The sequence below is a fragment of the Coptis chinensis genome, chromosome 1 (assembly GCF_015680905.1).
Source record: "Coptis chinensis isolate HL-2020 chromosome 1, ASM1568090v1, whole genome shotgun sequence".
Lineage (NCBI taxonomy): Eukaryota > Viridiplantae > Streptophyta > Magnoliopsida > Ranunculales > Ranunculaceae > Coptis > Coptis chinensis.
The window spans coordinates 24,794,772-24,866,860 of record NC_141456.1 but is presented as its reverse complement, the minus strand read 5'-3'; the positions used below and the strand labels follow the sequence as shown (position 1 = coordinate 24,866,860).

Here is a 72,089-nt window from a genome sequence, read left to right as displayed (position 1 = left end):
AAATTGGAGATTCTTTGGAGGAACAAGCTTTATTAGATTTGGGTGCCGGTGTGAATCTTCTACCATATTTAGCCTACGAGAAGTTGGGCTTGAAGGATCTAAAACCGACCCGATGTTACTTTTTACAACAAGATAGATCGATGAAAATACCTAGAGGAACCATTGAAGATGTCATAGTCAAGATCGAAGATTTCTATTATCCGGTTGATTTCATAGTACTAGACCACGAACCTACATCCGGTAGGCGGATACCAATCATTCTAGGCGGACCATTCTTGGCCATTACAAATGCACTCATCAACCGTCGAAAACGGTAATATGGCGTTATCCTTTGGTAATATGAAAGTCGAGACCAATGTTTTCCATATGTTACAAAAACCACGGGGAGGTGTGTCTTTGTGAACGAGGTTTGTATGATTGAAGCGTTAGCACGGATTATCGACTCATTCATATCCTGCTGATGAGTTATTGAAAGCTCTGACAGACTCAGATTGTGAGGAACTTAGTGTTGAGTCAATCAATGCGATTTTGGATTCATCACTGTCATGGATGACATCAAGTTCAAAGAAAAGATTGAATCACCTATGCTTGATGGACCACCTAAAGAGCTTAAGAAGGAGCCACCTAAGCTAGAATTGAAGCCTTTACCGTCTACACTCAAGTATGTTTTCTTGGGAGATTTGGGAACCTACCCGAAGAGTCATTGCATCAGATTTGACTAAGGAGCGAGGAATCGGGTTAGTAGCACTTTTAAAAGGAACACAAGTCAGCTATAGGTTGGACAATTGATGATATCAAGGGGGATCACCCTATGATAGTTCAACATAGGATTCATCCGGAAGAGGATTCCAAGACTTCTAAGCAACCACGGAGGAGGCTTAATCCGAAAATGAAGGAAGTAGTTAGAGAAGAGGTCGTCAAACTCCTTGGCCGCCAACATTATCTACCCTATTTCTCGATAGTCAATGGGTTAGTCCAGTTCAAGTTGTGCCAAAGAAGTCCGGAACCACGGTGATCGAGAACGAAACAATGAGTTGATTCCAACCGAGATTGATTTGGATGGAGAGTTTGCATCGATTACTGAAAGTGAATAGCGCGTCGAGGAAAGACCATTTTCCATTGCCATTTATTGATCGGATGTTAGAAAGATTAGGCGGACAAGCTTACTACTTCTTTCTTGATGGTTACTCGGGATATTTTCAAATCCATATTCACCCCGAGGACCAAGAGAAGACCACATTCACATGTCCATTCGAACATTAAGCCTACCGTCGTATGCCTTTTGGTCTATGCAATGCACCGGCCACTTTTCAGCGATGCATGATGAGTATTTTTGATGACATGGTGGAGAAATACATGGAAGTTTTTATGGACGATTTTTCAGTTTTTGGATCATCTTTTGAGGATTGCCTACACCATCTCTCCTTAGTCCTTAAACGTTGTTGCGATACCAACTTAGTTCTGAACTGGGAAAAGTGTCACTTCATGGTAAAGGAAGGGATAGTGCTAGGTCACCAAGTTTCAAAGGAAGGAATTCTAGTAGATCGAGCGAAGATTGATATTATAAAGGATCTACCCAAACCGAGAACTGTCAAAGATATCCGTGCCTTCCTAGGTCACGCGGGATTCTACCGTCGATTTATCAAAGATTTCAGCAGAATTGCAAGACCGCTGTCACATCTGTTAGGGAAAGATATTGTCTTTGATTTTGATACATCATGTGTTGAAGCTTTTATGAAGTTAAAGGAAGCACTAACTTCAGCACCAATCATTCGTAGCTTTGGAGCCAGCCATTTGAAATCATGTGTGATGCATCTGATTATGCTATAGGAGCCGTTCTAGGACAAAGAGACAAGAAAGTGCCATATGCAATCTACTATGCTAGCAAGACTCTAAATGGAGCTCAGATTAATTATTCTACCACTGAGAAGGAACTCTTAGCCGTCGTCTATTCTCTTGACAAATTCCGACAATATCTGATAGGTTCAAAGGTGATTGTCTATCTCGACCATCTTTGCCTTGCGTCATTTACTTTCGCTAAGCGGGATGCCAAGCCAAGATTGATCCGATGGATACTACTTTTACAAGAATTTGATTTGGAGATCACGTGATAAGAAAGGAACGAGAGAATGTCGTTCTTGATCACCTTTCTAGATTGCTAGTGGAGAATACGGAAGACAATTTACAAATCGTGAGACTTTTCCCCGATGAACAATTGTTCAAGATATATCGAAGTGCCATGGTACGACCACATTGCAAATTATCTTGTGACCGACAAGGTACCATCACATTGGAGCAAGCAAGAAAAAGATTTATTCTACTCAAAGGCCGGATATTATTTTTGGGATGATCCATACTTATTCAAGAAGTGTTCGGATCAAATTATTCAAGATGCATCCCGAATTGGAACAGAATCCATTCTATCATTCTGTCATGATCAACCTTCTGGAGGACACTTTGGCCCGCATACGCGTCTTGCTGCAGACAAAGGTATTACAAGCTGGATTCTATTGGCCTACTCTTTTTAAAGATGCAAATATTTATTGCAAAGCATGTCCGAGATGCCAATTTACGGGTAAAACCTCGAAAAGGTTAAAGTGGCCTCAACAACCGATCCTTATCTCGAAATCTTTGATGTATGGGGTATAGATTTCATGGGACCATTTCCTCCTTCTTTTGGTTACACCTACATTCTACTTGCTGTGGACTATGTTTCAAAATGGATTGAAGCGGTTCCTACGAAGACCGCCCGATCATAAAGTCGTCGTGGACTTTCTCAAGAAGAACATTCTACCAAGATTTGGAACACCGAGAGCCATCATCGGTGATAACGGTTCTCATTCAGAATCGTGTATTTGGGAATCTTATGGCAAAGTATGGAGTAATTCACAAGCTAGCTTTACCATATCATCCTCGGACTAATGGTCAAGCGAAGTTTGAATAGGAAATCAAGAGTATTACGGAGAAGACGATGAAAATCCATCTAGGAAAGAATGGTCTCTTAGACTCCAAGATGCACTATGGGCATACATAACAAAGATTCAAAACACCCATAGGGATGTAAGCCCTATCGCTTGGTATATGGAAAAGCGTATCATCTACCCGCTGAGTTAGAACATAAAGCCTATTGGGTAGTGAAAGAGATGAATTTCAACCTAGATCAAGCGAGGAGAAAGGAGGAAGCTTGGATCGGTGAATTAGAGGAATTGAGAAGTGATGCTTATGATAAGTCGAGGATTTACAAGGATAAGACTAAAACATTACATGATAGAAGAATTAAGAGAGAGAATTTGAACACAGACCCGAGAAGGTTACGGTCCACAACTCTCGTCTAGAAATTTTCCCTGGAAAGCTGAGATCTAGATGGACGGGACCGTTTATAGTAAGACATGTCACACCTTTTGGAGCTATTGAAGTAGAAGACATAAAGAGAAGGACTCATTTCAAAGTCAATGCTCATCGACTAAAGCCTTTTCTAGAGTTACCTACTGGAGACGTGGAGGCCATTTTTCTCAAGGATCCGGTTTATCAGACCACTGTTGAAGCGGAAAATTGGGGTAAGTTACCTACACACCTTAAAGATTACATTCTATGTCTTGCTGAACCTGTTACTCTGTCTAGTTTAAGTTTTTTGCATGAAGAAGCCAAGCGTCGTAAGCTTGACTCCTTAGGATCTCATTAGTATAAGTGCCACTGATAGCCGGGCCCTCAGATTTTCATAACTTTGTCCTTTACTGAGAGGAGTTGCAAGCGCCGGAGTCAAAGTCTCATAACTCTAGTAGACCGAGTATAAAATGTCTATAGGAAGTAAGCATGTTGTTGAGAGATCAGTTTTGGAATGGGAATTCTAGTCTTGAGGATCTGACTTTAAAAGACTCACATTATGTCTTGGGGATCGGCGTAAAAGACCTAAAAATTTGTTTCTTGAACTAATTACGATATTCGCATCAATGGTAATATCCTACCTTTTTTCTCATCCATTTCATTTACTTCTTTATACATTGAGGTCAATGCATGCATAAGTAGGGGAGGGGTGTACTTGAAAATGAATTTGAAAATTAGTTTTCAAAACAAAAATATTTTTGTTTCTATATCAAGATAGCATGAGAAAAATGAATTTTAATGATGAGTCCGGGATATAGATTCTATCTTTGCTTAGTGCTAAGTTTGATAGATAGTTGATATTATTGATTTCATTACCGCTTAGACTATTTATTATGCTCGGACATAGTTCTTATTGATAGAATTCTTTATCAAGGCACCACCATAATACTTGGTCGGTTTTGTGTACTTTTGCTAGAAGAGAGATTTAAACCCTAGTAAACCGAAAGTAGAATTTTTTAGACTTAGCCCGTGAGACTTGAGCTTTATACCCATTTTTGGAGAGTTCTTCACGAAAAATCCGAGTCTTAGTGACTCATCATCTTTCAGTTCTTTATGTCGTTGTAATATAGTCTCATTATTCTTTAATTTGGTTAATCACGGCGACATCAACTGGGGAGATAGCCATTAGGTCTTGTAGTCTATTCAAAACAGTATCATCTTGATAAGTCAAGTAGTGAACCCATTCAGCCTTTATCCCACCTAGTAGGACCATCATGTTAAACCCTTTTGAGCCTTACAATAAGCCATTTTCTTTCATAAAACCCTCTACCATTCACCCTTCACCCAACTCGGACAAAAGTATAGCCAAAATCTTTATCACCATACCCATATGTTTTACGAGAATACGAGGGGCACAAGGAGGAAGAAAGACCAAAAAAGGAAGATTACAAGGAAATACCGAGAGATACAATGAATCCCATCATTACGTTCAAAGTGAAAGAAGCTAGTGGAAAACAAGCATATCCAAGATTACTAATCAAAGATATACCACTGAAGTTAAAAAAAAAAAAAAAAAAAAAAAAAAAAAAGTGGTCGAATGGAATGGATGGAAAAGCTAAGACAAAGGAAGACTTTTCTCTGCAATACTGAGAATTTGAAGAAATCTTCCAAAGAAAGAAAGCAAAACCCTTAGTGTTTTCGAAAACAACCTTAGAATCCTTTTTACCTTTCCTTCATAAACCAATACCCAAGCCAAGTTACAACCCATGACTTATCATTACAGGTATGGTACGAAGTCTAGAATAGGTGAGAGGATGCTAAAGTGAAGGACCCGACACTTCATATGTGATTGACATTCTTTCCATGAGACTAATTTTATTCAGAAGTCTGTTTTTTAAGGTAGTATGTGGGATGTTCGTATGCATTATTCTTTTCCCCACATACATGAGGTAAAATAGTAGACCATCTTCTGAGAGATTCTTTTTTGAGAGTATGACCGGTGAGGATTGAAAGTCGAGATTATCTACCTATGGTAAACTAGGGATTCCGTTTCTTGGATAGGAGAGTATAGGAGATTGACTAAGTACACACATAAGCCTTGATTGAGAATTTTGTCAATTTTTACTATCTCCCATCATAATCTATGAGTCTTTGCAGAAATGTAGTTAACAATGGTGACTGCTATTGGGGTAAGCACTAAGTGGGTAAGGAATTTCTCTCTCTGAAAAATACTATCATTCTTAAACATGCTATTGATTGATTTTGTGGGTATATCACTTTTAAAACCTTCACGAGACTATAACTTCGTCCTTTTGGGGAACTTAAAGGTTTAAAGCCTTGTTGCATATGGTAAATACAATCGCGATGCCTCTTGAAAAATGAGTTAGGATTTTATTTTTGTTATTAGGATGTGATTTTAATCACTTATCTATTTTTATCTTATTTGCTAAGAGACTAGCAAAATGCTAGTTAGGAGTTGTGATAAGTGCTCAAAAAGTGCTATTTAACCCTCGATTATGCCTCTTGTTTAGCCATCTTAGTGGACTAATAGTGTTTATAAGTTGTGTTTTAAGATTTTACAGGTGAAAAAGAGAGTTTTGTAGAATATTAGAGAAAATGGGGTAAAAGCGAAGCAATTGAGCATCAATGATCACATGGGAGGTCCGTGGACAATCATGGAGAAGGCCAAGGAATTGGAGCTATTAAATATGCGACTTGGACCTATTTTAAAGTCTATTTGGAAGCCCAAGGCCAAAGGATTCGTAGCTTGGAACAAAGCCCGCAAAAAAGGATAGAAGGATAGAAGCGAGAAGAGAAAAATGCGGCTTATCGCGTCAGGGGCCGATGGATCGAAAGGCCCAGACGATTGTTGCATCTGGGGCGCGCCGTCGAAAGCATCCGACGCATTGATTAAGTCTGGGGGCATGGATAATGCGTCCCGGGCGCATGAATCGACAATTGTAGCCAATTCCTTCTCGGTTTTGAAGACGAAGTCGGACTCACGAAAAAGAAACCTATTTGTATTAGGAAACAAATGGCGGTTTGGAATGCTTCTAGAACTCATTGTAACCCCTATAAATAGAGGACCTAAGTGCCTCATGTAATGGGCCAATTCACTTATATTTTTCTCTCGAACTTGAGGCGAGAGAGATTAATAATAAAAGATCGGTTTTAACTAGGTTGAGTCTTAATAAATTAGTCTTTCTAGTCTTATGTTCTTCAACTCTTCTTCTTCTCGTTCTTTGTGTTCTTCCTTCTATATGGAAGGCTAATCTTCTCCTTCAAGGGAGGAGATGAAGCCGATCTTAAGGTTTAATGATTCTTCCGGTTCATGGTGTTCTTCAATCGGTTAGTTCTTTATGTTTGTAGTTATTAGTTCCATTGCCCACACAGGGGGATGGAAGTATAGAATAGGGTTTTATGTTTTGCAATATTAATATCATGCTAGTGCTCTTTACTTTTCTTCTAGTAGTGTAATTCTTTAGAGTTAGGGAAGTATTCTTTGTGTTGCCTTAGAAGGGGTAGCTCGGGGAGGGTTGCCTAGGGAAGTATTCTTTGTGTTTGCCTTAAGTGGTGATTCATTGAATGGCTGCCCTATTAGGAAGTACTCCTTGATGTTGCTCTTGGTAATACATTGAATGGCTGCCGAGCTTACATAAAAGGAAAGAAGATATTAATAGCATAAACATAAGAACAACCTTAAGTAGAGTTAATTGTTAACGATGTTTCATCCAAAAGGGCATCGGCACTCGCTCGATTGCCTAATTGTAGTCTACTTGTAAGAACAACCATGAAGCAGAAGGTCATAGATTAAAAGTATTGGTGGATTCTAATCTCTTGAATTCTCTCTCTTATAAATTCTCAATAGTTTAGTTAATTTAGCTTAGTTTAGCATTAGAATCTACAATCTCTACAATATTAGTTTTTAATCCCTCAAACCCCCTTTTCAGTCCTGTTCTTCACATAACATACACTTAAAAGTGGAACGATACCCTACTCATCCTTTACTTATTGAGGGATAATTAGGTTTTGATACGCTTCTCTTTTGTTCAACGACCATACCACATCTAACACACAAAAAGAGGTTGGTCAAGTTCTATGGGCCAGTTTCATTTGTTTTGATTGGGCCAGTTTCCGTTCAATTTCTGGGCCGAACCACTTAACTGTTTTGGGCCAATTTCTAATATTGTTTGGGACCAGTCCATAGGACTTAAAATAGAGATCTAAATGGGTTTTTCAACTTTTAGACTTTCGGGTTCTAAGGTTGGGTTTGGGCTTGGCTAGTGGGTCTGAACCATGACCTTAGCCATTACCTTAGTCATGAGCCCATGAGCTATGCACATTGCCCTTAGCCATGAACCATGGCTATGACCCTGAACCTGTTGAACATGGAAACGACAGGTTAACCGTTGACCATTGACTTTGACCGTTGACCGTAGAATGTTGACTTTTTCCAATTTTTCTCATATTTAAGAATATGGACAAATATAGTAATAAAATATTGTCGAACATTGTATAACCTTGTTTGTCATTATCTAATTAAGTTTTGACGTGAGTAGTGCAATATAATATTGGCATGTAACTAGAGGGGAATTCTGATAATAAGAATTTGATATATATGTTTTTATGAGTATTAAATTATATACGGACTTAGATTCATGGACTTTGATTGTGGACTGTGGACTGTTTAATTGTGTTACATTTTATGTTGTAAATTGTATGGACAAATCAAATGTTAAAATGCTATGGAAGCTTGTATAAATTTGGTTGTCATTATCTAATTAAGATTTGACGTTGATATTGTGACCTTATATAATATGTTGGGATATATATATTAAATGCAATAGTTTTGGAGAAATAAATGTATAAACACTCCATTATTATATATGTGAGATGCTACTATGAGGTAGTATAGTATTAGTGAATATTTGCCCATGGGATTGTGGCTTAGTGCAATAATATATTGGCACGTGAAAGAATGAAAATGGTTATGAGATATATTGAGATATTTCTAAATATTTTGGCTTAGTGCAATAATGTATTTGACCTGCACGTGATATAGTGGTATTATTAGGAGTCATTAATGTATGACACTTGAATAAATTACGTAACGAAAATCCTAGAACCTAGCTACCATAACTCATGTGATTTGCCCTGTGTGGGCGTGTGCAATTTGATTGGCCTTTCTGGCGTTTCAGTGAATCTGAATGGCTTCCGGGCGTAAGTAATTTGATTGGCCCTTCTGGCGTTTTAGTGAATCTGAATGGCTTTCGGGCGTAAGTAATGTGATTGGCCCTTCTGGCGTAGCCGAATAGTGGCTTGATTATTCCGTTCGCAAAATAGAATGAGACGCGCGATATTTTATGCCGAATAGTGGCAGTACTTACATAATGGCTTTCGTGTGAGGGTTACCTGGTGTGCGGCATCCCGCTCAGGGTAGTTACGCACGGAGTGGTTCATTATGTAAGGGGAGGCATGTGGATGTACATGTTCGGCGTTGGGAAGCGATTGTGGTAGCCAGGGAAACTAGGTAAGACATAGATACGACGTGATTTTAGGGACACGCAAAGAAAGCCTTAAATAATATAATTATGGTAATGTGTTGGTTAATGATGTATCTTTAGATAGATGATTGTATATGGTTTTGCAGAAGTGTGGGTCAAACTAATTACTCGTGCAGAGACGACCCACTCTGTAATTGAGCATGAAATGCGGTACGTATATAATATGTTTGGTTGGTTATTTGTTTAGTTCGAACCTAAGGCGCCTCGATAGAGGAACTACATGCCTTATTTATTATGAGTATAGTTTGTTGTGTGGTTGTGGGATGTTAAGGCGCCTCAATGGAGGAACTACCTGCCTTAATTATTGTACTTAAGGATGTTGTATTAGTTGTTAGAAGTTAAGGCGCCTCGGTGGAGGAACTAACTGCCTTATGGATTGCGTATATATATGTATAAATATATGTTGTATTTTGGAGCTACTCACACCAGCATTTTTATAATACTGACCCGATTTGCATGTTTGCTTATCGGGTGTATTCATTAAATGAACATAGTTGATAAGTCTTGACAGGTTTAGTATTGAAGAAGATTGGTTGCTGCTTGTGGTTTGCGTTAGCGTCGCATTTCAAGATAGGCTTTGTTTTCCTTTGAGGTGACATAGATTTTCAGTTGAGATAAGGTTATTTGCATTTTCATTTGTAAATTTTTGTAATGAAGAGGACTTTTGTTTAAGTTAAAATTTTTATTGGTTTTTAATTATCCGCATATTTAAACTGTTTATGGGTTTTTGGAAGTTGAGAGTGCGTCACACCTCGGAGATCGAAGAGTCGGGAACAAATATTGTTTTTTTCGAATTCTGTCGAAATTCGGGGTGTGACATATGGCATAGGGCTCGCTTAGAGCGTTCTCTTTAAGCTGATCCTAAAGTTAAAAGTAGTCAACTAATGAGAATTGGAGAGGCGACGAAGCCTGTGAGCTCAATAGAGCGTGCTGCTCGAGGAGAGCGTGTTTAACTTATGAAAGCGTACTGCTCACTGAGAGCGTTCTCATTGAGTTGATCTTAGAAGTATAGGTCCTCAACTAGTGAGAATTGGAGAGGCTATGGAGTCTATAGGCTCAAGAGAGCGTGCTGCTCACGGAGAGCGTGTTTAGCTTATGAAAGTGTATTGCTCACTAAGAGCGTTCTCACTGGGTTGATCCTAGAAGTATAGGTCCTCAATTAGTGAGAATTGGAGAGGCTATGGAGCATATAAGCTCAAGAGAGCGTGCTACTCGCGGAGCGCGTGTTTAGCTTATGAAAGCGTACTACTCACTGAGAGCGTTGAAACTCAAGAGATTGCTGGAAGTGCGCATATAATGGTGGTGCTTTCAGTGTAAGCTCGGTGTTTTGTTGATGAGATAGAACATAGTAGTTTGTAATACACCCATAAGTAAATTAAACCTGAATTTACAATAAATAAAAACTTGGACTGTACAAATAATGTATTTTTATTGATAAATTTTTTTTAACAGATAAGTGTTCCAAGGGCATGGCAATGGTTTCCCTTCTTGGGTCTTGATCTAGTACGCTCCATTGCCAACAACTCGTTCCACTATGTACGGTCCTTCCCATGCTGGTGATAGCTTGGAGTCATCTTGAGTCTTTTTCATAACTAGATCACCAGGTTGAAAAGATCGAGGATGTACTCGTCTGTTGTAGGAGTTCTTCAGAGTTTGTTGTTAAGATGCCACTCTGATGGCTGCTAGGTCGCGACGCTCTTTCAGCAAGTCGACCTCTCGAGCTAGGATGGAGTCATTGTGTCCAGACTCGACGAGTTCTGATCAAGTTGTAGTGACTGTCAGTTCGGTGGGAATAACGACTTCTGTGCCATAGCATAAGGAGAATGGTGACTCACCTGTGCTGGAGCGAGCTGTGGTGCGATGAGCCTACATAATGTTCTCTAACTGATTTGGCCATTGGCTCTTGTTCTTCTCAATCTTTTTCTTCAAATTTTCTAAGATTACTTTGTTGTTGGCCTCTGCTTGGCCATTGATTTGAGCGTACTGAAGAGTGGAGAACGTATGAACGATTTTCCACTTAGCCAGAAACTCCTTGACTGTTTTCCCCTTGAATTAGGAACCATTGTCCATCACCAATGTGTGTGGTAATCCAAATCTGGTAATGATGTGAGTCCATATGAAGTTTCTGATGTGTGATTCCTTGACATGAGCTAAAGGAATTGCTTCAACCCACTTAGTGAAGTAATCAATTGCAGCTAAGACGAAGCGAAAATCGGTACTTTTTTGTGGGATGAAAGGTCCCATGATGTCCATGCCCCCACATGTGGAAGGGCCAAGGGCTCACAATGTTGATCAACTCGCGAGCTGGTTGGATGATGTTGTGGCCAAAGGTTTGTCATTTGATGCACTTGAAGACATATGTTTTGGCATTGATATGCATTCGAGGCCAAAAGTATCCTTGGGAGATCGCTTTGTGGGCCAAAGAGCGACCTCCAGCATGGTTCCTGCACTCTCCTTTATGGATTTTAGTAAAAATTAATTGACCTTGTTCTGGGCTTATGCACCTCAAGTGAGGTCCTCCAGTTGATTTTTGGAATAACTTGTTATTGACCAAACAATAACGGTGTGCCTGTCTGCCTGATATGGAATTTGTTTGGCCTTGACATGCTCTTCTGGGAGTGTACCGTGTTGGATGTACTCTATGATGGGCTGCATCCATGTTTGACTCATCTGATATTCAGAGAGTGGGCACAGGTCGCTGACCTCTAGGACGTGTTCCACTTGGTAAGCAGGTCGGTCAACTACTTCAATGAGTAATTGCCTAGGGGCACAGTTCGGTGTTTGAGTAGCCAAGTAAGCTAAACTGTCTGCGTGATGATTTTCATCACTAAAAAATGATGTATTGTGGCTTTCTTGAAAGAAGAAAGTAACTGATAAACAACTTGAAGGTATTTAGAAAGGTTACCTTCGTGGGTAGTGTACTCTTTAGCAACCTGGCAAACAACCAGATGCGAGTCACTAAAGACTTAAAGCTCCTGTACACCGAGCTGTAACGCCATTCGAAGCCCCATGATTAGTGCCTCATACTCTGTCTCATTGTTGGATGTCGCGAAGTCGATGCAAATTGATTTCTCCATCATTGCTCCATCTGGTAACACTAAGACAACTCCGATTCCACTTCCTTCGGGGTTGCTAGATCCATCCACATAGAGAGACCAGATGGTTTTGGCATTTTTCTTTGTGGATAGGATATCTATTTCTGGTTCCCAATTTAGGTCGTCCATAGGGAAGTCGGCTAGGAAATCTGCAACGACCTGCCCTTTCTGAGAAGTGCATGAGACAAATTCGATGTGGTGTTCCCCTAGTTCTTCAGCCCATACTACCATGCGAGTTGTCTTGTTTTCCTTATGAAGGATTTTCTTTAGTGGGAGGTCGGTGAGTACTTTGATTAGATGTGCTTAAAAGTAAGGTCTGAACTTCCTTGCCGAATATAACAATGCGAGTACTTCTCTTTCAATGTAGGAATAATTATTTTCAGCTAGAGTTAGCATCTTACTTATAAAGTAGATCGGCTTCTCTGAGTTGTTGTCCTCTTTGAAGAGAACTAAACTGATAGCAAAGTTTGATATTGATAGGTAAAGCCCCAGCGTTTCCCCATCTGTTGGCTTGGCTAAGACGGGAGGTGTTGTCAAATATTCTTTGAGGGTGGAGAACGCTTGGTGGCACTGGTCGTTCCAGGAGAACTGTTCGCCTTTTTTAAGAAGTTGTAGGAACGGTTGGCACTTGTCTGACGCCCTTGATATGAATCGGTTGAGTGCTGCGACCATTCCTAACAGCTTTTGTATTTGCTTCTTTGTCTATGGATCAGGCATGTCTAAGAATGCTCGGATTTGGTTTGGGTTAGCCTCGATCCCGCGCTGTGATACCTGGTACCCCAGAAACTTCCCTGAAGACGCTCCAAAAAGGCACTTTTCTGGATTCAGCTTCATTCGAGTTCGGCGTAACCTGGAGAACGCTTGTTCAAGGTGAGTGAGGTGGTTGCCTGCATTTTTGCTCTTGACGACCATGTCGTCAATATAGACTTCCATGGTATCCCCTAACATGTCCTAGAACATGTCAGTGACCAGCCATTGATAAGTCGCTCCAGCATTCTTGAGACCGAATGGGAGGATGTTGTAGCAATAAATTCCCTGCTCTATAATGAAAGACGTCTTCTCTTGATCTTCTTCAGCGAGTGGTATTTGGTTGTATCCACCATATACATCCATGAATGATAGGAGCTCGTGGCCACAGGTCTGGTCTATAAGTTGGTCGATTCTAGGTCAAGGAAAGTTGTATTTAGGTGTTTCTTGGTTGACATTGGTGAAGTTAACACAAAGGCAAACTGTGTCATTCTTCTTTGGAACTGCTACTATGTTAGCGATCTACTCTGGGTAATCAACCTTTCGGATGAAACTTACTTGTTTGAGTTTGTCGACCTCATCGTTGATTGCTTTTTGAAACTACAGTGATAGTCTCCTAGCTAGGTCGCTGTCGAACTGGTCGAGCATTAGGGTTGATATTTAGTCTATGACATGCAAGATTAGGATCTATACCCGATACATCAATATACGACAAAGCAAAAACATCTTTATTCATGGATAAAAAGTTTACAAGTTGGGCCTTGAGTGCAGGATCAAGGTTAGCCCCTACATAGACGAATTTAGGATCGTCTTCGGTTCCTAAATTCACTCTCTGCCTTTCTTCAGCTTATACAGTGGCTTATGGTGGTTGAGCGTCCTCTGAGGGATTGTGTTCTGTAGATGCTTTGTCGGTCTGATGAATAATGGGAGTAGCCGCAGGAACTGGAGCGTCTTCTGTGGTTACGACAACAAGGTCTGGTGTGACCTCTGTGGTCATGACAACAGAGGCTGGAGTAATCTTCTAAAGCTGTATTAGTTGTATAAGACATGGTGGGGCGATCTCTGGGGCCTTAACAGGTGGAGCAACAACTGCTGGAGCGACCTCTGGGGTCCTAATTGGTGGATCAATAACTGCTTTAGTGACCTTTAGGGTATGTATAGACGAATAGACGACCTTTTTGCTGGTGCCCCCAGCGCTCTGTTTTGGTCCTTTGGCCTTGACCTCAGTGACCAAATCTTTGGCCATTGTGTAGCTGGTGGGCTCGTTCCTTGTGCTGATATGTGAGTCAGCGGTCTTGTTCGCTGAGAAGATTTGGTTACAATGATAAGCCTTAAGCTGATTGCTTCGAAGCTCCATCATGCCCCTAGGGCCTGGAAAGCGGAGAACTTGATGCAATGTTGATGGTATGGCTTACATTTGATGAATCCATCGTCGTCCTAGGATGGCGTTGTAGGACGACTTGATGTCTAGGATGCTGAAACTCGTATTGAAGCTGACTTTGTCCTCTCTAGATCCCACAGAGACTGGGAGTATGATGTCACCAATTGGGTCGGCACTAGCCCGTTGAACCCGTAGAGAGGAGCGATTGGGTCTATGAAGACCGACTTGGGCAAGTTCATTTCTTGAATGGTATGGTAAAACAAAATGTCACATGAACTACCAGGATATATCAGAACACGCTTGACCGTCTAGTCACTGATTTTGACATGGACTACTAGTGTGTCATTGTGCGGGAGGCACACTTTGTTGAGGTCGGCCTCCGTTAAAGTGATATCACCTGAATTGCGGCCAGAACTGCGTGGGGTAGGTGCTGCCTGGGAAGAAAAATAGTAAATTTCTTGAAAAGCGCCTATGCGCCTTCTTTTCTCTCTTGACGATGTTACTAAATCATCTGAAAATGTGATCATATGAATGATTTTGTCATTGTCGCAATCTGACGAATGTTGACGTCGCTCATGGCAAGAACGGTCTCTGGGATGTCCTCTGCTACGGGAGCGAGCTTGAGCATTGTGGCGATCAAAGCGGGGTGGAGTTCTACTACGCACCCTAAGAGCCATAAGTTTATGGCGCAGATCGCCATCGACGATGTTGGTGTACTGCTTGATGTGTCCTGCTTCGATGTGGTCCTGAAGGTAATGCTTGAGCCCCCAGCACACATCGGTCTCGTGACATTTTGCTCAGTGGAAAGTGTAGTAAGGCTTGTCAGGTCGATCTGCTGGTTGCCGTACATAAGGTCGGTAGTAATCAGCTCGCTTGATCTTGTCCAGTATGTAACTGGGAGATCGCGTGAGGACAGCGAACTCCCGGCTGTTATTTGTTCTGTTCCCCGACTTTTGTTCTTGCGGCCTAGACTACTTTTTGGTAGGTGGGGCGTCATCGGAGATCGTTGCTACTTCCTGTTCCTCTGTTAGGCCGTGGCGTTTCAGGGCTTCTTGCAACTTAATGTACTTGTCAACTCGAGCGTATAGCTCGGACAGCGCTTCTGGACGTTCTTTCATCAGCGACCTGGAGAGGTCTGTGTTGTGCACTCGACAGGCGTTGGAGAATGCCAGTGTGGCAAAGGACTCTTTAAGACCACTCTCCATGCATAACAGTTCGGCTTTGAACCGTCCAAAGGAATTGGCGAATGGTTTCATCTTCACCAAATGACAGCTGGAAGAGCGAATCAAGATCAGCTTTTTTACGTATGTTATGGACGTACTGACTAGCAAACAGGTCGGTGAGTTGCTCGAAGGTCTTTATTGAGTCTGGCTCGAGTGAAAAGAACCAATCGAGCGCGCCGTCTTTGAGAGTGGAGGGGAACAATCGACAGTGAATATGATCGAACTCTGGTGCACTATAGAGTGCAAGGCTTTGAATATAGCGAGCAATGTGCTGACTGGGACACGTGCTGCCATCATACATCAGAAACTGTGGTTGGACAAAATTTGGAGGAAAAGCTCTACTCAGTACTTCAGCAGTGAATGGAGACGCTCGGTATATTTTCAGCATTTTCTGGACGATCTGGGTAGCGTCTTTCTTAACTGCACTTTGTTCGATCCGTTGTGACAATTTGTTAATCTGTTGATTAACCTCGTTGATACCGTCCTTTACTAAGGCACTTGGTGGATTTTGCGTGTCCACTTACACGCGTAGTGTGACGTTCTCCTGCCTGAGCAGTGTGATTTGTTCGTTCATTGTACCTAATTGACCTGCTAGACTCTGGATTTGAGCTTCAAGACTTGTCATGCTTCGTGGGCTTGAAAAATTGTCTTTTTGGTTTTGGGAGTTGTTAAGTGGTTTCTCAAGAAATCAAGACCACAGACGGTGTCAATGTAAATGAGCGTTTTAGTATTCCTTTACATACAAGGTAATGAGGGGAAAAGGGATTGATTATTGGAAAGACCGAGTTCGTTCTACGAGCGAACTACCTACGTATCTTACTCTTGATTCTGAGGGGAGAGAAGAATCAGGTCTGACATAGTTCATATGGGAGGTATTTATAGGTGGTGAAAGTGAATCTTAACCCAACACGTATAAAGATCAACACAAATGTAGGGTGGAGATTGTGAAGGTATATGAGAACTATGTTAGTAGGCATGTTGTAATGATGGGGATTAGTAGCAGTGGTTAATAGTTTGCGGCAGTGGTTAGTAGCTTGCGGCAGTGATTTGTGTAAGTGCAGCTTTAGTCATGATTATTTCTAGAAGATAGGCTGAGTCATGATTTGAAACGATCTGCGTAGTGATACGATCTGTTATAGAGCGATCTCATAGCTCGTGTATGCGAGCTAGTGATGCAAGTCAGAGAAGTAAGTCATAGGTCGGTGTGGTATTTCCACCATGCTGAGTACGTGCTTGATATTCCTGAATGAGAATATCACTCCTTTACAGAAACAATTTCGATAATGGAAGAAAAGAGAAAGAGATATGACAGAGAGAAGGAAAGGACGAGAGAAACAAAAATTGGTTTTGAAAAAGAGATTTTAGGGGAGCTTAATTAAGTACAAAAGGGTAACAAAATAATTATATGTATTTTAAAAAGGTAAAATAGTATTATTCAGTAAGTGGGTCTGACGTCCTGTTTTGGAATACAACGTGGGTCAATATTTTGAACGCCCTCAAACAGGTATGGTCGCTAATTATTTGAGGTCCGATTCGTGTATTTCCCGTAATACGTCTGAGTACCCAATACCTTTTGTACCAAAAACGATCCAACACGGAATCACGTGTGTCAGATATTTACGGCATTTCCGAATCAATCACTCTTATCCCATTCCCGAAATAATAGCAAAGTATAATATAATAGTTCCCCATGAACACAAAGCCCCAAACTCTTTGACTTGTACACTCACACTTGTACTTGATCATCTCCGTACTTGTCTATTTATACTCCAACAAGAAAAAAAACTTGGATCACCAAATCATCATGGCTGCTTCGATCCCAATCCCCTCTCGTCAACTTTTCATAAACGGTCAATGGACTGAGCCCATAAAAAAAAACCGTATCCCCGTCATCAATCCCGCTACTGAACAAATCATTGGTGATATACCAGCAGCAACTGCAGAAGATGTAGAGATAGCTGTCACTGCTGCACGTGCAGCACTTGCTAAGAATCGTGGCCGTGATTGGGCTTCAGCATCTGGGGCCCATCGCGCTAAGTATTTACGCGCTATAGCTGCTAAGGTATGTTTAATTTAATTGTTGATGATTATTATTTTGTTTTGAATTCTAAATTTTTTGTTGGGTTTATGTAGGTGACAGAAAGAAAAGTTGAGTTGGCTAAGTTGGAGTCAATAGATTCAGGGAAGCCACTAGATGAAGCATCATGGGATATTGTATGTGTTACTTAAAACTATAGCTTTGTTTGAATGTAATGCACATATATGATGTGTCTGATCCGATCCTTTTTTTTTTTGTAGGATGATGTGGCGGGATGTTTTGAGTATTATGCGGAACTTGCTGAAGGACTAGATGCAAAGCAAAAGGCTCCTATCACTCTTCCTATGGAGACATTCAAGAGTCATGTTCTTACAGAACCTATTGGTGTTGTTGGCCTCATTACTCCTTGGTATTCATTTTTTTTTTTTTTTTTAATTTTATTTTCATTATTGATTTACATGTTTATCTAATTACTACATAGAGAGAACATCGTTTGTGACTTCCATTATAATAATGTTTACAATTGTTGGACGGTGTGTGATCTTGTCCCGTTGTACGACTTTGTGACTTTATAAGTCTACACATGTAAACTGTGATGTTTGGTTCTTATATATATCATATATGATTCCAGTGCTAAAAGTATGAACCATTTCTCACCTTTGAAGACTAGATGTTTGTATGAAACACTCTGGTGCAGAATAATACATTATAAGGATTCTAGGTCAGCTATAAACGAAAGGTTATGGTTCAAACTTTCAATTTTTATGGTTAAAACTTTCAATTTCTTGTAATCTATTTGAAGAAACTTATTGCATATCTACTAGAAAAGACTGTATTTTCGTTTGATCTTTGGTTCTCATGGTTGTTGGGTTACATGTAGTTGCTGAGGGAAGAAATACATATCTTTGTAGACTAATGTGATTTGTGCTGTTATATATCAGAACTATCTGTATGGTGAAGTGGCTTCATAAATACTTTTATTAGCCAAATATCAAGTTCTGTATTTAACGTGTTGAGCAGTGAGTTCGACTTTTGAATGGCTGCCTTCATATCACAAGACTTCAGCTTGAGGGTTTAAACAAAATTTACCATATAACAGTTGTTTCATTACAGAACTGAGTTTCCATGTTAGATTTCGATTTATTTATTCATCCACAGATGTTTACTAAGAATTACGTTTAAAGTTTAATCATATTCTTAATGTTTATCCGTTTTTTTAACTTATTTAATTTCCTTGCAGGAATTACCCTCTTTTGATGGCTACATGGAAAGTTGCTCCAGCTTTGGCAGCTGGTTGTGCAGCAATACTGAAGCCCTCTGAATTGTCGTCCTTGTATGGTTTACTTTCCTTCCCTTCATTGTCCCTTTTTGTGCTCTTTGGAGCTGTAATTATCTCTATAGATGTTCATTTTTATTTCCATTTTCAGGACTTGTTTGGAGTTGGCAGATGTTTGTAGAGAAGTAGGACTTCCACCTGGCGTCCTAAATATTCTGACTGGTTTAGGCCCAGATGCTGGTGCTCCTTTGGCTTCTCATCCTCATGTGGACAAGGTCCAGTTGTCTTCTTGATTTGTATCCTTCTTCTGTGTTTTTTCTTTTTCTTTTCTAGCATTCGTCCTTGTAGTAACATTGGCTCTTAATCAGATTGCCTTTACTGGAAGTACTGCAACCGGTAGCAGGATCATGGCTGCAGCAGCTCAAATGGTCAAGGTGTGATAAAGCATGCAATTTTTCTCCGACATTTATGCATAAACTTTGCATCCTCTTTATCTTCACCCCTTATTGCTTCGTTGATCACAGCCTGTTTCATTGGAACTTGGTGGCAAAAGTCCAATCGTTGTATTTGAGGATGTAGACCTTGATAAAGGTTAGTGTCCGATTGTCGTTAAAGTTTTTTTTTTTTTTTATTTGATAAATATGCAGCAATTGGTGCATCGCCTCACAAGATATGCAGTGTATTTTTCTATTTTGCTTTTAAATTTACAATAGGAATCAAATGCATGTTATAACCCACCCCATTCAATTTGTGGCATCTGACCGTCTTCTTAAGTTCCTATTATGCTATATTTTGGGCCCAGAGTCACCTCAATCGCATCTTTGTATAAATAGTAAATACTAAACAAACTTTCTTGTTAATTCTGTAATATAATGATGATGTTTCGGGTTTTTAACAGCTGCTGAGTGGACTATTTTTGGTTGCTTTTGGACAAATGGTCAAATCTGCAGTGCAACATCTCGTCTTCTTGTACATGTATGCGTTCGAAGTAGATTTAAAGTTTTGTGTAGTTCTAATGCATATTTTTGGTCTAAATGAATTATAACAAACTTTTTATTCAAATGGTGCTAACCTGTTGCAACAATTAAGCACTTGATTCATGCTATTCTGCTTTTTCTTTCTATTTGTTATTTTTTATGTGATTATTGGAATCATGATTAATTTTCAAATTTTCCATGGCGCAAAATAATTTTTTTGACAATTTGATAGGATTAGTCAGTTTACCATACATACATGCTTTCGCCGTCAAGGCCTTCTTGGTGCATTTCATTAAGAAAAGAGAAATAGTTGGTTGTGTCTAGTCTTGAAGAAATGAGGGAATGTGAAACTAAAGGACATGCAATATCATGTAACCCTACATGAACTCCACTTTCTCATTCATTATTGAATTTGTGACTTTATGTGGCACAAAGACTTTGACAGTGGGTGCTAAATATTGCTGGTGTGATATGTTTCAGAACAGCTGCTTTAATAGTTTCGTTGTGTTCTCTGTTGTAAACAAAATTTTAGTGAGCTTACGTTTATATTGCTGTATTATATCAGGAAAGCATTGCCGATGAATTTCTACAGAAACTCGTCAGCTGGACCAAAAACATCAAGATTGCAGATCCCTTGGAGGAGGGGTGCAGGCTTGGCCCTGTTGTTAGTGGAGGGCAGGTATTGTAATTTTCTAATGCTGGACATATTTTCTTTGAGAATTGTTCTGAATTCCAAATTTTTATTTTCAGAAATAACGAACTTATTTACTCAGCTTTTCTATAACTTTGCCCCTGTTCTGTTCTCCATTTTGATTGTCCATAAAATTACGGGCAAATACTTTGTTTTGTTTTGTTTTGTGAAACCTCTTTCTATGTAGAGATCTTGCATACAACGCAAGCAACTAGGTGCTATGCAGTGAAATGAAATCATTGTCACTTAAGTAGTACCATCCCTTCCACATCAACAAGAGCCTCTACTACCTTTACAAGGACTCTCTTTCTCTTTGGTCCATCTGGCCTGAAAGAGTGAAGGCCATTACGAACAGCTCTGAAGGGGTCAGCGCCCGCTTGTCCTGAAGGCTAACATCATCAGCCCCGACTCACGAGGGTTAATTGTTCTTCGAACGATAAGTAGCTCTAGACCCTGACCAAAGAAGTTGTAATCAATCCAACTTTTGGCTGATGTCATAGTAGAAGAGTTGGAATTTATCCTTCATTCATGACAGTTACATATTCTGTCCAGTAGAGGTAGATAGGTTGAAAAGAAGATCACAGGACAAGAAAAAAAAAACGAAGCATTTTTATGATTTTTGTATGAGCTGAGTAAAATCTTTATTAATGGAATTCCTTGGTTCCTTTGCTGATTTTTGCCCTCAGTCATGTGTCTCGATTTGTTTTGAGCATAACCATGAATGTTTTCTCGCAATAGGAAAAATGTTGAAAATTTTCATCAGTAGAGAACACCATGAGTTTTTGCATTCTCTCTCTACGCACTTTCTTAAATGATATGGCTGTTTAGAATTCTTGACATCTTAAAACTGTATGAAGGATAATCTCTTAATCTCTAAACTATATGAAGGTCTTAATTTCTTTACAAAATTGAAAATTGTGAATGTTTTTCATGATTGCTTTAAAGAAAATTTTAGACACGTAATTTGACTATTTGTAGGTGTGTTATCCCATTCTGAAACTGTTCTATCTAATGCAATTGCAAGAGATGGGCTCTGGCTAATATGTATTCCTTTACTTCTTTAGTATGAGAAGATATTGAAGTTCATATCAACAGCTAAAAGTGAAGGTGCCACTGTTCTGTGTGGTGGGCGCCGCCCTCAGGTAAATTCATATAATGGGTGTCATTTGAACTACTTCATGCAAAGTAAATGATGATAACATATTTTTGTAAACTCATGGCAGCATTTGAACAAAGGGTTCTTCATTGAACCCACCATCATCACAGACGTAGATACCTCTATGCAAGTTTGGAGGGAGGAGGTTTTCGGACCTGTACTGTGTGTCAAAACGTTTAGAAGTGAAGATGAAGCGATTGATCTTGCAAATGATACTCAGTGAGTTTATCATCAACTTCGAATTATTCATTTTTTTTCCCTTATGTGAGCTAGCCTTTTAGCTTAAAATTTACCTTTGGGAAATCTGTTAATCTGTGTATTCCATTATAGCTATGGCTTGGGTGCTGCTGTGATTTCCAATGATCTGGAAAGGTGTGAGAGAATGACAAAGGTATGATTTTGAGTTGAATCACTCTCATCCTTCTGATATTTTTAGGGTTTTATACGAAGTTCCAAGACAAAGCTTTGTTCTTTTGTGTTCTGCAGGCCCTTCAGGCTGGGATTGTGTGGGTGAACTGCTCTCAACCTTGCTTTTGTCAAGCTCCTTGGGGTGGCAACAAACGTAGTGGCTTTGGACGGGAACTAGGACAATGGTAAGAATGGTTTTACTTTGAAATTTTAGTTGTTTATTTATATATATTTTTTATTTTTGGGATTATATAGCATGTCATCTTTTGTATACCTTTTCTGCAGGGGACTTGAAAACTACTTGACCGTGAAGCAAGTTACACAGTACATCTCTGATGAACCATGGGGGTGGTACACATCCCCGTCAAAGCTGTGAGGTTGCTTGAAGACCACGTAGAAAAAGAAGGCTCGAATGAGAATGATATAGAGTGACATACATTAAGGCGACTACTGTAATAAGACAAACAAGTTTTAGTTGGGTAGTGTTCGGACTTTGTTGAGAGTCAAATCTTCTCAACAACCTTATGGTCGGCATAAATTAGTACGTGAATTAGGTTCTTAGTTGTGCTACTTGTGCCAACTGACTGCTTTAGACATGTTGACAGCCCAATTTACTTCCTTAGTCAATTTGGAAGGGATGATATGAGCAGGCCTTGGAAGATATGATCAAACCGTGGGTTTCTTGAACGTGTACTATATTACTAATTTACTATGAACCTTTGCGAAACGATGGCATTATTTACTTTACCAGGAGGATTAATGCATTCTAAAGTCACTTAGGATAGACATAATTTTCGTTGACGCTTAAGGGCCTCAAGTACGATGTTGAAAAGGTTGCAGGTTGAAATTTAGAGTTATATACCAATTAGCCTGATGTACCTAATGAGTGAGAGTATGTTAGAAACTACATAGGTAACAAGCTAACAGCATCCCCACTTGTTGGCTTATGAGTTATTTTATTCACAAGTAATAAGCTGCTACGCCGGTTATATATATATGGAAGAAATAATCTGCCGCATTTGGATGCTCTAATAGATACAGTGGAGAATTGATGTGAATGTTACCAACCATCCTCTTGTGCACAACCTGCTTGTATTGAGAAAATGCAGATCGGAGGTGTGCCAAGGGAAACAAAACTCCCATATCACGTTGATGTATATGCAATTTTATGTTCTTATTTTTCTGAAGTAGACCATGAAGCCACTGCGACAGGCCGAAGTGACAACTGCTGCTCAACGAAGATTTATGTTTTCTACTTTGAAGTAGAATATATTTATTAATATCTCGTATATATATACAGAGAGTAATTAATGAGATGAAATGATGCATTAAGACTCCCGAAGGACACACATAAATCAACAAAAAATACTATTTACGCACAAGCAGTTGGGAAGCATTCCTGGTTGGGGTACACACCGCCCAATTCGACGATACTTTTTGCAGCGTTCATAACAGATTTCGGCATTGACCACGTACCCGCACATCCCGATAAAATTAGCGTCAGCGCAATAATCTTCTGCGTGCACCTTGGTTGCTATGTCCTCTACTGCATAATCATTATCAACTCTAAATAACATTGTTTGTACAAATTCATTGTTCATGCGGATTAGGAGATTAGGAGCGCAAAAGTGAACAGAACAGGTGGTAATAAGATTGGGAAGATTTACTAACCTGAGAGAAAGACCAGTAGAACAAAGAAAAAGCAAGAGGCGGAAATGAACTTCATCTTAATCTTTGATGCCTGTTAACCACACAAGTAACACCTACTTATATAACAGTCCTATTTGTGGTCACTTGAAGGATATAAACTTCATCTAGAACTTTTCTAAATATGAAATATATTGTTGAGAGGTATAATCAAGTGAGCGGAGCGAACGTTTTTGGGAGGAGTAGGAGTATGTGGGACAAAAGGTTGTTTGGTAGGTTTATGTCTGTCTATCATCAGTTCATCACATATCCCTCCCTCTCTCTCCCTCTTTCGTTCCCTCTCCCCCTCTCTCTTTCTCCCTCTCCCTCTCCACCAAACCCTAACTCTCTCTCTCTCTCCACCCACAAACCCATCTCTCTCTCTCTCTCTTCTCCACCCTCCGCTTACTCCCCTACTGCTTAGCAGTTATCTAGTTAGCTTTGCGTATTCTATCTATGTAAGAGGCATTGCATAATCAGCGCTCTAGAAAATAGAAATGCGGCCAAATCCAATAGCTACGAGATAGAATTAGAGGCTTGGTTTTCTCTGAATTTTGGGAGGCAATTGAACTCCGAGTTTTACACAATCAGATGTTGCTTTTTTCAGACTGTTCAGTGGAGAAAAAACAAACATAGCCAAAGTGTAAAAGATCTTAAATTTGGAGCATCCAACTCAAAACTAATCAGCAGGCTAACTTCCCATGTAGGACTACTAATCTTAACACAACTCCTCGCCTATTAAGTATGAACAGAGTTAAGCCTAGTGACCCAATATGGAGAAGTGGACTGGGTCAGCGGTGAGCTGTATAGAAAGCAAGACAACAACGGGAGTCAAGGAGTAGGGTAGCATGGCTGCGGATACCTAAACCGCGGATATGGAATGCGTACGTGGAGAAAAGAGGACGGTGGATAGAAGGACAAGTGTATGGATGGGAGAGAGTGAGCGAGGGTATAAAGAGAAGAAGAGAGTAGAGAGAAGGGGATTGAAAATCTGAGAAGTGAGAGGAAAAAAGACCTAGAGAAAGAAAAAGAGTGAAGAGGAAGAGGAGTGATACAACATTTGGTGCCGTCTATGGGGACTGAGAAAGAAGAAGGCAACGGAGAGATGGAAACAGTAGTAAAAAGAGGAAGAGGTAGGCCAAAGAAGATAGTAGTGCAGAAGCCAGACGAAGAGGTGGTGAGTGATGAAAGGGGAGATCAAGGAGAGGATACAACCGCTGGTTCGGCATCTGAGGAGACACGACTTATGCAAGAAGAGATAATGAGGTTGAGAGAGGAGAATGACGCACTCAGGAGAGAAAGAGAAAGAGAGGAGGAAGAAGTGAGAGAGGGGTTGGATAATGAAGAAGAAATGCCAAATCTAGTCGAAAACCCGGTGACCGGCCTCACAATGGAACAGGTTCAGGAGATGATAAACAACGACTGGGAGGCGAACCTTCAGCAAACGAGGGTTCAAGTAGGAGCGGCTAGTCAAGTGGTGGCCGGTCTAAACCGTAACCTGTTGGCTGACACCATTTGGGCTTTGGAGGTTCCTAAACGTTTCAATCAACCCAAATTTGAAAGGTACAATGGCAAAGGTGATCCTACGGACCACATTCACCATTTTTGGCAACAGATGCCTTTGTGGCAAGAAGCGCAGTATGATGGACTGCGGTGCATGATGTTCCTAGCCAACCTAAAGGGTGGGGCGTCCGACTGGTACTATCGGTTGCCGTCAAGGAGCATAAATAATTTTCAGGAGTTAGAGCAAGCATTCGTAGACCATTTCATACATAAAAAAAGGCGGGTGGTAGACATCGCCGCATTGTTCAACGTTAGGCAGAGATTTGCGGAATCAGTGAGGGATTTCTTGTGCCGATTCAAAGCCGAGACATTGAAGGTGGAGAACATGGATGAAAGAACCACGGTAATAGCATTTGAAAGAGGCCTAGGTCCAGGAATAGGCGTACATCAGTCCGTGGCTAAGAACGAGATCGCGACCTTGCCTATGGGGAAAAGTACATAAGGTATGAGGATACAATGTAGAAGAATTCCAGAAGGTTGGGGAAAGCCATACTATCCTTAGAAAAGAGCGAGGATCATCGGAAAACTGAGACATCAAAGAGGGGGAATAGTGGGTACCGCGGGTACTCATCGCGGCCCGAAAGAGGTAGCGAGGGAGTCAAGAGGGAGAATAGGGAGAGAAAACCATACCGTGAGTTGGAACATACACCACTGAACAGGCCACTGAGTGAGATCTTGCCTTTGATAAAAAAAATCTTCAGGGTTATGAAGGACCACAAAGCACACTAATGGAGATGACGAGTAAACCATATTGTGCATATCACCAGATACGGAATCATGAGACTAATGATTGCTACGCATTGAAATGGTTGATTCAGAGGATGATATAGACGGGAATGTTAAGAGAGTTTATAACGGGAGCTCAGAAAGATGAGTAGGTACCAGTTCAGGGTAGGATACTTGGAACGATCAATGTGATCTTCAGCGGAGACGTTTTAAGTCACAATGCCCATAAAGAGAAGATAAGGCAAACCGAGGGTATTCAGGAGGTCAATGAGGTAGTAGGGCCCTCGCAGCCAAGTTCATGGTTTGCAGAGGGAATGGATCGCATAGTATGTGTTCACTGATGCGGACCTCAAAGCTGTCGATTACCCCCACGAAGACGCGTTGGTCATTACAGTAGCAATGGGCAATTACATGGTTAAAAGGGTGTTAATTGATTGCGGTAGTGCAGTAGACTTGCTATTCAGAGGGGCGATGGAGGAAATGAAGATAGATGCAAAACAGTTAAGACCTTCGTGGACCAACTTGTATGGATTCAACAGAAGTATGACTGAGCCTATGGGATAGTTTTTGCTACCTCTGACAATGAGACCGGTGACAGTGTTCACCCGGTTCATGGTGGTAGATTTAAATTCACAATACAATGCAATCTTGGGGAGGTGGTGGATACACGAAATGAAAGCGGTACCATCCACATATGATCAAGTGATTCGATTCCCCATGTACGAAGTTCGCGGTGACCAAGTGGCAGCTAAGAATAGCTATTAGGGGACAGTGAAAGGTATGGTCCACAGAACACTAGGAGAGACTTCTGACATCGGGAAAAGGTCCGCATAGCAATTGCAGAGTGTCGCCATGGAGGAAGAGGAGGAGCCTTCAATGGGACCGAAAACCCTTGATGAGATCGAAATAGTGAACTTAGGGATGGGGGAGGAAGCAAAATTTACATCAGTAGGGTCCAACTTACCGGATGAGTGGAAGAGCAAGCTGGTATAGTTCTTGTCAAAAAATATAGATGTATTTGCATAGGTAATTGAGGATGTCACAGGTTTAGATCCAAGTTTTGCATGTCACCACCTACACATCATGAATGCTGATGCGAAGCCTGTGAGGCAAAAGATGAGAAGCATTAGGCCGAAGTATGCGGAGGGGATTCGTGAAGAGGTAGCCAGACTAAAAGTGGTGGGAATAATAAGAGAGGTGGAATTCACAAAATGGTTGTCCAACGTCGCCGTGGTACCCAAGAAAAACGACAAAGTCCGTATGTGTGTCGATTTCATAGACGTCAACCTAGAGTGTCCTAAAGACAGTTATGCAATGTCGTGAGTAGATGAGTTAGTGGATGGAACGGTTGTCATCAAAATATTTTCTTTCATGGACGCATCTATGGGATACAACCAAGTCGCAATGTATGGGCCGGCTCAGGAGAAGACAACTTTCGTGGTGGAAGGCGGTACATACTATTACACGAGGATGCCTTTTGGCTTAAAGAACGCCGGGGCCACCTTCCAGCGCTTGGGAGAAAAGATGTTTGAGGGCAAGATTTGAAAAGGAATTAAAATTTTCATTGACAACATGGTGGAAGAGAGCATGTCTGAGGAAGAACACCTAGAGGGTATGAGGGAGACATTTAGCATACTATGAACCCATAATCTGAAGCTCAATCCGGAGAAGTGCACTTTCGGAGTGACCACAGGGAAGTTTTTGGGTTACATTGTTATTAACCGCGGAATAGAGGCAAATCCCGAGCAAATAAGATCCTTGGTAAAAATGTCGTCCCCTCAAAACGTCAAAGAGGTACACTGACTGGCTTGAAGGGTCGCGGCTATGAACATATTCATTTCAAAGTCTTCGGATAAATGTAGACCGTTGTATCAATTGCTGAGGAGTACCCCAGATTTCCTTTGGACTGCGGAATGTGAGAATGCATTTCAGGAATTGGAAAGTTACTTGGGAAAAGATCATTTGTTGTCACGGCCAGAACAAGGGGAGAAATTGTATCTGTATCTGGGGGTCACAGAGTACGCGGTTAGCTCAATCCTCGTCTGAGTTGTCAACAGAATAGAAAAGTCAGTGTATTTTCAGAGTAAAACCTTGTTGGATGCAAAGACTTGATACAGTAGGATTGAGAAGTATGCATTGGCGCTGATCTTCTCCGCACTAAAACTGAAACCCTACTTCAAATCGCATTCAGCAGTGGTTGTAACAAATATGCCCCTCAAGCAAGCACTGAAGGCGGAGAAGTCAGGGAGAATGCTAAAATGGGTCATGATGCTCAATTCTTATGAAATCCAATATCATATCAGGACAGCAGAAAAGGCCCAAGCTATATATGGCGGAGTTTTTGACGGAATTCCCGGCAGAGGATCCCACGTGGGGGGAAGAGATGGTCATGGTGCCCGAACATGATACAGATCAGGATCTTCTAGACCCCTGGGATAAGAGGAACAGATGGAAAGTGTTTGCGGATGGGTTGGCAATAGACACATGCAGTGGAATAGGAGCCGTGTTGGTCACCCCGGATAATACAAGAATGGAACAAGCAATGAAACTGGGATTCGTGGCATCGAATAATGAATCTGAATATGAGGTTGTGATAGCAGGATTGAGAATGGTGGAGGATTTGGGAATATAGTAGTTGACGGTATACTTGGACTCAAACTTGTTCGTGTGTCAAGCAAACGGAGGATTCGCGGCTCGATGCCCACGGATGGCGAAATATTTGGAGGTTTTGCATAAAAAGGCCGCGAAGTTTGTAAATATCAAGTTCATACACTTGGATTGCGGAGAAAACTAACATACAGATGCCTTGGCTAACCTATTGGCGGCAATCCCAGGATCTGAGAAAAGAATAATAAAAGTAGGGAACGAAGTTGGAAAAACCAAGCACTGAGGAGTCGGAAGGGGTATTTCAAACCACGGAGGAAGAGGGGGGGGGGGGCGTGGATAGACCCTATCAAACACTTTTTGTCTGGAAGAGAGGTGGCTGATAAAAACGAGAAGAGAAGGCTGGAACAAACTTCTTAGAGATACACCTTGTTGGGTGGAGAGTTGTATCGAAAGAATTTCAATGGGCCATTACTGAAGTGCCTCGAGTTGAAGTTGGCACAAGAGGTATTTGCAGAATTGCATGAGGGAGACTGCGGGAGCCATTTAGCAGGAAGAACCACCACACACCGACTTTTTAATTTAGGGGTACTTTTGGCCACACATGAAAAGGGATGCAGTGGACTTTGCTAAGAAATGCAAAAAATTTCAGAGGTTCTCCCAGTTGATATTTGCACCTACGGAGCCGTTGCATAATGTATCAAGTCCTTGGCCTTTTGCCATGTGGGCCATGGATATAGTAGGTCCGTTGCCCATAGCAAGTGGCAAGAAGAGATTCATGTTAGCGGCCACCGATTATTTCACCAAGTGGATAGAAGCCATGCCATTGCAGCAGGTGAAAGAGGAGCAGGTGATTAAATTATTATGGAAAAACATCATATGCAGATTTGGGTTGCCTCATTTTATCATAGCGGACAATGGAACGCAGTTCACGGGATCAAAAGTGAAAGCTTTCTTGTAGGCATAGAAAGGATTCTCCACCCCATACAATCCAAAGGGCAACGAACAGGCTGAATCATCTAACAAGACCATAATGAACAACCTCAAGAGGAAACTAGAAGACAGGAAAGGGGCGTGGGCTGATGAGCTGAATCATATCCTCTGGGCGTAGCGTACTATACCGCGGACTTCCACCCGAGAAACTCCTCTCTCATTAGCTTACGGTGTAGATGCTGTGATTCCATCAGAGATGGTGGCATCCATGACCCGAACTAAAGTCATGGAGGAAAGGATTTGAATTTAGCAGAAGAAAAAAGAGACACCGCACGAATCAGATTAGAGGAGTACCACCAGCATTTGCAAAGACAGTATAACAAGAGAGTGAAGTCGCGGCAATTCCAAGTTGGAGATTTCGTGCTCTGCAAAGTGACTCCTAGCACTAGGAGAGAAAACGATGGAAAGTTGGGTCCGAACTGGGAAGGGCCCTATACAGTGGTGGATAAAGGGGGAGTCAGCACTTACAAGCTACAAACGGTTGAAGGAAAGGTGGTAGAGAGGCCATGGAATGTGAGATTGTTAAAATATACATTTAAATGTAATGCAATTCTAGTATGGGAGACTTGAGCTGTTTGCAAAATAAATAATACAACGACACTTTTGAGAAGGTACTACTGCGTGTAATGAAAGGTTTTATGGCCGACGAAAGACAGCTGGGGGGACGAGCCCTTCGCGGATAAGATGTCCCAATCAAATTTTGGGGGCCTTCACGAACATGAGGTCCAAATCAAATTTGGGGCAAGATGAGTTGCCCCCCCAACATGCTTCACGGCCGAATAGAGATAGCGGGGGGGAAGACGAGCCCTTCGCGGACATGAGGTCCAAATCAAACTTAGGGGCAAAGTGAGTTGCCCCTAGCAGGCTTCAGGGCCAATCAAAGAGAGCGGGAACATATAGAGATGTCCCCAAAGCTTAGAGTTGAGGGAGACATCATACATTGGGAAAAATAAAGAGATAGGAAAGATGTGATAGAACACAATACAAGAACAACGAGAATGTGTGTTCCAAACTATCAAGTATGGTACATTAACCACCATTGGAAATTATCCAAACTTATGAAACCAGAGTGGATTGGGGAAGATAAATAACAGGTTTCAGAAATCATTAAAGTAAGGTAATTCATAATTTCGCGTTCAAACAAATTTCAAGTGGGGATTAGAATTCTGCAATTGAGAAACAAAAGTATGTGTAAAGGGTGTACAATAAGTACATAAAATAAAATATCCATAATACTGATTCTTTACAAATGGAGTCATGAGTTCTCACACATAAGTACAACAATAACATAGTAAAGCAGAAGGGAGCAACAAAATAGTCTAAGCTTTAAACCAACAATGAATCGGACCTCTAAACTACATCAGGAGTAGGTTCAATAGCATCTTCCATAGCAGATCCATCTGCAGTACAACCATCCACAACAGCTGCTACTACAGCTTCAGGGGCTTTTTCCACAGCCAATTCCGCAGCATCAGTGGCATCTTCCGCGACATCATCAATAGGGGTGACTAGCTTCTCAGGAAGAAGGCGTCCCTCCCTGAGGAGTTGATCATGTTCCTCCTGGATCTTCTTTGCCACCCTCTTTTCAGCCAAAGTCTTAAAGCGTTCTTGAAGCTTGTCCATATCCACCTTGTGCTGCTATAGAAGAGCCGCAGAATTTTCTTGATTGGTACTGTTGAGTAAGGGCATCTAGTCTCTCTTGATGCTATTGGAAGAGTACTTCCCACTGATGGCTCAAATGGTCGTTGACTCTATCCATATATAGTTGATGGGAGGCCTCCGCGGTCTTTAGCTCATCCTGAGCCTTGAGTTTGGCCAGGTCAGCAACCTCCAGTTCTTGTTGGAGTCGGGCACAGATAGCATGTAGTCCTTTAGGACCGCTGAGTTCTTTCTCTAATTAATCCACCTTGGCCCTGCCGCCCTGGCACCAAATAGACCACGGATCATGTAGGATATGTCCAGGCTCACCTGAGAACAAGAAAGATGTTAGGTCAAGAGTGAAATATGAAAGAGTAAAGGTAAAATTAAGGATGTGTACCTTCTCCCAATTGGTGTAAGGGAAGTCCTGTGTTGTTCAAACGACCCCCCTTCCGCGTAAGCCATGTCTTTGGGAAGGTGGGACCCGTAGAATAGGGATGAGACCATGACTTTCCAGAGCAGAGTCTGCAATGTTCACCGTGTGCGAATCCTAAATGTGGGGTAGAACTCCTCTGGGGTAGTGGCCGCGGACCCCTTGCCTGATGATATGACATGTTCTTTATCCGGCCGGTTGGTATGGGGGAAGGGGCCGCAGAATTGACAACAAGAGTAGTGGGTGCAGGTTCCTCAGACTCAGAAGTCCGCAGCCTTTTGTTTGGTGGCCCGTCAGCAGGAGCAAGCACCTCAGTAGAGGGTACCTCCATCACTTCATCATCGTCGTCAATATCACTGTCGAACAATTTCATTTTATTGGCATCCATATCCGCGGATAGAGAAAGCGGGGAGGTGTATTGATCTTCCCAGGTGGAAACAGAACTGTAGGAAGGGATGGCTTCTGGTGCGGATAAAGAATGAGGTTCACGGAGTTCAATGGACGCGGGAGAGTGGGATGAATCCCGAAGATGGCTACGACAGGAAGTCTGGGTACGTGATCTTTTCTTGGGAGGGGGCGAGGCTTAGGGTTTCCTTTCCTTAGGAGGCGGAGGACGGTAAAAAGGAGCGGAATACCCACCGATGGAATGGAGTGCTGGGACTTCCAACAGCGGAGTACCTTGGGTGGGATGTATACCCAGACGGTCAGCTTGGGCAGATCCTAAACTGCGAAGTCTTTCGAAAATGGAAGAAGTTATTCCAGAGTAGATACTGGACTTGGAATCAGACCGCCAACCTGCATGGGAAGATAGCCATAGGTCAGTTAATAACATGAATTACATACCAGAAAAGAAGGAAATTACAATAAGACTCACCACGAGTTTGGAAGGCGAGATGGTTAAGTGTCAACCCTGAAGGAAAATCCGCAGACAAACAATTCCCAGATACATATAACGGATAGTAATGCCATGTCTTGTTCGAGATGGTAATACGGAGGACAAAGGATTTCTTTTTAGGGCGAACACAAAAAGACTGGTACCCTACATTGACGTCCTTGGTACTCGTCTTTATATAGTAATGAGAGATGATATCGCGATAGGATATCTTGGGATCTCCCAACCTATTATAGTAGTTCGCGGCATACATAACCCTCCAGAAGTTCCCAATGCCTTGGCAAGGAGGGATGTTGAAGTGGTTGCATACCTCGACATCTAATAATGTTAGGGGAAGCCTCAAACCAGCAATAATTTGACCTACGGTGACTACGAGGGACCCCGACCTGCAGGGAACCAAATGAAGGAAGTGGGTAACTGAGGGCACATGTTCTAGGAATACGTTAGCGGGAATCCCATAGGTAGCCCTAATTTCATCCAAATTAGGTCTATGACATCGTGAAGTGGGTGTCGGTAGGGGGATATGCCACCCAGATGTGGAGGTGGCCGCAACAGGGGCCACTGGAGGTGGGGATGCCACCATATTAGACTGGGAAGATGAGGAGTCACCGGAGTCGGATTTCGACATCAAGAATGGAAGATGAATAGACTCGAAGGAGGGAGAAGACTCAAGAAAAGTTGAAAAATAAAAAGAAATTAAGGAAAGAAAATGCACCAAGATAAAAGGAAGAAGAAGATAACGAACCTGAGGCGGATTTCCAACGGAGAAGAGTTGCACCGGAGCAATCACAGAAGGATAGAACAGATCAGAGAGAGAGTGATCAGAAAGGGGAAACTGTTGGGGAGAAGTGAAAGTAGAGAGTGAGTGGAGAAATGAAATGAGGGAGTAAGAATAAACGAGCAGGATTTTAAATAAGGGAAGGGCAAAAGAGTAAATTCCATAGGGCGAGGGAAACGAAGAGTCATTAGGTGGTCCAGCAGAAAGATGACATGTGGAGGCACGGAAAATGAAGAGCTGCTGAAAAGACGGGCATGATGATTGCTCTCGACATTATACGCATACCGATGAAGAGTTAGAAGAGGAAAACCAAATGTAGAAGAAAAGGGACGGCGAGAGTTCTCGACCCTGGGCCAATTAGATGACCACGGAGTCGAGAAGGGGCATCTGTAGTGGCCCAATATAGAGAAGTGGATTAGGTCAGCGGTGAGTTGTATATGAAGCAAGACAACAACGAGAGTCAAAGAGTAAGGTAGTATGCTGCGGATACCTAAACCGCGGACGTTGAGAAAAGAGGACAGTGGATGGAAGGACATGTGTATGGATGGGAGAGTGAGCGAGGGTATAAAGAGAAGAAGAGAGTAGAGAGAAGGGGACCAAAAATCTGAGAAGTGAGAGGAAAAAATATCTAGAGAAAGGAAAAGAGTGAAGAGGAAGAGGAGTGATACAACAGTTCTTAGTTGTGCCGCTTGTGCCAAATGACTGGTTTAGATGTGTTGACATCCCAATTTGTTTCCTTACTCAATTTGAAAGGGAAGATATGAGCATGCCTTGGAAGATATGATCAAACCGTGTGTTTCTTGAACGCGTAGTATATTACTAATTTACTATGAACCTTTGCGAAACGATGGCATTATTTACTTTACCAAGATTAATGCATTCTAAAGTTACTTAGGATAGACATAATTTTCAACCAATTATTGAGTTGACGCTTAAGGGCCTCAAGTACTGTAAGTACCCTCCATTCTCAAACATATCACTACAGCACACGTGTCCATAATCCAGGTCGTATCTTCACAACTCTTACATCACCAGCTCGTACTACGCCACCATGACGTAACAACGACCCAGACTCAGGTCGTCCCAAACATCAGATACAACCATATATAGAAGCAAATGATCTACTGCGATCCTGAAGCTCAGTCAACGCACCAATCAAGGAGACATTTAGTTTGTAACATCAGAAATAATGACGAATCATCAGGATAGCACAAAATATGGATCTACACTTGACAACGGCCTGGAGCAAATAAGGAAAGTCAGCTCAAACATCTATAAGTAGAGAGAAATGAATTATGTAAGACTTGATTCAAGTTGACCCAAGAAACTTGATACGTAGGCAACTTTTGTCCCAAGAAAGAGTATAGTCATTCCCTACCAACCACAACATCAAGTCGTAGAACAAATCCCACTCCTCTACATCAACTTTTTTCGATTTGGTGAGTGATTTTTTTTTTCATTCAATTTGACATGTACTTTCAAAAAAATTCAATTTGGTGATTCTGTTAAAATCAAATTAACAGACATTAATTATTTTCAAACAAGGCAATGGTTATTATTATTTTTTCATACGTAGCAATGACCTGGAAAATATGAACACACCACCTCATTTGCTCAGTCCCAAATAGTAAATTCGATGGCTGGCTAATATCATCGACTAAACTTAGACAAATATAGTGGTTTAAGAAGCTAGAATGAGAAACAATGAAAAAAAGGAAAAAAATAAAAAATAAATAAAGCTCATGTTTCTAATGGAAGATGGGTTCGTGGCAGTGTTTCTAATGATGAGAGAAAATGATTGTTTGATACTGATTTTGTGATGGGTAGAGATGGTGGTAGCGGCGGTGATATTTCGAATTGATGTGGTGTTGCGGTGGTTGAATTGCGCACTGTGAAGTGTTGGTGGTGGAGAGCCATAGCCCCAATATCTCATGGCTGAAATGAGAGAAATTTATTGTTTGAGTGAAAAGGGGGACCCCAAATTAAAAAACAATGCCATCCTAATTGAATGTTAAAAGTTAATTGATTCACATAAAATTGTATAAATGGACCTCTAATTACAGTGGTGTAGCAGTTCTTCTGCAACTAAATTGGGGAAGAAGAAGACACCTGCTTAACTACATCAAATTTTACGATTGGGGTTGGGCAATTTAGTAATTTCAAAGCAAATAAGTCATGTTGAAAATCCTTGTCGGCAATTTGGTTTAGAGTATCTTTAGGAGAGAAACCAAGAAAACACTAAAATTTTGAACCAAACCAAACACCGAACCAAAAAAACACCAACCAACTTCAGGAGAAACATCAAATATTCGACATAAAATGACGCGGTTTTGGATAAACCGCGCCATATAACCCACACGACTTTCTCAAAATCGTGCCACTGAAGCCCATCTTAAAAGCCCAAGCCCACGCGGTTTTCCAAAAACCGCGCAATGTGTCGCACATCAACTTTCTTCTTTTTTCTCTTTCTAAATCTCTCGCGCAATTTTTGCAAAACCGTGTGATTGAAGCCCAAACTCTAGCCCAAGCCCATGCGGTGTTCAAAAATCCGTGTGGTTTTTCCAAAATCGCGAAAGAGATTTGATACAGCACCAAAGCTGGAACCAAATTTTGGCCGATTTGGTATTTGGTTTGGTGTTTTTTTGGTGTTTTTCATCAACATGTGTCTCTCCTAATCGAAGATGAAAAAACACCAAATTATTGGAAATTTGGTGTTTGATGTTAGGATAGTATCTCACCTAAAGATGCTCTTACACCAGCCGATGTCATTATTCTTGGTCATTAAAAAAACAAAAATTCAATGCCACATATGAAAAAATTTAACGTCTGTTAAATTGAAATAAACGGAATCACCAAATTGAAAAAAAAAAAAAAAAAATTGAAAGTACAAGTCAAATTGAATGAAAAAAAAAAATTCACTCACCAAATCAAAAAAAGTCGACAAGTTGGGTCACTAAGTTAATAGTTAGTTCGAAAGATAACAAACCTGAGACAAAGACGAGTAGAACAAAGAAAAGTTGGTGGTTGAATGGTACAAGACTATATGGAGTGGATGTATCCACCCTCGTACATCAGCACTAGCCTGGAAAATCATACATAAGGGAATAGCAATTGATGATCGTATACAACAAACTGGTATTCCTTTATCCTCTTGTTGTCAATTGTGTGGAGCTGAGACTAAAACTAACAAGCATCTGTTCTGGCAATGCAAGTTCGATCTCTAAACAGTTGTGGAGTTGGATCAAACAGGTTTTTCACATTAATACTGCCACTGATAACCTACAAGACATTCTGAAGCCTAGTCAGAGATGGAGCTCTAGGATACAAGATTTGTGGAAATCTGGTATTACTTCATGTCTAGTGAGCATCTGGAAAGAAAGAAATAAGGTTCACTTTGATGGTAAGAAACCGAGGCTTGTGGATTGCAAACAGTATGTAAGGCTACAACTCAAGATTACAGGTAGACTCTCAAGAGGCCACTACTATAATAACCCGCTAGAACTTGGCATTCAAATTTTTTGGAATATGGCTATTAGACTACGTAGGGCACCACAAGTTAAATATTGTAATTGGATCCCACCCGAGCCAGATACAATCAAACTTGAGACATAATGTGCATCAATGGGAAATCCTGGACCCTTTGGCATTGGCGTTTCTTTTAGAGGAAGCATAGCCAATTCTTTTACACACTCAGCATGAACATAGGTCATGGAGATAACTACAGAGCTGAGTGTATGGCCATCCTTGTAGGTATTGAGGCAGCACTTCGAAAGGGGTAGAGAAAAATATGGATCGAAACCGACTCGGAAGCAGCAGCTCAAGCTTTTGAAATTGGTTCGGTGCCTTGGATGTTGCAACATAAATGACTACTATGCATTGAGAACTTGCATAGGTGGAGAATCTCAACAATTTGGAGAGAGGGAAACTTCACAGCTGATTTACTCACAAAACATGGTGCCACACTAATTGAGAACGAGGCATCTACCACTGATGGTCGACCAGTTTGGTTACACAAGTGGAGGCACCTTTTCAGCTTTTCTATAGATTTTAAATTGATACACCGTACTTGTTTATGGTTATAGTAATAAAGTAGGAGCATGCAATATGGGGTCAGCATGTTGGCCACCCTATACAACATCTTTTGTTTTTGTTTCAAGTTTTAATATATTCTCACTTACCAAGCAAAAAAAAAACAAAGAAAAAGCAAGAGGTGAAAATGTACTTCATCTTAATGTTGATGCCTAACATCTAAATTGTAAAACATATAAATCTCCCATATGTAAGAGCATCTCTAGGTGGTAGTATCACCTCCCAATTTCTCCAAATTTGCTTCCAAAACTCAGAATTTCGCAGAAATCCAACTCTAGGTGGAAGCAAATTCGGTCGCATCACCTATCTGCATCCGTGGAAGCAAATTTGGGATTTGGGATGCGGATGCGGCGCGCGCTATTGCAAATGTCGCCCCAATTTTTTTTTTACTTTGACCAGCACTCCGCGCCATTGCTAATGTCGCACGTCATTCCTACTATCGTGCGACACTATCATTGTCGCGTGCTCCAACGGAAAAAAAAACGGCCGGAATTCTACATCCATATATCTACACTCATTTCCTTATTCATTTTATATACACTCAAGACTCAACCCAAACATTCTTATCAAACAACTCAACCATTTCACACACAACATTCTCAATGTCACAACCAAAATAAGGTCGGGGTCCAAGTTGGACAAATGAAAAAAATATTGCTCTTACTAGAGCGTGGATTGAGATTGGAGAAGATCCTATAGTAGGAAATGATCAATCGGGACAAGTTTATTGGGAACGAATTATGGCTACGATGAATGAAATTCAATGTTTTAATAACCACAACTGTAAATGGAAGGGAGTCTCACAACGTTGGTCAATTCTTTTACCGTTCTTGAACAAATATCATGTTATACTAAGAAAGCTTGAAGAACAACCTCCAAGCGGGTGGGGACGCGAAGACATTGTAAGATCCGTTTATACTTTGTTTAATTTATACTTCGTTTTCTTTTATGCTTTTATTATATACTACTTGATATTGATTTTGTTTTTGTTTTTTTATAAACGTAGCTTACAGACGCGGCAACAACTTATGCGGCTACTACTGGGAAACCATGGATATGACAAGACTGTTATAATCTAGTCAAACATACGCCAAAGTGGCAAAGAACTCAGTTATGTAACGAAACGCTTGCTCCAAGACCAAAGAAGAAAGCAAGATCTGGAGATCTTGAAGGCTTCGATTCTTCACCATCAACCACTTCAACGCCTCACTCTAACCCTTCACCTTCACTGTACTCACAATACGATCCTAGCAGTACGGAAGGTTGTTTGGAGAGGTCGATTGGTAGGAAGCAGAGCAAAGAAATTGAGAAAAACAAAAAAATTGTTTCTACTGTCGAGGATAATGTTGAATCCACTTCTAAAAATATGGATGAATTTCTTCAGGCTTTTAAAGAAAGCCGAAGAGATAGAGAAGAGATTCTAGATGGGCAATTTCAAACTATGATGAAATTGAAGCAAGAGAAGACACAAAAAAAGTTATTTTTGAAGCAAGAAAAACTCCATGTTAGAGAGGAGGAAAATAAGACTAGGTTATTGGCAATGTCACTCGAGAAACTCAATCCTCGTGCGCGAAGGGTTTTATAGCTAAAACAAGAAACAATTGTAGCTAAGTATGAAAAAAGGGCTGGATCAAGTAGTACAAATGAAGCTTTCGAGGACGAAGGAACCAATGATGAAGAAAATAATGATTGGCTTGATAACTAGAGTAACTCTAGTAGTATGTAATAAAGGTGATATGTAATAGTTGTCTTTTATTTATTTATTTTTATTTTATGTTTTTGCAATCATGTATTAGTTGTCGTTCTATTAATAAAAATTGCAATTCATTTGCTGAATCAAATTGATCAAAGGAAGTAAATTAAAACTTATCAAAATGATCAAATGAACAATTCTAAATCACACAACATAATAATAATCGTCATACAACAAACTTAATATTATAAATCATCAAGTCATCACTTCCTACATACGCCTCCTCTGCCGTGAACTCCTCCTCGACTGTCCTTGTGTTAAACTCTCCATTTGTCCATGTGATGAACTCTCATGATGTACCATAATGCGATCAAGCTGAGCTTGTAACTCATCAACCTTGCGTTGCAAATTGTCATAATCCATATGAGCCTGGGAAAGAAGTCGTTCTCTCTCTCTCAACACTGTAGGCGAATACCGAGGAGTGCATGCCATCATTTACACGAATGCTTGTCTCATATCTCATGCATAGCTCATCCTGAAATAATTATTCATTAATAATTTATGACATTTCATAATAAACCAAAATAATAAACCAAAACCAATAAAAACAATTACCAAAGGTAGATGTCCAAGTTCAGGCTCTAACTGTACGACGCAAGTGTTATCAATAGAAGAAATGGAATGGTAAATCATCTGGCCACTCAGATCACTCAAACTGAAAACCCAAGGCCACTCTGACTGAGGGGGATCTGGCGCTGGAACAAATGTGTGTACAAGTCCCAGCTGAAACATCGGCTGTGATGGCTGGCCAATCTGATATTCACGTCTGACACCCATTCTGTTAACCATATGAATGTTGCATGTACGACCCACAGTTGGGAGCAAATGGCCAATAGATACCTTAAACCAATAACGGTAATACTGCTCATAAGTCTGTAATGTAACTAGGTTAGAAGCTACTGGCCAACTCCAATCCACGTTTCTTTCGATAACTTGATGTAAGGTCATGTCCTTAGCCTCTGATACATGGGTAGGCGGATCAAGGGGCATACCAAAGCATGGTGTGAGCTGTCTGTAACATCTATCCCCTAAATACCACTCCATATCACTCCCGCAAGTGAATACCATCCTCCTATGAGAAATGAACAATGTGTATCTACCGTCGCGTCGATGTGCACAGATGTCCGCCAAGGCCTCTAAACAATAGAAGCATGTGTGCTAAGCTCGATCTGGGTTCGGACAAAAGTTATGTTATGACTAATCTCACTGGTCAGACGAGCTCGACGAGGTCCATGCCAAGCCCTGAGCCTAGGCCTCTCATCAGTGTACTCTGTGAGGATATGATTTGTAGCACGAAAATACTTATAAAACCATACCTCTACGAGACTGACAAACCCTCCCAGCTGGGGATTAGTGACAACACCAGTCTACCGAGAAGCCTTATCTAAACAATGCAATAAATTACAGTATATGGCTCCACCAAAATACATACCGCCCAACTCATGCAAGTGCTCAAAGTTGGCTAGATAGCCCAAGTTAATCGTGGAATGGCCAGAACGAAGAAACAAGACACCCATCAAATACATACAGAAAGCTCTTACATACTCATCAACATGTTCTTGACCATCATCAAAATCAAGTGACAAATAGTTTATTAAAAACTACAACCCATCATCATTAGTCAACGGTGTAATGTATGCAGCCTTGATACCGTAATTCCTAACACCAGCACTATCATATGACTCCTCGGTCAGACAAGGGAAGAAAGTCATCATTTGGGCACAACTCTGAAATTCAGTGCTACATCTCAACGGATGACCTAATCTTATACTCAAACCAAATATCATACATAACTCTAGTGGAGTTAAGCCCAACTCTCCCTGAGGGAAGTGAAAAGTATCTGTACTATCCCACCATCTCTCAACTAAACCATTGATAACTCCCTGAATGTTAGTCTTATTATAAGGTATGTCAACTAGATGACCGAAGGGAGTCACTATAATTGCATCTCTAACATGGTCAAGTGCACCAACTTTTTTAATATCATCCCACCACGTCTTAAGCGTACGTAGAGTGCACCGAACCCGATACATAAGACATCTATGATGTACGCAAAATGAAACTAAAATTAAAAAAAATACAAATACAAATGTACGTATTTAACTACTAAAGTTAAACACTACTGCTAATATATAAAATTAAAATACATACATGTTGTAGACACCGGTCTAAGATGGCTGAAATCCATAGGCTCAGCAGGAAATTCAAAATCGACTTGCTGATACTAAAGCAACAATGGATCGTCCTGCTCATCTCCCTGGTTTCTAGCTCCAGAAGTTCTTGGTTCATCATCTAGATCACTCATGGGATTGCTCCAAACCAGTGCACTATTACCACAGTTTTGATCTTCCTCGCCGTCACCACTCCATCTTGTTTGGTTATTATAGACATATTCGTCGTCGGAATCTATTTTTTTGTTAGAACTAGAGAAACTATGTTGAAAACAAATGTGTGAAATGACAACAGTCCGACTGTCGCACGACATATGTCACGCAACAGTACCAATGGCGCACGTGGTAGACCCTACAATCAAATTTGCGTCCGATATTTGCAACCATCTAGAGTTGGTCAAAATTTGCGTCTAATTTCTTCAAATTTCGCCTTCAAATTTGGAGGTGATATTACCACAACCTAGAGATGCTCTAATGGAGCATAATTATCAACATCTTCCATATTTAGTAACACGAAAAAACAGCCACCATAAGAGCATCATCAACGCACTGCTATTTTTGATTGCCAATGTGACGAGTAGCAATTTTTCTAGCAATTTCGTTCACCAACCCACTGCCAAAGACCTATTTCTATCTCACCAATTGATAAATTCTTGACCAAAATACTCATAAATTTAGCAGTGACTTGCACGGGTCAACTTTAGCCGTCCAGATGGTGGACGGGTCAAGTTTTGCCATCCATAAATTTTGTAATTTTTTTTAATAAAAAATTAAAACGGCTGTAATAAAAAAAATTCATCATCATTTTTTGAATTTTTTGAATGGGTTAAGTTTTGCCATTTCAATATTTTGATTTTTTTTTAGTAAAAAATTAGGGACAGACGGGACAACTATTCCCATTTGAATGTTTTTTTTTAATAAAAAAATTGAAATGCATGGGACAAGTTCTGCCATTCGAAATAGAAACAGAAAATATCAAAAAAATGTGTTGGTACTTGGTACATAAACTCGTTTTAGCAATTTTGACCGAGCTAAAATAATGATGTGCCGCAATTATTTTTAGTAGCGCGTTGATGATGCTCTAATTCTATCCAAACGTAACCTATTTATAGATTGAATTCTCAAATCTTTCTTATTTACCAAACACAAATGATCTTGTAAAAGTACTTTCTATGTACGTAACATAAGAGGCATATTTTGTATTTCAAATTTCACTATTTTTAGTGTCTTTTACTTACCAAAAATAAGAAAAGAATTTCACTATTTTTAGTTTTTCATTTATTTTCTCGGCTTTTTAACCCACAATACAAGAAGGTGCCAAAAAGCCCCATTACGAGTTTTATCATTAGGCCTATGGATGCCCCCCTGCTTCGGCCTAATTTTTCATGGTTTCAGTTGCATTCAAAGTTTCAAACTAAAGGTCTGCTTTATATTATAACTTTTAAGTATATATTAAGTCCACGAATATGTACACCCCAATAAATTCGGCAATACGATATGTAAACCAAGTTTTGAAGAAAGCGTACAAACGGCTATACTGCGGCCAAAAGCAGATCTGAATCTTCTTCCCCCCAAGTTTTGAATTTAAATTAAGAATCTTGTTCTAAAGTGCTCGTCTCCTTCTAGAATCCAAGTGTTTATGTGGATTGGATCTCAGATACATAGTAAGTTTAATTTTAGTTTTCTTTTCCTCCTTGTCTTGACAGCTCTGAGGGTCTAGAGGAGTTTTAAAGTCTTCAAATCCGTTTCTTCCATCCTCTTCATCTATACATCCCCCCTGCTTCCTTCATCCATCGAAACCCCCTCTCTATTTTGATTTACTGTAATAGAGGCAAGTTTGCTGTGGGGAAAGAAATGGAAAAAGAAGTTAGTGTGCCGGTCAGAGGTGAAACATCTAATCCAAGATCCCTGTCTACATAGGCTAAGATTGAACAGCTCCAAGCAGAGATGCAACAACTTTTTTGTTCAAAAGAAAAAAGGGTAGTGAATATAAAGCAAAAAAATCCAGTGGAAGTGGAAGAACACTCGCATTCTTTAGTGAGGAAGCTTATTGGAGATAGAGTGCTGGATGTTCAAGTGGTAGCTGAAGAACTACACCGTTGCTGGCAAACTAGAAAAGGTACAAAAGTGGTTCTTCTGACCAGGGGTTTCTACAAGTTCACATTTGAAGACCTGGAGGAATATAACCATGTAAGAAAAAATGGACCTTGGTTAGTCTAGGGGCTAGTAATAGTGCTAAGGAAATGGGAAGGCACAGAAGATCTGGAAGTGAATCCAGCTTTTGATTTTGTTAATTTTTGGGTGCAGATATATGGGATCCCAGCTGATAGAATGAATGAGGAGAATGTAGAGAAGGTGGGGCAAAGCTTGGGCAAGGTCAAGTATATAGACTTGACTTGCTCGGCTGAATTCAGAGTTCCGGTGGCAAGAGTCAGGGTTAAGTTAGATATAAAGGAGAGATTGAGTAAAGGTATAAAATTGAGAACAGAAGAAGGAGAAGTTTTCCCGGTGACTTTCAAGTATGAAAAGTTAGACATTTTCTACTATTTCTGTGGTAGGATTGGTCATGATGTGAACTTCTGTCTGCAAAAGGAGAAGTATCGAGCTAGTATGCTGAGGTGCGGTGGTTCCCCTCGAGATGTTAAACATTCTTTCTCATTTATGATGAGGGCTACCATTTTCTTTAATGGAGTGGTGAACTCTAATCCTACATCGGTCTCCTTCTCGGGAACACCGCTGAAACCTAGATTTGACTAGATTCTGGCGAGGGATAAATATGCTCAGAGAAGAAGGTTCTGGTATGGGGGGGGGTTCCTTGATACACCCCCTAAGCAGAGGTATGAGACTAAGGATATAGAAGGCAGCCCAGGTGGCTATGAGGGGGCTGGGGATCCCCTTGAGCAAAATAAGTTGAGATTGGATGGGCTGGGGATAGGATCAATAGGGAAGGTGGGTGAGGATTGTCTAGAGGGTAGTAGGTTGGACAAAGGTGGATGCTTGGGTGTGAGGTCTTCTGGGCTGGAGCTAGCTATTGTGGATACTAGTAGAAGGGGTAGGAGTGCTGTGGGTTGGTGTGGGCTTGAGGAAGAGGTCAGAGAAGACAGTCCAGTCCAAGTGGCTTTCCCTCTGGGCCGTAAAGATATGGAGATGGAATGGCAAGATGGGTCGAGCTGCAGAACGATTATCCATTATCAAGCCCGAGAGTACCAAAGGTTAGCAGATGGACCTGGTTTAGATTTTGGTTCCTTGGATCGAGCCTTGGTGGTGTGGGGACCCAAGACTTGTATGGATCTGGGTTTGGGTGTGGAGGCAAAAGAAGGTCAGGAAGGTAATAGCCTTAACCAAGCATCCTTAGCTGTATCTAGAGGGATAAGGGATGTGATGGTCTGGGGCAGTGAGCCTGAGAAGGTAGGCTTTATAGCTCCTGAGGACTCCCTTTTGGGAACAAGAGATATCTGTATGGAAGAGAATCCGAGGCTGCTGGTTTCTCCGAGTTCCAAAGCTCCTTCCCCTCTTCTTGAGATATTAGGTACAGAAGGGTATGGGGCGCCTTTAATCCCCCCAAGGACAGCTCATGCTAGCTTTAGTTTCATAGGTTTGCCTTCGCGTGGGAGGGGGTTTAAAAAGCTGGCGTATCGGGGTCTATATAAGAGGGGAGTTAAAAAAGGTTTTAGGAAGTGGCAAGAAGTTTCTGTGGGTTCCAAAAGGAAGTTGGCGGCTAGTTCTCTATCAGTAGAAGCTATTATGGAGAAAGATGGGAGTAATAGTAGTATTAGGACAGCAGAAAAAAAATTCGAAGAAAGCAAAAAGAGAGGCAGATGAAATACGCGCAAAAGGTTTGGGACATCTGCTGATCCCTGCAGATGTCCCTATTATTTCAGTGTCAAGTGATACTTTGGAGTCCTCAGAGCCTTCTTTCTCCAACCATTCTATGGATTCAAGTGTTCCGTCTGAGGTTTCAGGGGGTGATATTCCAGAAGAAGAGATACCTTCAGATGCGTTCACTGACGAAGAAGAGCCTTATGAGGATTCCGATCAAGAAGCTGTGCTGTTTAACTGTCATGATGAGGTGTCGGTGGGGAATGTGTCGGTAGATTTGTTTCAAGGAAATCAAATAGGGTCTGGCTATGAATCAAAAGATAGTATTTCCCAACCAGTGCCACTGGCTATGGAAGGCTCGTCTAGGAAAGGCAGTGGACAGCTCAAGTCCAAAATAAAAAACAGAGGGAACAGCTCAAAAGACTCAAAGGGGTTGAACAGTGGGTATAGTGGTGATAAGAGTACAAGTGTCAGTGTTGGGTCTGGAAGCAGTGGCGGTCTGTGTGGTCCTCCTCCAAGGTTCGCGGTGGCTGTCCCCAAACAGCCGCCTCGACAGATATGATACACGCCTGGAACTTCTGAGGAATAGGTTCCTCCACGGAAGTTCATAATATAAAGGATCTAGTCCGTCAACACCAACCGGACATTTTATGCTTGTCATAAACAAAAGTTAAGGAGGAAAAGATAAGTAAGTTAGGGAAGGCTCTTAAGTATTATAATTCGTTTTGTGTTCCTGCTGTGGGTCTTCGAGGAGGGCTAGCTATTCTATAGAGGGCTGGAGTTAACCTGGAGGTGCTGGGAGCCACGGCCAACCAAATCTCAGGTAAGCTTATTAATTATCATAGTAAAAATCCATGGTACTTTACTTTTGTTTATGGTGAACCAAATGCTAGTATGAGACATCATTTTTGGAATGATCTGAGAGATTGTGCCCCCCATATACCGGGACCTTGGTTAGTGTTTGGAAACTTTAATGCAATCAAAACTTTGAATGAGAAAATAGGGGGTTAGTCAACCTTTTCAAAATGCATGATGGATTTCAATTCTGTGATTGATGACCTTGGGTTAGTGGACTTAGGCTATAAAGGACCCAAGTTCACATGGAATAATAATAGGAAAATAAAAGACAATATTTTAGAAAGACTTGATCGTGCTATGGCTTCACATGACTGGATGGATTTATTCTCTAATATGCTTGTTAAACATGTGGTTAATGCTACGTCCGATCATTTATCTCTGTTGATTAGTCTTAAAGTATCTGAGGAATATGCTGAAAGACCTTTTCGTTTCTATAACATGTGGTTGAAAGATGAGTCTTGTAAACCTGAGATAGATAAAGCGTGGAACTCTATAACTCATGATTTGCCTGATTGGAATGTGATTCTTAAGTTAAATAAGACCGCCCAAAGTCTAAAGACCTGGAATAAGAAGGTTTTTGGAAACATCTTCTCTAACATCAAACATACTCAAAAAGAGTTAGATAGGGTGCTCCAAAAGCCTTTTAATTCGGTTAATCATGAAAGAGCTAAGACGTTAAAAAAGGAGCTCTTTGATTGGTATGAGAAAGAAGAGGTGTTTTGGAAACAGAAATCCAGTCAACACTGGATTAAAGAAGATGGTAGGAATACTAAGTTCTTTCATCTGTCTACGGTGTATCGCAGAAGGAAAAATAACATTGATAAGATTAAAGATGAGATAATGGTGTATGGCAAGAAGGTAGGAATAATGTAGGAGTAGCGGTGAATGCTTATTTTGATAATATTTTTGATTCTGTACATCCTCAGAAAAATGAGCTTATTCTTGATTTATTTAAGCCTTGCATTACGGATAGGGAGAATCAGCAGATTCTTACTGCTTGTCCATCTGATGACGATATTTGGCATGTTGTTAAAAAGCTCGGGTCTCTAAAATCACCTGGACTTGATGGGTTCCAAGGTATCTTTTATCAACAATGTTGGGATGTGGTAGGTAAGAGTATTATAGATTGTGTTATGGATTTCTTCATTAATGGTAAGATGAACCCTAGATTAAATGATACCTTTCTCACCCTCATCCCTAAGATTTCTAATCCGGACCATGTATCTAAGTTTAGACCTATTAGTTTATGCAATTTTAGTTATAAGATTATTGCTAAGATTCTGGCTATTAGGCTTAAGGCTCACATTAATAAGATTGTCTCCCCGTTTCAAGGGGCCTTTATAAAAGGGAGAAGCATAGGGGATAATATTGGTTTGGCTTGTGAGATTTTTAACACTATGAAAAAGATGAAAAAGAAAAAAGGGTTTGTTGCTCTTAAGATGGATATGTCTAAAACATATGATAGGGTGGAATAGTCCTTTATAGATAATATTTTTCACAAACTAGGTTTTAATAAAAAATGGAGATTGCTTATCTCTGAATGCTTATCTACGGTCTCTTTTAAAGTTCTTCTTAATGGTGCCCCTCTTGAGTCTATTACTCCTAGTCGAGGCCTCAGACAGGGAGACCCTCTCTCCCCATATTTGTTTATTCTTGTTTCTGAGGCCTTATCAAGGATGATAGCTTATGCAGAACAGTCTAAGGAAATTCATGTCATAAAGATTAGAAGGGATGCACCGGCTATTACTCATTTACTTTATGTAGATGATTTGATTTTGTTTACTAAAGCGGATTTAGTTGAGAGTGGTAAGCTCAAAAATATCTTAGATGAGTACTGCAATATCTCTAGTCAGATGATAAATTATGATAAATCTAGTATTTTTTGCAGTAAGAATATGCATAAAAAACATAAAAACATTTTAAAAAGGTTTTGGAAAATGAGGTTTTTTTACTATCGGGATAAATACCTAGGAGTTCCTATAATTGTTTCTAGAAAGAAGAGTGAGGATTTTGATTATTTGGTGGATAAAGTTCATGGTAAAATTAAAGGGTGGAGGGCAAAAGTTCTGTCACTCGCTGGCAGAACAACTCTGATACAATTTGTGGTCCAAGATACCCCTTTGCTATGTCTACTTATCTTCTCCCAAGTTCCACTTGTGAGAAGATAGATAAGGCATGCAGGACTTTCTGGTGGCACGGTACAGAAGATAGTAAAAGCATCCATACCATTGGGTGGGATAGCATATGCAAACCTAAAGCTAGTGGTGGCTTAGGCTTGAGAAAAGCAAAAGATATGAATCAAGCCATGCTAGCTAAGCTTTCTTGGAAAGCTCTCACTGACAAAAAATTGATATGGGCTAGAACCTTCAGGGCCATATATGGTAAGAGCTAGTTTGATGTTAAACAGAATTCCCCTCCAGACGCCTCTTGGTTTTGGAAAAGGGTACACAGAGTGGGGAAAATAGTCCTGGAGGGATGTATCTAGAGCATTGGTAAGGGTAAGGATGTGTTGGTTATGAGCCAGCCTTGGCTCAGTATTAACAAACATCCTATCCTTATTAATGACCTGATGCCTTTGCGACAAGACCTTCAAAACCTCAAGGTAAAGGATCTTATGTTGACTGATGGTAGTGGATGGGATGAAAATAGGATTGATCACCTATTTCCATCTACTATTGGAAAGATTATTAAGCAGGTCATGATTAGACCCCTCGTGGCAGGGGAAGATACTATTCGATGGATGGATACCATAAATGGCAGTCTGTCTGTTAAAACAGCCTATCACAGAATGGCAGGGAATGGGGACATGGAGCAATCATCGACTTTTAATACAAACACTGTTAAAGCTATTTGGAAAGCTCCGGTATCAGCCAATATTATTCTCTTCTTGTGGAAGCTGTACATGGGTATCCTCCCTACGGGAGACTTGCTTAGGAACAAAGGGATCAAAGGAGAGTTCTCCTGTCCCTTGTGTTGGCTGGAGCTAGAGGACCCTTTACATATTTTCTTTAAGTGTGAGTGGTCCAAGTTTGTCTGGTTCGCCTCAAACTTGGGGGGCAACCTAGACGAAATGGGACACTACACGATAAGAGATTGGGTTGATCTTTTCCTATAGTGGATTAATGGTACGGATCCGGGTTTTGCTGAAAAAGGTATTCTGGCTATCATAATGCTTCAAGGCATATGAGAGGCTAGGAACAAGGCAAAGTTTGAAAGCTTAGTAGCAAGTAGAGAAGGCTTGCTCAGAAGAACAGCAACCCACTGGTGGAGATGCCTAGAAGCCTTTGGAGAATCACAGGGAGTAGGGAAAAACAGTTCCCATATAAGACAAAATAGGATGAATAATAGTTGTCCTTATAAAGAGTCCTTTCCAATAATTGAACTAGATACTATACTAATAAGGTGTGATGCTGCTTTTGATAGGGGGACAGGAGATGGGGCAGCTGGAGTTCTGGCTTGGGATAATGAAGGTACTCTCATAGGAGCACTACAAGAAGGTTCAAAGCGGCAGATGGAGGAGGCAGAGATGGTGGCCTTGGAGGTGGCAAATGGCTAGCTCAGCAAGACGAGAGAACTCCATTTTGTTTGAGGGAGATAGTCTATTAGCTATTCAAAATGTAGTATCCCCTTGGAGAATAACTCTCATAACCGGAAATTAGAACCTGTTAAGTTGTTAATTGAGGATCCGTGTAGACCTCTTAAGTTTTTGTAAATATGGTCGATCAACAGAGGTATAATGGCGAGGCATCTAACCGGCACATTGGGCTTTCCATGGTCGTTATAAGTCTACCGCCAAAATACCTCTTGGGACGAGAGCATTGTACCTTTGATGTTCTAAATATGATCCGTTGTTAGCGAAGTCAAAGGGGATTTCGAATTCTCGAATTCGGTAAATCCAAAACCGAAATCCAAGAAATTTCGACCCTATAGAATTCGAATTTCAATTCTTTCGGAATTTCAATTATTTCGACACTATATTTAAAATTTCGATTTTTTGAAAAACCGAAATTCCGAGCGGAATTCCGGAGTTTCGTTCGGAATCACGAACTATGGTTGTTAGCGAAAAAAACAAAAAATGTACACCCAAATCCAACGAGATCAATGGTTGAGCTGTTGGAGAACATATGCACAAAAATTGCATAAATCAAATTGATGCAATGTCCTTATAATGGATTGGATGGACACAGTAAATACAAAATAGGTGAAAGGAAAGGAAAACCAAAACTCGATTTCAAAAGGAATGGCACTTTATTAATGTCTCAATGACTACATGAGAGAGGCTTTATAGAGATAGGTGATCAACAATTGTACTGGCAGGTGCAAACCCTGGTAAGATCTGGCTTGGCATCAACTTCACAGTATCCTTCACCTTGATGTTGCTGTTGACATTGTTGCCTACAAATGACTTCACTGTTACAACCTCCCAAGGTAGCATAGCAAGTTGCTGCGTTTACCTTGAGTGTTATCTTTTCAACTGCAAAAAGCACGCTCAATGTAAATAATAATTAAGATAAGCACAAAAAATATATTATAGTCTAAAACTTATCTAAAAGATTGTGCGTCGGCCCATTATTGGTTAACCTATCTACAGCAGTAGCACCATCATAGTTTTCTAATAGCGCATGATAATCCTCTGAATGACATTTGGTCAAATGTCGAAAAAACAGCTAGTTAATTGAAAAGAAACAAACTGCTGATATTTTGGGAGCCCTTAAAACCTCCAAGTTATAGCGATTTCCATGCTCAAGCTGCATCTAATAACTTTTTCCGACCAATTTTCAATAGGAAAAGCCGAAAAGGCTGAACCGGTGAAGTACCATAATTCAAATTAGGCCCAAGTACATTTGCCAAACCAGTCATATGGTGTCGATCGTATGGTTTCCTTTTCTTTACCGTTGTCGTAAGCCACTTGGTCCTCTAGAAATATCACCACTTCACATGGTTGTTGGTTTGTATATCTAAACTCGTTTAGTAATTAAATTCCTTTTCATGGATTAGAAGTAGCAACATTATTCGAAATTGATGCTTCCAAAAGAAATTTATCAGGACGACCTTATCTTACCATATGATCTTAACAGTTTTTGTGAGCACAATTGGACAAACTTGACCTACATTCGGATCCTCAGATCCTCAAAAAAATTCTAATGAAATGAATATAAACCGAAGATAAAATAGCACAGAGGGAGACAGTAACTAACCTGAGACCAAAGCCAGGAGAGCAAAAAGAATGTAAACGATTGGAAGGTACTTCGCCATCTTGATCAACAAATGCAGATAAAACTTGAGAGCCAATAACACAAATCAAAACCAGACAAACACCTATTTATAGTGACTCCTTTAGAAGTGGCACAAAATATTAATAAATGAGCAATATCCTATGGAAATTTAGTCTAAACAAATTTGGTGTTTGCCTACTCTTGTTTCACCTCGTATTGCCAAATGTACCTTTTTGGAGAAAGAAGATTATATTTTGATATCTCACAATCTCATTAGATTAAGAAATTACTAATTTTGCCTCATGCAGCATTGCAGCAACAGTATAATCACAAACCCACGGCCATAGCAAAATTGAGAGAGCCCCTTGCAACTAATCTAAATAGTGGGCCTCCGGCCCAGCACATTGTATGGGCGTATTGCTTGCCTTTTTTAAGGCTTTAGGAACGAGGTTTTTCAGCCGTTACTAAAAGGTTTGTCCTCGTGTTCTCTGACAATATATTGGTGTATAACCCTAGTCTGGAGTTACATCAAGAGCATTTAAAAGAGACCCTAGCAACTTTGAGAAAACACACTCTCTATGCTAAACTCTCTAAGTGTTCCATTGGGCAGACTCAACTCGAATATTTGGGACATTTGATCACACCTGAAGGGGTAGCGGCAGATCCTTGTAAGTTGTAAGATTGAAAGCTGGTGAATTGGCCCTAAATGCTGCAAATGGGCTACTTATACCAGAGCTACAACTTTTATACCAAGTTACCCTCACAAAAGCTTCATCATTCGGCGAGGCCACCACACCATCCTTCGAAGATTACAACCTTGTTTGCATTTTTTGAGTATTAAGAGTTTTTCTTAGTATAGAGAAGGGCGTTGTGCAATTCAATTCCCCCGCTCTCCCAAGCTTCATATGATCGGTATATTACTTACCAGACTGTAAAATTATTTTTGGAACACCTAATTTTGCACATGTTGGGAATTGGAGTATCAGACCACTTTTGAATGCTCCTGATTTGGTTCTTCTTTTCGAAATTAATCTATTACGTCTATTACGTCGTGGTAATTCATTCTTAGATATATATTATAGCTATACCTTTTTGGCTCTATTTTTCAAGACTTCACATAATCTCTAAGTTTTTTGTAAACTCTAATACTAATTAGGTACAAAAAGAAATTCGAAATCCTTAGATATATATTATAGTTATACCCTCACCAATCTATTTTTTGGAGCACTCATAGAGACTATAGTTTTTTCTAAACTCTATTACTAATTACGAAAAAGTATGATATAAATAAAGAAACAATCTCATCTAGAGTTTCACAAAGTCTCCAAAACTGAGACAAAAAACTAAATTGTTAAAAATAATAGTTTCAACCAAAAACGATTTTCCTAAATTACGCCACAAATAATGGTTTCCACACTAATCTCAGATGAAGTTTAACGTAACAAATTTTTTTTCTATAAAATGACAATGAAACTAAGAAAGAACAAAGAAAAAAAATGAATTGAGTTGCTTAAACATTCACTTTATGCATTTGTTAACCACACATGTGACTAGGAAAAAAGGAAAAAAAATCAACTAATCATAAAATAAGTAGCAGTGTACACCCAAAACGTATGCATTATATATATGGCCCTAACAAATAAAGTTGGATCAATTTGATGTGTCATCCACTGTGGGATTTAGACATTTAGTCAAAGTTAAGGATTTCAAAAACCACAATTATGACATATTCCAATTAAATTTTTGAATTTTATAATTTCCAATTTTAGCGGAATAACAAGATTCAGTTAAAGCGGACGTTGGCTTAAATAAATTATATAACTATGGATTTAGTTAAAATGGACGTTGGGCATAAATAAATTATATACCAACCCAAAACAAGTTACATGTGGAAAATTAAATTATATAAAAAATAACATCACAAAATATATAATAGAAAATGAAAAAAAAAAAAAAAAAAAAAAAACGGCAAACCAATAATGACAAATATTTTAAAATATATATAATACTGCATAAAACTTAACATCAAAGAACAATTAACTGAAAACTGAAAATTAGATGCAAATGCATCGAACTAACCTCAAATAATATTTAATGGGAAATCGGAAATTGGATCCACATGCAAGCATTAAACTAACCTTAAAAAGCAATTAATGGACAATCGGAATATGGATACAACTGCATTAAACTACCCTAAAAGAATAATTAACAAGAAATCAAAAGTTGGATGCAAATACATCAAGCTAACATCAAAAAATAATTGTTAGGAAATCAGAAACTGGATGCAAATACATTGAACTAACCCTCAAAGATCAAATTAATGGGAAATCAGAAAATAGATGCAATTGTATTGAACTAACCTAAAAAAAATTAATTATAAATTGGAAACATGATGTAAATACGTGGAACTAATCTTAAAAAGTAACTAACGGGAAATCGGAAACCAGATGCAACTACACGGAACTAATCTCAAAAAATAAATTGGATACAAATGCATTGAACTAACATCAAGAAATAATTAATAGAAAATCGAAAACTGAATGCAAATTCATTGAACTAACCTCAAACAATAATTAACGGGAAATGAGAAACTAGATGCAAATACAACCTTATCGAATAATAAACGAGAAATCAGAAACTGAATGCAAATGTATTAAACTAATCTCAAATAATAATTAATGGAAAATCAAAAATTGGATGCAAATGCATTAAACTGATCTCGAAGAACAATTAACAGAAAATTAGAAATTTAATGCAAATGCATTGAACTAACTGCAAAGAATAATTAACAAGAAGAGAGGGGTTCTAGGGACATATATTAGAAAAACACGTAAACAAACTCAAAATCGTTAGGACATTTATAAGTTTTAGAGTAGGCTAATCTTTTTTTGTAAATATGATCTCCAAACTATTCTAAACATTGTCACAAATAATCAAAAAAATTAAAAATTTCTAAACTTACCAAATATAGTATCAAAATTGGTGAAAATGAACGGTCCACAATTAACCAACTTTTTTAATTTGTTGACGACATTGGATGGGGTTACAAGTTTCGGATTTGAATAATTTTTTGTGATAATGTTTTAAGTAGTTGGAAGATCATATGTACTAAAAATTAGCCAAATCTAAAACTTAGAAATGTTTTAAAAATCATTAGTTTGTTTACGTGTTTTTCTAATATATGTTTGTTTAGGTATGGATCTTTACCTACAAATTGAGATTGATATTAGATGGAAATGGCTGTGCTCTTCCTTTGGAGAAGAGTTGCCTACATATCAGGTTTTCTTAGCTCAACCTAAATCAAGCCTTACGTAGTTCATCTTCAGTGGTTGAGTTGGAGATGGAGAGAATGTGAGCCTCCTCTCCTTCCTCCTTCCCTTGTGATTTATCCCCTATGGCCTTTGGTTCATCCCATTTAATGTGGGACTTGAATGAGCTTAAATGGAGGAGAAACGAGTGCATGGCTGCTGTTACAAAATTGTTGTAATGACTGTCTTTCCTCCTCCGAGCGTTACGAGACCTGGCTGAGTGACCTGATATGAACAACCTAGTTGAGTGACCTGGTATGAACAACCTGGCTAAGTGACCTAATATGAATGACATGGCTGAGCGACCTGGTATGAACGACTTGGATAAGCGACCTGATATGAATGACCTGGCTGAGCGACCTGGTATGAACGACCTAGCTGAGCGACCTGATATGAGCGACCTGTCAAGTCTTAGTATAGTTATGTGATGAGTTGTGCTAGACACGTGTATAATATACATTGGTTGTGTATATTAGTCATTCACAATGTCCCTAGAACCCTTCCCTAACAAGAAATCGGAAATTGGATGCAATTGCATTGAACTAAACTCAAAAAATAAATAACAGAAAATCAAAAACTGGATTCAAATGCATTGAACTAATCTCAAAATATAGTTGTGTTATATGTTGTGAGAATGTCTTGATAAGTATAGTTTTGCATTTAAAATGATGTTTATCTTATCTTTTTTTGTATGATTGAATTGGGAACACCTTGCTATTTAAGTAGCTTCAATATGAACTTCGTCTTATTCAACAATCTCACAAAACTTCAATCAAATCTAGCATTAAACCACAAAATGAAGTTGAAGGGTTTTATCAATGGTGAGTTATTATTTTTTTAATGGAGAGTACGTGGGGTTTTCATGTTATAAGATATTTGGATGAGTGATCAATATAATATTTGTATATAATAATTATGCATATATAGTTGCATATATTTTTCAGAATAATTAATATGATAGGACCTGTTCATAGATAATTAATCTTTGAAGATCCCACATAGTGAGTCAGGTATAATTTAAAGAATAATTAACGAGAAATCGGGAACTGGATAATCTTTGATGGGGTTCATCCTAAATTGTTTAGAGTTTGAATGAGGGAGATATGAAGAAGAAAGGTAGACTCTTAAATATTAGAATGGTTCTAAGCTAATGAACTTGAAAGCTTTGATTGTTGATTGAAATAACTTGATCGAAAACATGAAAGGAAGATTAATTAAAACATTAACATGGAACAACAAACAAGATTGAAAAACAAATAACAAATAACAAGTTGATTGAAATAAAGAAAATGAAATAACAAGTTGATTGAAATAAAATAAAATAACAAGAAATTAAAAACATGAATTGAAAAAGACAATGGATGAGTTCTCTCTCATTTGCTTTTTGATTATATACCCCTATTTTTGCCTTTTACAGATTTACCCTAATCCATTCTAAAATAGACACCTCATCACCATTTCACTTTTGCTTTTGCTTTTTGGTACCTTTTTTACCAAGATAGGTTTAGGGATAAGTCTTCATAATTTGAAATAAGGGCATCCATCTTTGGTCTTATGAATTGAGAACTTTGACCGTTGACTTTGACTTTTTTAGCACTTTTCCATAGCAGTTACTGGTCTTCATAATAAGCGTGATTAATGCTCTTTTTGGTGCTAAGACACAGCATTTATGATAAGTGGTCTGAAATATTCCTTAATCTGAAAAAGATAGTAAAAGCTATAAGTTGCCTTTTCGTTAAGCGTAAGAGGGACTGTAATGTAGCAAAATATGGATAATAAAATGCACATTTGGGAGCTGATCACCACCCCCAAATAGCATCTTGCTTATCCTCAAGCAAGGATGAGAGAAAAAAACTAAGATCACAAATAAGTGATTTATTATACGTTATACTAATCTCATTTCGCAGAATGCGATTGTACTAACCATATGCGACAAGGCCTTAAACCACTAGGAATTCCCTAGTGGATAAGCTTTAAGCCTCGTGAGAGTTTTCTAGTGAAGGTACTCACAAACTTCTTCTATTTAGTACAAAGGGTCTTGTTTCCTTATTTATTCTCAAAAGTTCATACATCTCATTAGCGATGAATAAGAACAAGATCCTTTGAACTCAGAATAACATATATACAGTAATTTAATCATCTAAAGATAAATGTACAAAATATGAGCAGTGATATGCAAAAGCAGAGTTGTTTCCGAGGCTTTTGGAGAGCTTCCTTTAGGTGGGTTTCCACATGGGTGTGATGCAATCACAACTCTCTGATTGATTCACTCAAAGTTCATTCTCTCAAGTGCAGCAGGCACTTATATTCCTTGCATACTGATAAGAGCCCAAAACTGTAGTTTTAACCCTTTAACAGTTATACTTTTGGACCAATTATGTGAGTAATAATTAAGAGTTAACACTGATTACGTGTTTTTATGCATTTCAGGCTTCAAAGTCCATTATGTGCAGAAATGTGCCACTTTAGTGAGATAAAGGAGAAAAGGTCGGTTACTAAGGAGTTCCGTGATTAAAGGCCAAGATTCAAGAAGATAAAGCCTTCCTAAAGCCCGGTCAAAACCTGAAAAGTCGACACGGGTTGAAACAGCACACAAGTCAGCAGAACTTCCGAAAGCCGTATCTTTGGACTCAGACCTCGGAATTGGGCCTACCTTATGTCAAAACGACCGACTCGGAAAGAGCTTTCCAATGGTCTAAGCCTTGACCCAATCAGAGGAGCAGAAGTGGATGAAAAGTCTGTGGAAGCCAACTGCAGCTGAAGAGGCCTTTTTGGACTAAAAGAATTGGGTTTTGGGCCTGATTCTCTGGCCCAAAACATGGCTCCAAGCCCATGCACGATTTTTGGATCTGAAAGTATAAAAACAAAAGTTTAGCTCTTTGTTAAAGGTAGCTAGTTAGACCTAAAATAATATAGATAATTCTAGATCTGTTTTCATTAATTAAATTAAGCTTTAGTTCCATTTTCAATTCTTGTTTTAGATTAAGTCTTTGAATCATTGTTCTTGATTGATTAGATAAATAAAATAGTTGTTTTCTCAATTTCGAATTGTGTTATTTCAATTTATAGAAGGTCGTGATTCGCCATGAGAATGGGTGGACGACCTCACATGCTAGTTAGTGCTCGGTAGAAATGCCATGAACACTAGGGATTAGAACTCGAATTTCTTGCCGTAAGAACGTAATAATCGAGATACAAGAATCTATGTTAGGCTATTAAGTTGGATTCGAGATGGATTCAATTCCCCTCTAATCCTTTATCTAGATTCAAGCACAATCATATTTCCATAGCATTCGTAGTTAAAATCAAGTAATCAAATTCAGTAAGTATCGTAGCATATCACCTTCGTAAAGCTCTCATTGACTTAAGACCGACTAATTAGATTAGAAAACATTCCATGCTAGAGCACTAGGAGTGGAACGAACTTCCTACTCCACTATATCTCATAGGATTGAGAGTAGAGAAACTTTGATAAATATAAGCATCATAAGATTAGTTTAGTTTACTTACGTTTTGAGTTCATCGTTCATTTCGTAGGTAGACTATTAATTTTATCCTTTTATCAAATGGCGCCACTGCCATCTTAGTTGCACTTTAGCATTGTTTTCATAGTAGAATTAGTCATTGTTAAGTCCCATTAAACCCACCCACCCTTTGTTTGATTCATACCGTAGTTATTCGCTTTTGGCGTTGAAAAAATTCGAAAAAAATTACACGGAAATAGCGATCGCGCTTATAAGGAGGCGGCTGCTATATAGTCACGGACTTTGAGCGACCATACCACTTATCTGAACTTCTTCGACCAGCCCTCTTACCACCAACCGACCACTCGTCGGACTAGGAGCTAGCGACAGCGCTTCTCTCGAAAAGCTGCCTAAGCAAAATTTTGCGGATTTCTACAGTTTGTTTTTCAAACTTCGATTTTTAAGTTTTTCGTGTTCTAACTTGTTATTTACATCAACACGCCAGTAAACAAGACGCTATTCATAAAGCGAAGCAAGGACGCTTTCAGGTATTCCTTTCTTCCATACCTCGATCTCCGGTTAGAGGTTCATACTAATATATCAAGATTGTTTGGGTTGTTTTCGTGTTTAGACTTAGACTTGCATGAGATTAAGGTCCGGCTGGGAGAAAAAACACGAACGTAAATAACCGTCCAACAAACAAACATATCGAGTATACCAATCATAACACCTCTAACTACTATTCCACCAACCATACGACATAATAGGTGAAGAAAGAGAGACTCTCTCTCCGACTTCTACAAAGCTTTGAGCGATAGCCCTAAATCTTGCATCGTTCTAGCGGACCGGTGGGATTTTTTCGAATCCCCAAACATATTTAATTTGTTACCCGTTTTCCATGGTTTAGGCCATGAAAAACCTTACCAACACATGCGTAGGATTGAACAAGTCCTTACAACATTCCATCATCCTACGGTTGGTGCAACAAATTAAACCGAGGGTATTTCCTTCACCTTAGCCGATAAAGGCGTCTTGTTAAGCGCCCAAAGCGCTTAACTCAGGAGTCGTGGGCTAAACTTGTTCAGCTATTTATGGAACATTTTACCCACCCCTAAAGACGGATGAAATGCTTTCCAAGATTTATTTCTTCCGGGCGTAACCCCTCATGAATCATTTTCTCGAGGCTTGGAATCGCTTCACCGATCCGCTAATAGAGTGTCCACACCATAACCTAGCAAAAGACACGTTAGTTCGTGCCTTTTTCAAAGGACTTCAACATCACCATAAAGAAGTCTTTGACATAATGAATGGGGTAGTTTCCTAAGTAAAGGAGCCTCGAGGCTTATAAATTTTTAGAAGAACAAACTAAACGCTTGAATAACAATTGGGGAGTGATGATATCCCCGCTCGCTAGTTCTTCTTCAACAGATTAAGGCACGCCGGTATGTTTGAGATGAAACCCGACCCAGATATTAAACATTTAATCGAATCTCTAACTAAAAAAGTAGAGGCTATTTCTATTCAACAAAAGCCTATTCCCGTCACGAATGTCAACTCCAACCCATGTAATTTTTGTTTGAGTCCTGAGCACCCTGACTCCTATTGTCCTCTCGCCTATGAACAACAACAATTAGAGCAAGATAATGTTTGCTCCATTAATAACTATCCTATTCCTAATGCCCCATGGAGACAACATCCCAACTTTAGTTGGCGAAACAATCAACAAATTACAACTCCAGGGTTTAATAACCAAAATGTTAGGCAAACAAACAACTATAATCAAGCTCCACCTAGGCAAGGACAGGGACAAGGTCAGGGAAATTATAATAATTATAACAACCAAGCGCAACCACGACAAGGTGTAGCACAAGGTCAGAATAATTATAATAATTATAATACAAATAGAGGTATCGTTCCGGTTAACAATAGTAACTATCAAAACCCACCCATAAATAATCAACGTGAGATAGTTCCAGTCGCACCACCTGTGACTACTACACCTACACAACCGGACCGTATCGACGCCTTTATACAGGTTACACAACAACTTTTCTAATCAATGACTCAATCAAACCAACAGATATTACAATCCATAAATCAGGGCATACAACAGTTAGCCCAAGAGAAAGCCCAACCAAAAGGCGTGTTTCGGAACAAAGCGATACCAAACCCTAAAACAACAAACACAGCCTTTGAGGTCAACGGTAATACTAGTACGGAAACGACAATAGTAGGTGACCTAAATGCCATCACCACTCTCCGCTCTGGAAAAGTGGTTGATAACAAAGTAACTATGCCTATAGTTACCCCATCAGTCCTCCCTACACCGGATATCGAACTTGATACTGAAATAGAAACTGAAGAACCTACCACTGTAGAGGTACCAGTTAAACCACAACCTAAGAAACAGAAAGCCAAGGTTACACATCAAGTCGAGCCATACGCTAAATATAGAGCGAAACCACCATTCCCTAAAAAATTAGCCATGCTAACCAGGGATACCAACTTCGAGGAGATTAGGAACGCGTTTTCAAAAATCTAACGATAAACCTTCCTTTTCTCGAAGCTATTAAAAAGCTACCTAATCACGCTAAGTTTCTTAAAGAGTTGTGCACTACTAGGTGTAAGACTAACATACCTAAAGACGCCTTTTTAACTGAACAATTCCCAACTTTGTCCGAAAATAATGGAATTGTTAAGTACAAGGACCACCGTCGATCCATCAGAAAATGCACCTTAGGAGATTCCCACACGACGACCGCTTTATTAGACACGGGGCGAAAGTGTTAACTTACTCCCCGTGATACTTGTATAAACAAATAGGTCTACAGAAATGCAACCTACAAAAATAACGTTGCAATTAACGGACGTGTCTATTAAGTATCCTAAGGGTGTAGTGGAAAAACGTGCTTGTTAAGGTTCAGGATTTCTACTATCCTGCGGATTTTGTTATCCTCGATACGTAAGTCGCTAATGACTGTCTTACCATCATCTTAGAGGCTTCCCTTTTAGCAACTGCCAACGACTTATTAATTGCCGCGATGGTAAGATGTCCTTATTTTTGGCCATCTCACGGTTGAGGTAAATGTTTTAAAATGATGAAACAGATTACCAGATTCGCCTATAGATGGGGAGGTTAGCATGATCGAGAGCTTAGCTCAAGATTATTATTTAACAACACGCTTTTTCAAAACAATATGTACAAATTCCTTTCTTTTGGAAAGTCAGATTTTGTAAATGACTCCTACTTAGAGGAAGTCAACACTATCCTTGAGTCCACACCAATTGTAGACACTTCGGTTGCTCCACATATTGAGTATGAAGACTTGCTACCTAAGCAAGTATTCATTATGCAAAATGAGGACCCCGACGAAACATCTATTGATTTTTCTCCCACCCCAGTGCTTAAACCCCTTCCCCCAGAGTTAAAATATATACAACTTGATCCGGATGGTAATCATCCGGTAATTATATCTTCTCTGTTATCTAAGGATGAAGAGACACGCTTAATCTGGGTGATTAAGGAACATCGGTCTGCGATTGGTTGGTCCCTAGCTGACATTAAGGGAATTGACCCTAATGTTTGCACTCATCGTATCCATTTGGAGGATAACGCGAAGACTTCTCGCTAACCTCGGCCGCTTGAACCCCGCCATGAAAGAGGTGGTTAGGGAAGAAGTCTTACGATTACTTTCGATCGCGGTATCATATACCCCATCTCGATAGCGAATGGGTAAGCCCCATTCATGTAGTTCCTAAAAAATCGGGGAGTTACCATGGTTCAGAACGGAAAGGGTGACTATGTTGTCACACAAGGTCCTATGAAATGGAGGATCTGTATTGATTCTGACGCGTTTAAATGCTATGACATGAAAGGATCACTTTCCTTTACCCTTTATAGATCAAATGCTTTCGAGCGCCTAGCTGGTCATGCTTTTATTGTTTTCTCGGATGGCTACTCGGGCTATTTTCAGATTATTATTGATATTGATGACCAAGAAAAGACTACCTTCACATGTCCCTTTGGAATGTATGCCTATAAACGAATGCCTTTTGGCCTTTGTAATGCTCCTAGAACCTTCCAAATGTATGCTTCATATATTTAGTGACATGGTAGAAGCTTTATGGAAGTTTTCATGGATGATTTTTCTATCTATGGAGACTCCTTCACAATGCATCGCTTTTGTCTAACCTCTAAGGTTTTGACAAGGTGTGAAGAAAAGAGCCTCGTTTTAAACCTGGGAAAAGTGTCATTTCATGGTGAAAAAAGGCATAGTACTAGGTCACATTGTATCTAGTGATGGCATCGAGAGATAAGGCCAAACTAGATAAGATAGCGACGCTTACCTAAACCACGGGACCGTCCGCGGATATTATTAGAACCTTTCTAGGCCATGCAGGTTTTTATAGGCGATTTATTAAAGACTTCTCGAAAATAGCTAGGCCTTTAACTAATCTGCTTTTTTGAAAGATGCAATCTTTGATTTTAATTTTAACCGTAAGCGGGCTTTTTGAAACTTTAAAAGTCAGCTTCTAACCTCTGCACCAATTATACACCTCCCGATTGGTCTAAACCTTTCGAACTCATGTGTGATGCTAGTGATTATGCGGTTGGTGCGATCTTGGGACAAAAACTAGATAATAAGTCCACTGTCATTTATTATGCTAGTAAAACATTAAACGATGCTCAACGAAATTATTCAACTACGTAAAAGAATTCTTAGCCGTCATTTATGCTTTAGATAAGTTTAGGTCCTTATTTGGTTGGTTCTAAAACTTTAGTTTACACGGACCATCGCACCATTTAAGTACCTTCTTGCAAAGAAGGATGCTAAGCAGATATTAATCCGATGGATCCTTCTCCTGCAAGAGTTCACATTAGAAATAAAGGACAAAAGAGGGGTCGAAAACGTAGTTGCCGACCACTTATCTAGACTCACAAACGACGATTAGACTGATTCTGAGTCCATACCGGACTCTTTTCCTGATGAGCATCTGTATGCCATTTTTTCAGCACCATGGTATGCTGACATTGTAAATTATCTAGCGGCTGATGTTATGCCTTATAATTGGTCAAGAAATGAACGTAAGAAATTTTTGGCCAGAGTTAAGTTATACTACTGGGATGAGCCCTACCTTTTTAAGTATTGTGCGGATCAAATTATTCGTCGTTGCATTCCCCAGTGGGAATACAATGAAGTTCTATCGTTCTGCCATGACAAAGAGTGTGGTGGCCATTTTAGTGGGATGAAAACAGCCGCTAATGTTCTTCAATGTGGATTTTATTGGCCTACCCTTTTTAAGGATGCCCAAGTGCATTGCAAGACGTGTATTTGTTGCCAACAACTTGGGCAAATCACGAAGCGTAATATGATGCCATTAAATCCAATCTTGATAGTTGAAATTTTCGACGTTTGGGGCATTGATTTCATGGGTCCTTTCCTAGTTTCCCACGGTTTCATTTATATTCTAGTTGCCGTGGACTACGTGTCAAAATGGATAGAGGCCCTAGCTTGCCGTAGCAATGACCATAAGACCGTTGTATTTTTATTAAAGAATATATTTTCTGTGGGTTTTTGGCATTCCTAAAGCCATCATTAGTGATGGTGGAACACATTTTGCAAAGAGTTGTTGCATCCCTAGTGAAAAAAGTATGGAGTTACACACAAAGTAGCAACTCCTTATCATCCACAAACTAGCGAACAAGTAAAAGTTTCTAATAGGGAAATCAAAAAGATTTTAGAAACAACTAAAACCCGATAGGAAAGATCGGGTCAAAGCGTCTATCGGATGCCTTATGGGCGATAGAACTGCTTTCAAAACTCTTATAGGTATGTCTCCCTTTAGACTTGTATTTGGGAAACCATGTCATTTGCCGTTGAATTAGAGCACCGTGCTCGTGGGCTATAAAAGCCTTAACTTCAATATTGATGAGGCAGTGTCAAACGCAAGTTGCAATTGAATGAGCTTGAAGAAATCCATAGCGATTAAATGCGATCTCGCTGAAGGATTATAAAGCTAACATGAAACGTGTTCATGATAAGCATATCTTTGCGCAAAGAGTTTGTGGTTGGTCAAAAGGTTTTGCTTTACAACTCCCGCTACACATGTTTTCCCGTGCAAACTAAAACCCGTTGGTCCGCCCCTTTCTAGTTACTAAAGTCACCCCTTACGGGCAATCACCTTGGTAAAATCCAAATGACAACAAAGTACCTTTCAAGTTAATGGTCAACGGTTAAAACATTTTCACGAACTTCGTCCCTCGATGTAGAGGAAGTCCTTTTACAGGACCACCTCTATGAGGATCGACCCTTGTCATTTGGTGTACTTACTTTCATTTCCATATAATCGATAAGTACACCATTCAGTAACCAGCCCTCCCTATGGAGTGTGTGGTCAGAAGTACCGGATCCTAAGTCCACAGTTCACATAATTCACGTTTTCCACTTTTGCATGTTTTCTCGGTTTTTGAGTCATGTTCCTCTATGGAGTGAATTATGTATTTATTATTTTTCGTGTTTCTTATAATAAACAAATAAATTAAAATTAAAATTCTTAAAATCATAGAAATAGCAATCCAACAAGTCTTGGGAATCGACTTTAAACGACCCGTTTGTAAACAAATTTTGTGTTTAAAAATTTGTTTGGGGGTGGGCAGTCGATCTTTCCATCAAGATTGCTCGAACTTTCCATTGGTTTTGTTTAGGCCCATTAGTTCAATTGGGTTGACGTAATCTAAACTTAGATTTCCTTCGTTCACATAACTTACGCCACACACGCTTCGAGAGGCGTTCTTCCACCCTCTTATACGTCACCCATGGTTGGAATTGAGTGTTTTATGGATCATTGGATTGGAAATTCTCTACTGATCATTTCCATAACTCATTCGCCAAAATCGGGCCAGTAACGAAGCGGCAAATTGAGTTTGAAATTGCGCGAAAAATCGGAAAATTTCGCAATTCAAACTGGGCTTGGGCCCAAACCGCACGCACGTTGCGCGTCTCCTTCCTTCCCAACCCACACGCACAGTGTTTCCACTTCAACCCCAAACCGCCGGTTACAAGTTTGGAAACCAAAATAAAAAAAAAATAAAAAAATAAAAAATTATAGAGAGAGAGAAGAAAACCTAACTACACCTACAACAAGGAAATCAAATCCACCTTAAATCTTCTCTAAACAATCATCACCACCAACCCAACTTCAAAACACCCACCAATTACAGTTTCCACCACCACCACCACCACCACCACCACCACCAACGCCGTTTTTAGTAGTTTTCTTCAAACTCGCCTCCCCACGATCTACAAACCATTAGTAGTCTAAGAAATTTCAATGGCGCTTACGACGTAGAATTTTGCGGAAAACGATTTGCTTCCGAACCGGTTTAGCCATTTTTAGGGCGGAGATGTTCAAGAGACATTGGACGGACTGTGGTACTAACCGAGGAGTTCTATCACTATGATTTGGTAGAACAGTTTTATAAAAAGCGAGAATTGGAAGGGATAGGATTTTCATAAAGTTAGGAGGAACGCCAAAGAAAGTAACGCGCGGTTGTTAGTCAATCTGTTAGGAATTACGCTTTGAAAGCAATCTAGTAACGACAATTCGGGAACCCCCCATATCTTTGGAGTTCCCGCTTTGATGAAGGATACTTGTCGTGGAGGGTGAATACAATCCGACATCCCATTGCGTCCGCCAGACCACCCTGAGAACCAATCAACTGGTTGTAGCTCAGTGGATTGGTAGGAACGTCCTCGGGAAAGACAAAGTCAGTGATATCGGCCTGCAATGTCTGCATGTTCTTTGGATTTTGCAAACAAAGAAGTATAATTTCTGCATCCTTGATTTAATGTTTAATGTGATTCGAGGAGTGGGGAAGAGTTTAGCACCTCTTCCCGTATTGATCACTAAGATCATGCTCTCCTTTAGAGCTGTCGCAAGATCTGCTCCTATTAAGATCAAAGTGCATTCTAATGTAAGTATCTATACGGATTGCATCCAAGAGACTTGGCCGTTGTTTGAAGAAAAAATGGATGAGTCGGAGGATGAAAGGGAAGATATGACATGGATGGATGAAGATGCATTAGAGAAGTGTAATTCTAATGTAGAACGCATGCAAGTGCAAACTGCCTTGCGGTGCGTTTATGGTATTTGTGGAGATATCCGAAATAGACAGATAGTAGTTCAAAAGAAGCAAGGGAACCTTCGAGGGAGATTTGAAATGCTTGAAGGGGTTTGGGCGATATCTTGTATAACATGGAGACTATCCACCAAAGAACAACAAACCCGGTATGCGATTACTTTCGATGCTGAGATGGAAGCCCAACGCTTGTTCGAATAGAGATGCTACGACGATGCCACCCGTGGAGGACTCTGTTTCAGCCGAGTCCGACAGGCATGAGCGTCGTCGCCCGAAGACGAGATGGTTCAAGCCATTCTCCATCCCAGAGCCAATCTCCATCTCAAGGTCCATCATCATCACAAAACTAGGTGTTCACCCCAGTTGGAGTTCGCTGTTATTTCATATTTCGTTTTATTAGAAGGATTTTAATTCAGTAGCTAAATTTAAATAGTAATGTGTTTATTTAATGTTGTTTGGATTTATATTTTATTTTGTTTTTAATATAATTGGTTATTTTCGAGTACTGCTTGTTTTATCATTTATCCCACCTTCCCGACTTGTTTGGGGGTGGAAATATTTAGACCGAGCATAAGTCGTTATATGATCATATATATGTTACGTTGTCTTGGAGGAAAGGTTGATAATTTGGCCGATATCGGCATATCTATGACTTGTGTGGTGGTAGCATGAAATCTAGGAGAGTTTAGAAGTTACTATTCTAAATCCAGTATGAAAGATACCAAGATTTTTAGGAAATCATGAAAATGGCTTGTTTCCGTTTTCGGTTTTGGGAATTTTCCTATTTCCGGAAATTGCCTTCAAACAAATAGGGAACTTCCCGATTCGTTTTGGAAGCTCATAACCTATTTAAACTCCCTTCTTTCTACACTAACAAACCACAATACATTCCACCATCATCCCGCACCATCCACTCCAAGTTTTACTTTCTTTTTCATCTAAACTCCGGTTTTGGTAACTTCACGGCGCCCTTACGCTTTGTCGAGGCGGCGCTGCTTTACTTTTTTGAAGAATTTTGTCGAGCGACCGCCCTCATCTTGGCGACCGTGCCTCATCTTGGCGAGACCATACCGACTCTTGGACCTAGAGCGCGACCAGCCCTCATACCAAAAGCGCGACCCACGCCATAACAACATGTCGCATTTACACAAGAGCGCGCATGCCCGCGCCTACCGAAGCATCTTTTCTATGAACGTGGATATTTCCAATTTTCAGATGGTCATTCCAGGATTTTTGTGGAACTGTTCAAAGAGTTATTGTGATGACATCTCCTATAGTCATACCTGAACAGTCTTTCGAAGATGTGTTGGGCACCGAGACCTATGGACACTGGTTCCGACACAGGATCCTGCAGTTAGGATGGCGTCATCTACTGGTAAGTGATGACGAGTCATATTCACCACAATTTACTGCTTATTTCTATGACCACGTTAAATTCTATTGTAATCAGGATGGAGATCAAGAATTCTCCGTCGTAGTCGATGACACGACACATGAATTCAATAAAAATTTGGTCGCCTTAGTTTTAGGAATATCAATACGATCCTGTTCACACATGGGCATATATGACCGATAATGCATATCTTTATGATTATACATATTTCCATGATTATTATGGGGGAGGTATATTTCGAAGTAATGGACCGAGGGCGATATAGCATTGCCCTTGTTAGCCTTTCCTTAAACGTAGGCACCACCATGTTATTTATCCCGATGAATATTTTGGGGAATGGCGGTTCATACATAACAAGATCTTGCTAGTGACATTTTCCTCGCTTTAGGGTGAGGGGCGTCGCCACTATGACATTCCCCGAGTTTTGGTCACTAGTCTTAAGAGAGCCCAAACCATGAGGCATAAGTATCTTCTTATGCCCGTGTGTTGGTAAGCCGTATCATCGCGTAGTTGTTTACCCGTTATGTGCACAATTCACAGTTGGAAAAGGGTTGAAGTCATGAGACCCACCAATAGGGTGGTTCGGTCATTCGCGAATAATGACTTGGGATGGGATGGCGGTCGCGACCTCATTTGGTCGCCTGCACATCCCATCGGACATAATAACACTTAACAAAGTTAGCATTAGTAGATGATAAATGGCGACAAGCTTGGCAAGTTATAATGGACTGGCGGGGATCTTGAAGGAACCTCATATCTTTAATGAGGAGGAGGATGCTTAAGCGGGAGATAAGGTAAGTTTTTAGTTTTTTTTAGTGTCTGCTTATGTCCCAAGCAATTTCATTTTTGTTAACCCCATAATGGGTGGAACTCGTATAGAGTTGCGTCAGTTTATTTCCTATAGTAGTACGTTCTAACTTTGTTTTGCAGATTTTCCTAAATTTCACACGTTTCAATGGTATTTTTCCTACCCTCTTTATTTACAATACTTTGAGGACAAAGCATGATTCTTGTTTGGAGGGGGGGGGCATAGAAACACGTGTAATTGAGGCATCTGTTAGGATATAAATATGTATAATATGCATTTGTTTTCTAGTTAAAACATTTTTAAAAAAAAAAAATCAAAAATATAAATAAATAAGTTATGCTATACACTTAGGAATATTGGTATTGTTTTCTTTCTCCATGCTCTTAACAATCTAGAAGTCTCCGCGTGAGCTTTTGCATCGAGAATAATTGCTAGAACTTAGGTTAATATATAGGTAATAATCTTTGCATCTATCTATAAATATATTACATAAGTATCTATGATTGTTAGCGATAAGTTTAAAATCTAGGCTAGAGTACTTATTCTACAAATCCTGTGAGAATATAGCCTAAAAGCCTTATATGAAATGAAACATTTGAGAAATGACACAAGGAAGAAGTAAAAATCGGATAGAGATATCACACGTCCACTTGCTTGATCACTATGCCATATCCTAAGCGAGAATTTAGGCCCTATTTGGATCGATATAGCCAGAAATTCAAACCTATGAATTATTTTCCGCTAGTTAAGCCCCTCTCGAGCCTTTCTTTAGCCTTCCATAAACCACAATTCCTTTACCCTGTTACAAAAACAAAAACAAAATAGAAAAAATAAATCAACCTACCCAATTTAGAATAAGTCTGAGAATAGAATGAGTGAAGAAAGAAGAAGAGAAAAACCTGTGTAAACAAAAATTAGTTAGTTGCTTCAGAAAAGAAGTTTCCATCCAAGGAAAAAAATATATATATATATATAGAAATAAATAAAAACTCTAAAAATAGAATAAAAGGGAGTCAAAAGCCAAAGAAAAGAAATAGAAAAAATATGGCTAAGGATGGAAACAAAGTATAGCAGCAAAATAAAATAACAAGGTTTTCTCTAAGTTACATAATATGAAGACTCTATTATCTCAGACTTGTCCTTTTGAATATCCATTTCCTTCCTTCTTAAACCATCTCCTAATCCCATGACACCTAATAAAGACCTCTAGCTCAATTAGGAATAGGTTAGTGTGATAGTAAGTGGCAGATGTGTTTGATCGACCCGAACTTCCTTGTTGTCATTGAGATTGTAAGGTAAAGTGTGTCCAATTAACAATCGGAGTAGCTTAAACTCGAGTGGAAAAAATCGAGTGGTTTTGTCTTGACATTTATGTGAGGACCTACTTAAGGGCGCTATTCGAAGTTTTCAAAATGAACCTGCTAGGCATTTCATAGTATTACTCATAGTATATATATTTGTATCATAGATGATTGATTATTATGCATATATTAGCTTAGGTTTTGACTTGGTTATTCTTATTCATTTGCTAGTGAGATGTATAGATAGTTGGGACATGAATGAGGAAACAATAGTTTTATTTCTTAGTCGTTATAGTATAGTTGAAGTTTGTGAGTACCTTCACTTGGAAAACTCTCACGAGGCTATAACTTCGTCCACTAGGGAATTCCTAGTGGTTTAAGGCCTTATTATCAATATAAAATAATGCAATCGCGACTCAAATAAACGAGAGTAGATAGAACTCCATTTTTGGTCACTTATTTTAATTTCTCATCTTTTTGCTTGAGGACAAGCAAAATGCTGTTTAGGGTGATTTGATAAGAGCCCAAAACTGTAGTTTTAACCCTTTAACAGTTATACTTTTGGACCAATTATGTGAGTAATAATTAAGAGTTAACACCGATTCGTGTTTTATGCATTTCAGGCTTCAAAGTCCATTATGTGCAGAAATGTGCCACTTTAGTGAGATAAAGGAGAAAAGGTCGGTTACTAAGGAGTTCCGTGATTAAAGGCCAAGATTCAAGAAGATAAAGCCTTCCTAAAGCCCGATCAAAAGCTGAAAAGTCGACACGGGCTGAAACAGCACACAAGTCAGCAGAACTTCCGAAAGCCGTATCTTTGGACTCAGACCTCGGAATTGGGCCTACCTTATGTCAAAACGACCGACTCGGAAAGAGCTTTCCAATGGTCTAAGCCTTGACCCAATCAGATGAGCAGAAGTAGACGAAAAGTCTGTAGAAGCCAACTGCAGCTGAAGAGGCCTTTTTGGACTAAAAGAATTGGGTTTTGGGCCTGATTCTCTGGCCCAAAACATGGCTCCAAGCCCATGCACGATTTTTGGATCTGAAAGTATAAAAACAAAAGTTTAGCTCTTTGTTAAAGGTAGCTAGTTAGACCTAAAATAATATAGATAATTCTAGATCTGTTTTCATTAATTAAATTAAGCTTTAGTTCCATTTTCAATTCTTGTTTTAGATTAAGTCTTTGAGTCATTGTTCTTGATTGATTAGATAAATAAAATAGTTGTTTTATCAATTTTGAATTGTGTTATTTCAATCTATTAGATATAGTTTCAATTATTGTTGGTTACCATCTCTTAGTTGTTAATTAGAATTTTAATCATTGTTTAGTTTAGATTAGTAATTTTCGAATCTTGATAATATGTTTAGTTTAGATTCATATGAAAATGATTGTGGAATGATTCAAGGCTAAAACCTCCATTAGAGGGGTTGATGAAGCCTTGATGAAAACTTGGTGGTATAGTGTAGAAACATTGTTGGATCTATTCCAATCTAGAAGGTCGTGATTCGCCATGAGAATGGGTGGACGACCTCACATGCTAGTTAGTACTCGGTAGAAATGTCATGAACACTAGGGATTAGAACTCGAATTTCTTGCCGTAAGAACGTAAGAATCGAGATACAAGAATCTATGTTAGGCTATTAAGTTGGATTCGAGGTGGATTCAATTCCCCTCTAATCCTTTATCTAGATTCAAGCACAATCATATTTCCATAGCATTCGTAGTTAAAATCAAGTAATCAAATTCAGTAAGTATCGTAGCATATCACCTTCGAAAAGCTCTCATTGACTTAAGACCGACTAATTAGATTAGAAAACATTCCATGCTAGAGCACTAGGAGTGGAACGAACTTCCTACTCCACTATATCTCATAGGATTGAGAGTAGAGAAACTTTCATAAATATAAGCATCATAAGATTAGTTTAGTTTACTTACGTTTTGAGTTCATCGTTCATTTCGTAGGTAGACTATTAATTTTATCCTTTTATCAAATACTCAAATAACGTTCAAAGAAACCAAGGTCGATTGATCACGTTTGTCGCTTACTATCACACCATCTTATTCCTTATCGAGCTAGAGGTCTTTTATTAGGAGTTACGGGGCTAGAGTGATGGTTTAGAAAGAAAAAGGAAGGGAAAACCAAAATATGATAAGTCGAGAAACTAGGTCTTCAAGATACTTGTAACCAAAGAAGAACCTCGTTTTGTTCTTTTGCTTCCGAATTATGATACATTCTTTTAGTCCTTTGGCTTTGTGACTCCATATGATTTTGAATTTTGGGAGATTCATCTCCCAAAATTTGCTTTCTAACTTTGCTTTTGATATCATCTCCTTTTTTATTTTGAACTTTTAGGAGATTCAATTTTTTACTCCTTTGGATTTTTGGATTTTTGGTTTTGGATGGGACTTTCTTTTCTTTTCTTTTTCTTTTGGAAGCAAATAACTGTTATGTTTTTGTACAAGGTCTTCTCTTCTCTTTTTCTGATAACCATTTAGTTCTCAACTCATTAGCTGGATAAGCTTTTTATTGTGTGTTATGATGGGTTAGGAATTATTAGTGAAGAATAAAAAGGCT

The 72,089-nt window shown here is 39.7% G+C and overlaps 2 protein-coding genes and 2 long non-coding RNA genes across 4 annotated transcripts; 2 read left to right on the top strand and 2 right to left on the bottom strand.

Annotated features, from left to right (window-relative positions):
* The first annotated feature begins 16,979 nt into the window (after positions 1-16,979).
* On the top strand, positions 16,980-22,607 carry LOC147523105 (aminoaldehyde dehydrogenase 2, peroxisomal). Its single transcript, XM_086596917.1, has 14 exons — positions 16,980-17,396; positions 17,468-17,548; positions 17,633-17,781; positions 18,613-18,705; positions 18,800-18,923; positions 19,017-19,082; positions 19,173-19,239; positions 19,547-19,623; positions 20,191-20,304; positions 21,381-21,458; positions 21,540-21,691; positions 21,803-21,863; positions 21,959-22,065; positions 22,166-22,607. The coding sequence occupies exons 1-14, from the start codon at positions 17,139-17,141 to the stop codon at positions 22,254-22,256; spliced, it is 1,518 nt and encodes a 505-aa protein (XP_086453043.1). The 5' UTR covers positions 16,980-17,138; the 3' UTR covers positions 22,257-22,607.
* A 580-nt stretch (positions 22,608-23,187) lies between these two features.
* Positions 23,188-23,684, bottom strand: LOC147523104 (uncharacterized). Its single transcript, XR_015215609.1, has 2 exons — positions 23,552-23,684; positions 23,188-23,426 (listed from the first exon to the last, which is right to left on the bottom strand). It is a non-coding gene; the product is annotated as an uncharacterized LOC147523104 (long non-coding RNA).
* Positions 23,685-46,057: 22,373 nt separating this feature from the next.
* On the top strand, positions 46,058-48,275 carry LOC147523103 (uncharacterized). Its single transcript, XM_086569558.1, has 4 exons — positions 46,058-46,741; positions 46,810-46,960; positions 47,450-47,714; positions 47,933-48,275. Exons 1-4 carry the CDS (start codon positions 46,058-46,060, stop codon positions 48,273-48,275), a joined length of 1,443 nt encoding a protein of 480 aa, XP_086425684.1.
* Positions 48,276-50,112: 1,837 nt separating this feature from the next.
* Positions 50,113-51,416, bottom strand: LOC147523102 (uncharacterized). Its single transcript, XR_015195961.1, has 2 exons — positions 51,082-51,416; positions 50,113-50,357 (listed from the first exon to the last, which is right to left on the bottom strand). It is a non-coding gene; the product is annotated as an uncharacterized LOC147523102 (long non-coding RNA).
* Positions 51,417-72,089: the final 20,673 nt, after the last annotated feature.

Bases quoted from the DNA above. Each gene is read 5' to 3' on its own strand.
- LOC147523105 (XM_086596917.1), top strand. From the start codon at position 17,139: ATGGCTGCTTCGATCCCAATCCCCTCTCGTCAACTTTTCATAAACGGT. The intron at 18,706-18,799 runs GTATGGTTTACT...TTCCATTTTCAG, and splicing joins CCCTCTGAATTGTCGTCCTT to GACTTGTTTGGAGTTGGCAG. The intron at 18,924-19,016 runs GTCCAGTTGTCT...GCTCTTAATCAG, and splicing joins CTCATCCTCATGTGGACAAG to ATTGCCTTTACTGGAAGTAC.
- LOC147523103 (XM_086569558.1), top strand. From the start codon at position 46,058: ATGGATTTCAATTCTGTGATTGATGACCTTGGGTTAGTGGACTTAGGC. The intron at 46,961-47,449 runs GTATCTTTTATC...TCTCTTTTAAAG, and splicing joins TGGACTTGATGGGTTCCAAG to TTCTTCTTAATGGTGCCCCT. The intron at 47,715-47,932 runs GTACTGCAATAT...GTAAAATTAAAG, and splicing joins CTCAAAAATATCTTAGATGA to GGTGGAGGGCAAAAGTTCTG.